The sequence below is a fragment of the Bos indicus genome, chromosome 11, assembly GCF_029378745.1.
Source record: "Bos indicus isolate NIAB-ARS_2022 breed Sahiwal x Tharparkar chromosome 11, NIAB-ARS_B.indTharparkar_mat_pri_1.0, whole genome shotgun sequence".
NCBI lineage: Eukaryota > Metazoa > Chordata > Mammalia > Artiodactyla > Bovidae > Bos > Bos indicus.
Window position 1 is genome coordinate 9,007,653 of NC_091770.1, and position 62,551 is coordinate 9,070,203.

At 42.2% G+C, this 62,551-nt stretch overlaps 1 protein-coding gene across 1 annotated transcript; it reads left to right on the forward strand.

The window, feature by feature from the left end:
• The first annotated feature begins 22,598 nt into the window (after nt 1–22,598).
• MRPS9 (mitochondrial ribosomal protein S9) lies at nt 22,599–60,575 on the forward strand. Its single transcript, XM_019969846.2, has 11 exons — nt 22,599–22,786; nt 28,743–28,922; nt 36,595–36,657; nt 36,747–36,777; nt 43,903–43,982; nt 52,846–52,931; nt 54,015–54,090; nt 56,429–56,597; nt 57,519–57,627; nt 58,479–58,648; nt 59,914–60,575. The coding sequence occupies exons 1-11, from the start codon at nt 22,652–22,654 to the stop codon at nt 60,003–60,005; spliced, it is 1,191 nt and encodes a 396-aa protein (XP_019825405.2). The 5' UTR covers nt 22,599–22,651; the 3' UTR covers nt 60,006–60,575.
• The last annotated feature ends 1,976 nt before the right edge of the window (nt 60,576–62,551 follow it).

Genomic DNA, 62,551 nt, shown 5'->3' on the forward strand with positions numbered 1-62,551 from the left:
TGTGAAGTCAAGTGGGCCTTAGGAAGCATCGCTATGAACAAAGCTAGTGGAGGTGATGGAATTCCAGCTGAGCTATTTCAAATCCTAAAAGATGATGCTGTGAAAGTGCTGCACTCAATATGCCAGCAAATTTGGAAAACTCAGCAGTGGGCACAGGACTGGAAAACGTTAGTTTTCATTCCAGTCCCAAAGAAAGGCAATGCCAAAGAATGTTTAAACTACCACACTCATCTCACATGCTAGTAAAGTAATGCTCAAATTCTCCAAGCCAGGCTTCAACGCTATGTGAACTGTGAACTTCCAGATGTTCAAGCTGGTTTTAGAAAAGACAGAGGAACCAGAGATGAAATTGCCAATATCTGCTGGATCATGGAAAAAGCAAGAGAGGTCCAGAAAAACATCTATTTCTGCTTTATTGACTATGCCAAAACCTTTGACTATACGAATCACAACAAACTGTGGGAAACTCTTAAAAGATGGGAATACCAGACCACCTGACCTGTTTCTTGAGAAACCTGTATGCAGGTCAGGAAGCAACAGTTAGAACTGGACATGGAACAACAGATTGGTTCCAAATTGGGAAGGGAGTATGTCAAGCCTGTATATTGTCACCCTGCTTATTTAACTTATATGCAGAGTACATCATGAGAAATACTGGGCTGGATGAAGCACAAGCTGGAATCAAGATTGCCGGGAGAAATATCAATAACCTCAGATATGCAGATGACACCACCTTTATGGCAGAAAGCGAAGAAGAACTTAAAGAGCCTTTTGATGAAAGTGAAAGAGAAGAGTGAAAAAGTTGGCTTAAAATTCAACATTCAGAAAACTAAGATCATGGCATCCAGTCCCATCATTTCGGCAAATAGATGAGGAAAGAGTAGAAACAGTGACAGACTTTATTTTCTTGGGCTCCAAAATCACTGCAGATGGTGACTGCAGTCATGAAATTAAAAGACTTTTCTTCCTTGAAAGAAAAGTTATGACCAACGTAGACAGCATATTAAAAAGCAGAGACATTACTTTGCCAACAAAGGTCCGTGTAGTCAAAGCGATGGTTTTTCCAGTAGTCATGTATGGATGTGAGAGTTGGACTATAAAGAAAGCTGAGCACTGAAGAATTGGTGCTTTTGAACTGTGGTGTTGGAGAAGACTCTTGAGAGTCCCTTGGACTACAAGGAGATCCAACCAGTCCATCCTAAAGGAAATCAGTCCTGAATATTCACTGGAAGGACTCATGTTGAAGCTGAAACTCCAATACTTTGGCCACTTTATTCAAAGAACTGACTCATTTGAAAAGACCCTGATGCTGGGAAAGATTGAAGGTGGGAAGAGAAGGGGATGACAGAGGATGAGATGGTTGGATGGCATCAACAACTCAATGGACATGAGTTTGTAAACTCTGGGAGCTGGTGATGGACAGAGAGGCCTGGCATGCTGCGGTCCATGGGGTCACAAAAAGTCTGACACGACTGCGTAACTGAACCGAACAAAACAGAAGCAGACTTAGAGAACAAACTTATGGTTACCAGAGTTAGAGGAGAGTGGGAGGAAGGGATAGTTAGGAAGTTTGGGATGGACATGTACACACTGCTGTATTTAAAATGGATAACAATAACGTCCTGCTTTATAGCACAGAGAACTCTATTCAATGTTCTGTGGCAGCCTGGATGGAAGCAGGCTTTGGGGGAGGATGGATACATGTATATGTGTGGCTGAGTCCCCTCGCTGTTCACCTGAAAGTATCACAGCTTTGTTAAGCAGCTATACTCCAATACAAAATTAAAAGTTTAAAATTTGGAAAAAAAAAATGCTGTCACATAACTTAGTCCAAGAGATTCATTAAAACCCTTGATCCTCTCAAGCCCAGATGAACATATTAGAAAGTGCTTTGTAAACTTCCAGATATATCAGACTAGCAAGGAAATCTAGAGTAGAAAGAATACTTAATTTAGTATCAATACACTACTTTGCAGTGGTTTAACAAAGTTTTTGCAGTGTGCAAATATGGAGGTGGATCTCAGCTTCAGCGTGGACAAGGACCACGCTGGACGACCACAGGGACAAATCTCCTGCCGAAGCCTTTAATCACCGAGCTAACACAATTAGTCCTAAACACCACCTTTCCGCTCACATGTTGAATACATAATAGCACTTTACACGAACTTGAAAATTTCTTTCTCTCAGTTTAAAGTATTTTTTCCTTTCCCAACATTTGTTTATAAAACATGACAACATGCTTACAATAGAGCAGTTCTTTCTCTCCCTCGTATTTTGCAGCCTGAAAACAGAACCGTGATGAGAGTTCCTTGAAATTTCAGAGCAAACTATTGGCAAAGGCAGAAGGAGAAAAAATCCAAAACAAACAAACAAAAATTCCTTTCCACCAGAACACAGCGCCTGCAACCCTCCTCACATCGTTGAAATTCCATCCTGAGCTCAAGCTAACATAAAATTAAGAATTCTCCACTACAGAGAGCTTTGAAAAATGAAGACACATTTCTTACTACATTTGAAAACTTCCTCAAAGCTAGGAATTGTTGTAAAAAAAATGTTTCAGCTCATTTTTCATTTGGGGAGTAGTGGAAAAGGATGACAAATGGATACTATCAGCCACAGACTCGAAAATCTGACTTCTCTTGCCTTTCAGGCTCCAGAGACACATGGATGTGCCCTGTTAATTATGCTTCAACACCTAGGTGAGCAGGTGTGTGTGTGTGTGTGTGTGTGTGTGTGTGTTCAGTTGCTCAGTCATGTCTGATCTTTGGGACCCTATGGACTGTAGCCTGCCAGGCTCCTCTGTCCATGGGGTGTTCCAGGCAAGAAATACTGGAGTAGTTGTCATTTCTTTCTCCAAGGTGAGCAAAACCCTCATGCAAATAGTCAGCTTTCTTTCTGCTGAAAATAATGTTTACTTTACATTTCAAGTTGAAGAGTAACATGTCAGTTGTATTCACAGCAATAATCATGGTAGAGATTTTTACTTTTTTTTACATTGGAAACATTTTCAAGAGCACAATTACATACTTGTCCCTTATTTGCATGAGGAAGGGCTGTCACTCCAGTCAAAGGAAAGGCATGCTTCCATTCACTGATCTATCCATTCATGTATCTGTTGGGGTCTAAGGTGTGTTCTAGGCTCTAGGGACATAGCAATGGGGAGAAAATGATGGATATTTACAAATCCCATGCCCCTCATTCCAGCTGGGGGAGACAGCCCATGATCAAAACAGATGAATACAGAATTGATTAGAAGGGCATCCTGGGTTGGAGGGGAGTTTGGGGGAGAATGGATACATGTGTATGTCTGGCTGAGCCCCTTCGTTATACACCTGAAACTACCACAATGTTATTAATGGCTATACCTCAGTATAAAATAAAAAGGTGTTTTTTTTTTTTTAAAAATAGATCTGTATTTTTAAAAAAAGCATAAAAAGAAAGAACTGGTAAGAAAGGATAAGTCTCTGAAGAAGAATGAAGTAGAGGAGGAGGATACGGCTGGGGGCTACAATTGAAACAGTATGGAAGGTCCTTAAAAAATTAAAAATAGAATTACCATATGATCCAGCAATCCCACTCCTGGGCAGATATACAGAGAAGGTCATTCCACAAAACACATGTATTGCAATGTTCATTGCACCACTATTTACAATAGCCAGGATTTGGAAGCAACCTAAGTGTTCATTGACAGAGGAATGGATAAAGAAGATGTGGTACACTTATACATGGAATATTACTCAGCCATAAAAAGGAACAAAATTGGGTCATTTGTAGAGAAGTGGATGGACCCAGAGAGTGTCATACCAAGTGAACTAAGTCGAAAAGAGAAAAACAAATATTATATATTAACACATATCCCCAAAATATGCAAATCAGGATCTCAAAGAGATGTTATAACTCTCAAGTCATAAAAGCCAAGATGTGTAGACCACTTAAATGTGGTCTGATGGATCAATAAACAAAGAAGATGTAGAATATATGCACATACCATCAGTCTTAATAAAGAAAGGAATCCTGCCACATGTGACAATGTGGTTGAACGTTGAGGACACAGTGCTAAATGAAAGAAGCCGGTTATAGAAAGACAAATAGTACATGATTCCACTTACTGAGCTATTTAAAATAATAACTACTTAAAGTAGCAGTTTAAAAAAATTATAAGCAGCACTTTTGAGGTCATTTAAGATGGCATTATAAATAGTAACATTTTTGAAGTGATCATATGATATCCTCATCGTATACTGTTATGTGGGCTGGTTGGGGTAAATATTATCTACTTGGCTTTATCGTTTTAAGAACAAACTTAGGACTTCCCTGGTGATCCAGTGGCTAAGACTCTGTGCTCCCAATGCAGGGGGGCTGGGTTCCATTCCTGGTCAGGGAACTAGATCCCACATGCCGTTACTTAGAGTTGGTACAGCCAAATAAATAAATAAAAATACTTTTTTTTAAGTACAAGTGTCTGCCTTGGAAGGCAACCCAGGGAGCAGACCAGCCGTGCCTCAGAGCTCAGCCCCGCGAATCCGCTTCATGCCCAAATGATGTAAGCACTTCTAGCTAAACCACTATCAGGAATAGAAATGCATGTGCCTGACAGAACATGAGAACCAGTTCAATGCACCAGCTAAATGTCTTATACAGTAAAAGAAGATTTTAATGTGCATAACTAAAAGATGAACCACAGACACAAATACAGATCTGTCCTACCTTCACAAAATACAAAGACAATAATATCAACTATTTAGAACATATCAATACCTGTAACCTGCTCTGAAATTTACACACCATTGTTGCTAATGGTCACCAACACCTGTATTGCTGAAATATTGCCCTGAATATGCAGATCCCCCCAAACTGAGGATCAAGGAGGTTTGTAAGTCACTGGCTAGAAAGTGGCCACGGTGGATTACTGCATCTGACTGCAAAGCCCATGGTTTTTTTTTTCCCTTTGTACCTTGATACCTTACTAAAAAAAAAGAAAAGAAAGACAGAAAGAAGGGAAGAAAGAAAGAAGGAAAGAAAGAAAGCAAGCAGAGACTTTCTATTCACAAAAATCTTCCTGAGACAAATGAGAATTGTGCATCTAAAGAATAGCACCCAACTTAAAAGAAAATGGATCGAGGAAGTTCAGCATAACCAGTGTTGAATGTATTCTGCTCATTCTAGCCCGGAAGTCCCAGAAACAGTCATCAACTACAAGTGACATTCAAATACCTTATGAACTCAGTGTGTTGGTATTTGAACGGTTTCCCTCTAAAGTCACTACAAAGTATTACTGTGTTATAGCCAAATGTTTTCTAACAGTTTGCACAATTCTGTCATCTACCCAGGGAAGCAAATATAGATAGTATTCAGTCTGCAGAGTACCAAAATCTAGATGGAAAGGGTCAAGCTTCCATCACGGCATTATACCACGTTACATGGCTATTTCAGCCATAATGTCAGTTATTATATATTGGCGACGTGCCTAAAGGCTGGTTCAAATCTATAATTTAAGCACATATCATGCTAAATAGTGTTGTGCCATAGCCAAGAGGCATTTGGTACGTGATGCCTTTCCCCTTCCTGAGACACAAAGAAGCTTATTCTGTTCTCCAGTCATAGGTGTGACGTAGGAAAATGCCTCGAAAATTCCACCCACGCATTTGCCTGGGAAAATAACTGATTTTTCTGAGCTATAAAAATGTACTGGCTTTTCCTTCTGAGTGGGTTCATGGAAATGGGTAGAAATGTATCACGTCCAGCTGATACCTTTATGTTCCTGAAACCTTGGAAACATGATGCTGGGAGGGATTGGGGGCAGGAGGAGAAGGGGACGACAGAGGATGAGATGGCTGGATGGCATCACTGACTCGATGGACGTGAGTCTCAGTGAGCTCCGGGAGTTGGTGATGGACAGGGAGGCCTGGCGTGCTGCGATTCATGGGGTTGCGAGGAGTCGGACACGACTGAGCGACTGATCTGATCTGATCTGATCTGATCATAAGCCAAAATGCTTATCACACTGTTTTGCATCGAACCTTCACCCATACACAGGAAGATGAGATTAAGTTGACTTCAGTCTATTTGGAACTTTTCAGAAAGTCACTTGCTGTGGATACAAGGTTGGGAAAAGCTCAAATATATTCTTAAACTCAAGCTCAATGACTTTGTGGCAACAAATTTCAGAAATTAAAAAAAAATGATGGATGGCAGATGGCAATCATGCTACATACACTTCCCTTACCCACACGGAGTGTCGCACAAACATGAAATATCGTAGCATCTGCACGCAGTATACGTGGTTGAACTTGGACTTGAACTTCATCACAGAATGGCCTTGGTAACAACTTGGGTTTACAGAAAGCCTATTCCATTTCTCCAGAGCCCAAATTAAACAGTCTTAGAGTGTGGGAGGAAACAAAAGGTCTATTTATTATTTGACATTGTGAACCAAAAAGAAAAGACATTAAGCAGCATTAATTGTCCATCTTTCTATTCTCGTTCCCCCCATCCAGAACAGCAGTATCATTATCTGAGCGTTCTTGGTTTTAAGTGGTCAGAGAGACGACATTGATGGCCTCTTGTCCAGACTGGCTTGGCTGGGGCTGGCCCTCCCACTATCTTCTGTCACATGACTTGTTCCCTCTGGAAATTGAGAAAAAGGCATTTAGGTCTTAATGGGTGTGCTGAGTCACTTCAGTTGCATCCAACTCTTTGTGACCCCATGGACTGTAGCCCGCCAGGCTCTTCTGTCCATGGGATGTCCCAGGCAAGAATACTGGAGTGGGTTGCCATTTCCTTTTCCAGGGGATCTTCCTGACCAGGGATTGAACCCGTGTCTCCTGCACTGGCAGGCAGATTCTTAACCGCAGAGCCACTAGGGATGCCCAAGACCAGGTTTTTAAACTTCCAGGACCAGAAAACATAGGCTGTCCTAGGAAAGGACCAAAGAGACTCTGATTCCTGACTCACCACTGTCTGCTCCTTCCACTTTGATGAGTGATGGGGATCCGAGCTCAGAGGAGATAGAAGGCTGGTCTCCATTTGCTTGGCCTCCCTACACGAGACTGATTCTCCCCATGAAAGTTCTCCTGTGAGGACAGGCTCAATGAGAGGTCCACCCCTGGTCCAGAAGACAGGGTGAAGCCCGAGGCAAGTCAGCGTGTTAGAGGTCAAAGAGAAGAGGTCAAGAAGGAGAATGCAGAACCCTTCCTGGAGTGAGGGACAAGGTCAGGGAAGAAGCAACAGTCAACAAGAACCCTGGAAGACTGAAATAGAACAGAAAGGAATACCTGATGAACTGAGCATCTGAACAAATGCACAGGTGTGGATGTGTGTTCAGGAGGATTTAACAGCAGCATCTGTCCCCAAGGAAGCATGAGCTTTGCTCCAGGGATATTCAGATCTGTAGTCATATGACTCATCAAATACAAAAGTTTATTTTTTAATGTGATCCTGTGTTTGAATGTCCTCACTCTTTGTATGACACTAGTCCTCTTATAGTCTCTGCAATGTAGATGTTGCAAAAACTGCATTAATAGTATCTGTTCCTATAACCGATAGGAACCTAGTCCCTGGGAAAGTTCTTTTTAAGTCCCAATCTTTTCAAGATACTTAAGTGTTTCAGATACTTTCAAGAAAGGGTAAGTACTCCCTTTCACTCTGAAGGTGCTCTCGGAGCTTCCTTTAATTTCTCAAAGCATTATAATATAAAGTTTAGCTTTTTCAATCATGTAAGAATTGCATGTCCAAATACAATGCTTGTCATACGTGGGAAGAAGGAGAAACCTCCCACAGGCATGCTGCACTGAACGTCCACCGCTGATATTTTGGTGTTTACTTCAAAGATTTCAAGGCACTCCTTAACATAGTGGTGATTACCGCACATATTCATGTTATTTCTTGCAAAGAGTATTTTTATGTCCATAAAGGTAATTAATTGGACTTCCCTGGTGGCTCAAGGTGACTGGGTTTATTTCCACTTTAAATGGTCAAATGAGGGCTTCCCTAGTGACTCAGTGGTAAAGAGTCTGCCTGTCAATGCAGGAGACATGGGTTCGTCCCGGGCTGGGAAAAATCCCACATGCTATGGAGCAACTAAGCCCGACTGCCGTGATTACTGAGCCCACCAACCCTAGAGGCTGCGCTCCACAGCAAGAGGAGCCACCACAGTGAGAAGCCTGCGCACCTTGACTAGAGAAAGCCCATGCAGAAACGCAGACCCAGCACAGCCAAAAATGAAGAAATCAAATTATTTTTTAAAAATTTGGGATTTACATCTGCTCAAGTACAATACAAGAGGTCTATCAGTGCATGGTATCATTAAGAGAGAGTTCTCACATGGACGTTTGATGGCTGAAGGACAAAAATTAAAGCAGTATTACTCACTGCTAGCATTCAATATTATGATAGCATTCAATATTAAAGCACTCAATAGTAACTCTATTAATATGCTCCATTTAAAATCAGCTAATGGACAGTTAAGCATTAGCCAGACCTGTTCTGAACTTAACAAGAATCATCAGCTTCCTGAGAGCCAACTTTGGGCTGGAGGGGTTTTTCAAAGGAAATGTGCATGTCTGATGAATGCTAATTACATGGTTCCAGATCTTCTTTAGCCAATCTGCTGGCAGCTGTTATCCAAGTTATTTTATAAATGTTGGAAACAGCTGTCAACATTCTGAGGGAGAAGCTCTTCAATCAATGAATTGACAGAAATGCAATACTTAGATTTTTCCGAGCAGAAGGCAAGAGAACATAATATACATCTATTTAGTGATGTAGCCAGCAATGAAAGGGAAGGATTGATATCACCACTGTGTTTTCAAGTATTATAGAACATTTTCACGCTCATGGGCATGGAAAAGACATTATGAGATCACACGACGTGGGGGAGACCCGCAAAGTCAAATGGGCTATTTGAGTGTCCTAAGGACATGAAGTGGTGCAATCTTATTTTCCTCCGATAAGAATGCTTCCAGTGGTGTCGAGCAACATTGTAAATCATATTTTAATTAAAATTTTAGTACTTGTTGATGTTATTTGTTTATTGTCTCAATAAAACATTTTTAACAGATGACATCTGGACATTTTGCTTAATTTCTCTCTCTTTTTTTTCTCTATAAAATTCTTTAGTAAATCTCATTGTCAAAAAAAGGCATTAGACTGACAGCTCTGGAAGATGAAGGCTTTTCTTCAGCCTTCGAATCTGTGTGTTTAGAAGGATCTTATTTGCAGGGTAGGAATGGATACGCAGATGTAGGGAATGGACTTGTGGACACATTGAGGGAAGGAGAGAGTGGGATTAAGGGAGAATGTAGCATCGACATATATACACTATCAGGTGTAAGACAGCTGGTGAGAAGCTGCTGTGTGACATAGGGCACAGCCTGGCATTCTATAATGACCTAGAGGGATGGGGTGGGGCAGAGGAGCGAGCTTGGGAGTGAGGGGATGTCTGTATAATTATGGCTGATTCACAATGTTGTATGACAGAAACCTACACAACATTGTAAACTTAAAAGAAAAAGCACAGATGATAAAATTAGAAAAGAAAGGAGCTGCCTTTGTGCTGGTATGGCCTCAATTCCAGGTTAGAGAAACGACTGCTTCAGAGAAGGCTCAGGCCACTTTTGACCTTGGTCTAGTATTTGCTTCTTTGCTAAGGCTGCAGGCTTAAGAGCAAAAATGAGCAGTGTTTTCTTGAGCCCCCTGTGTCTAAAATTAGACTGGATCTACTTTGTCTTTCTATTCGCAAGTGGTCCAGCAATGACTCTTGCATCACCGTGACCCACTTAAAAGTAACCCAGTATTTTCTTGCCAAGAAAGAAGGGAAAATGGTGTCTGCTCTGACTTCTCATGGAACCGTGTTTCTACATGGGCATGTCATCATTGGTCCCACGCCAGTAGCCAGTAGACAAGGCATCTAGTTAGGGTGTGTTAGTTTCACAAGTCTGCCTGGTTAAGTTATCCTGGCAGAATACATATACTCATCTCTGCAAGTTTGATACTGATGATCAAATATATGACAGTACTTTGCTGTTGATGCTGTTGCCTAATAGGTGGAAATATCAGTAGTTGTGGCATGGGATCTTTGGGCAGTTTTCAAAAACACAGAATAATCTTTTAACTTTCAAATGAAGAATAAAAATAGAATGTCCTCTTTGGTGACTTTGAGGCCTCGTCAAGCATTGCTGAATAAGTTTGTTCTTTTCCAATTAACATTTCACTCTAAGATTTTCTCTTTCCTTCCTTAACGAACATTTTTGTATGGTTGGTTAGTTACTCTAGGAGGCCACCAAGGAACTGTAGCCTCACTGGGTTCCCAGAAGCAGATCCTGAGACAAGAATGTGTGTGCAAATGATTTATTCAGGAAGTGCTCCCAGGGGGAACCAATCATGAATGGGGTTGCTGGGTGGAGCAAGATGAAAAGAGCAAAAGTAAGCAAGGGTGTGACCTCGGGCAAAGTTCGCTGAAGAGAAGAAACAGGCTGATCCTGCAGGAGAACCGATCTGTGAGTTTTTTGTCACAGTTTATCCCAAATGGAGCAAGAGAGCTGCGTTTTCACTGGGCCCACTGGTAGCTGTTAGCTAAAGATATGGGGGCTTCCCAGGTGGCTCAGCAGTAAAGAACCCGCCTGCCATTGCAAGAGACGTGAGTTTGATCCCTGGGTTGGGAAGATTCCCTGGAGGAGGGCATGGCAACCCACTCCAGTATTCTTGCCTGGAAAATCTCATGGACAGAGGAGCCTGGCGGGCTACAGTCTGTGGAATAGCAAAGAGTCAGACACGACTGAAACGACTTAGCACACACGCATGTCTTCTAAAAATTTCTTCAGTCTCCCTTTTCCCTTTTCATTTTCTTCTTTTGAGAGTCAAACATTTAGGGTCTAGGACATTTCGAGAAAAGTCATCATGCTTGCCTGAGGAAACAAATATATGACCTTGTGTTTGCATTTCAGGGTGATTATCAGCACAGAGACAGCCTACAGCAATCAAAAAATAACAGAAGTCTCTCCTTATCAGTGAAGAGGGTGAAAGAAGAGAGTAAAAAGCTGGCTTGAAACTCAACATTCAAAAAACTAAGATCACGGCATCTGGTCAAATCACTTCATGAAACAGTTCACTTCCCCACTAGATGGAGAAAAAGTGGAAGCACTGACAAATTTTCTTTTCTTGGACTCCAAAATCACTGCAGACATGAAAGAAAAGCTAAGACAAACCCAGGCAGCATATTAAAAAACAGAGACATTACTTTGCCGATAAAGGTCCATATAGTCAAAGCTGTGGTTTTTCCACTAGTCATGTATGGATGTGAGAGTTGGACCATAAAGAAGGCTGAGCACCGAAGAATTGATGCTTTTGAACTGTGGTGCTGGAGAAGACTCTTGAGAGTCCCTTGGATAGCAAAGAAATCAAACTAATCAATCCTAAAGAAAATCAACTCTGAATGTTCACTGGAGGGACTCATATTGAAGCTGAAGCTCCAAAACTTTGGCCACCTGATGCAAAGAGCTGACTCATTGGAAAAGACCTTGATGCTGGTAAAGATTGAAGGCAGGAGAAGGGAACAGCAGAGGATGAGATGGTTGGATACCATCATTGGCTGCATGGATATGAATCTGAGCTAACTCTGAGAGGTAGTGGCATGCATGCATGCTAAGTTGCTTCAGTCATGTTCAACTCATTGCGACGCTATGGACTGTAGCCCACCAGGCTCCTCTGTCCATGGGACTCTCCAGGAAAGAATACTGGCATATGTTGCAATGCCCTCCTCCAGGGGATCTTCCTGACCCAGGGACTGAACCTGCATCTCATTATGTCTCCTGCATTGGCAGGGTTCTTTTTACCACTAGCCACCTGGGAAGCCGCTGGGAGATAGTGGAGGACAGAGGAATCCGTCATGCTACAGGCCATGAGGTCTCAAAGAGTCGGACATGACTTTGCGATTGAACATCAATTCTTTAACAGTAATTACTTTGAGAGTAAGTGGATTAAACTCTCCAATCAAAAGACAGAGATTGAAGGACGCACAGTTTAGAGACCATTAACTTGCTGTGGCCCCCTTTGTCTGGCAAAGCAATAAAACTATTCTAAAAAAAAAAAAAAGACAGATTGGCAGAATGGATAAACACATGACCCAACTATATACTATCTACCCAATTCAAGAGGATCACTTTAGATGAAAGATGATAATAGATTGGAGACAAAAGGTGGAAGAAGATATTCCATGCAAATAATAACTACATAGTAGTTATCAATATTTAGGGCAGTATTCATAATAGCTAAAATGAAGAGGCAACCAAGCAGCCACTGACAGATGAATGGATGAGAAAAGTAATATACAATTCAGCCTTCAAAAAGGAAATTCTGACATATGTCATAACATGGATGAGCTTTGAGGCTATCATGTTAAGTGAGGGGTGTGTGTGTGTGCTCAGTCATGTCTGACTCTGTGACCCCATGGACTGTAGCCCTCTAGGCTCTTCTGTTCATGGGATTTCCCAGGCCAGAATAACGGAGTGGGTAGCCATTTCCTTCTCCAGGAGATCTTCCCGACCCGGAGACCAAACCCAAGTCTCTTGCATATTCTGCATTGCAGGCAGATTCTTTACCACTATGCCATCTGTAAGCCAGTCATAAAAAGACGCGTCCTGTGTGATTCCACTTACCTGAGGTTCCTTGAGGTTCAGATTCATAAAGAAAAAATTAATAAGATAGTGGTTGTCAGGAGGTGGAGAGGAGAAGGGATGAAGAGTTACTGTTTTGTGAGTTCAGAGTTTCAGTTTTGCAAGATAAATTTTAAGTTGTGTTTATTTTGCCACAAAAAGAAAGAGAGAGAAAAAGTTTACAGGGTGAGAACAATAAGGCACTGAAGGACAATGGCAGGGAAGTGATGGAAGAAATGTCTCAGCAGGATGTCCCTGCTGGGTCAATGCACAGGAATCTGCGTGCCAATACAGGGGACACGGGTTCCATCCCTGGTCTAGGAAGACCCCACATGTGGTGGAGCCACTAAGCCTGTGCACCACAAAGCTGAGTCCACGCTCTATAGAGCCCATGTTCCTCAATAAGAGAAGCTGTCGCAGTGAGAAGCCTGCACACCATAATGAGAAATAGCCCCCACAAGCAGCAACGAAGACCCAGCACAGCCAAAAATAAATAAAGCATTTTAAAAAGAGTAAAAGAAACATTCAGCCAGTTGTTTTCTGAATCCTTGCTGACTCACTCTTACCCTGAATTTGGAGAATAAGCTTGACTCCCTGGCCAAAGGATCATTTCATGAAACCTGGATATCAATATTTAGGGCAAATTTGTGTTTGTGGTGATGAAATTATTTCAAAAATTATTAAAGAATTTATTTCATCTTATTCAGGGTAATCTTTATTGACTGTGTGTGTACACGTGTGTTTGTGTGTTCTAGAAATTAAGAACATCAAAGAAATGCAAGGAGTAACTCTATTTTTGCAACCAGTCTACCTAATGTTTTATTTTTCCTTTGAATACTTTACTTTCACGGTATCAATAGGTGGCTTTTTCTTCTTAAAGCTCAAATAACATTTCTCCATTGTGAATATCAGTTTTTAGCATTTAAAATATCAAGCCAGTGTATTCAAACTTGACACAGTTTCTAATAGACTTGAAATATAATTAGGTTGTTGTGAAAATCAAATGACGTAAAATATGTAAAAATGCTTTAAAAATATATTATTGAATAAATATAAGGTATACTTTCTGCTGTAGATATGGTTGTAAATCTAATTTTGGAAAGAAGTCTTATGAAGTGTAAATTTGTGAAATAAAACACGGAATTGTGTATAATGTGCAATAAATTCCCTTTAATTAATTCCTAAAGGTGCTGAATTTGGGGTAATTCGATTAAATAATCATCACAATTCACTGATAGAAATATGCAGAAACTGGGTCTGCACATAAAATGAAATGGAGGTTCCTATAGGTATTAGAACAGAAAATGAAACACCAATGACTTTTTTTAGGAAAAGAAAAATCAGAGTTTTAAAAATAAAGAATAAAAAAAACTTATGAGTGTAGAAAAAGGGAGGGTATCCTTCACTCCCACTCACAGAAATAAAGCCACAGCAAGGACGTGCTTTTGGAGCGCTGACATGATGATCGTCACTTTCTGATTAATCCTGTGGCATTAGCCTCGCTTCAAGAGCCAAGGTGCCGTTTTCTAGGCTTAGAAGGAAGAAAGCTTCTGTGAGGGTAAAGATCTTCAAGGATATTTTTCTGTGCAGTAAAAATAGTAACGGACGCAGCAGACAACAGCACTGTTATTGTAACAGCCAGACTTACTCTGAGTTAACGAAGCAGCAAAATAAATTCAGCTAACACAGCGTTGTAAAGCGATGACACTCCAATAAAAAATAAAATAAACCACAAGGATGTATTACACAGAACAAAGAATACAGTCATCGTTTTATAATGTTATATATACTGGAGTATAGTCTTTAAAAGTATAAGTAAAGTGTAATCTAAAAAAATAAATAAATTCAGCTGTCAGCATGAAGAGGAGGTGCACACAGACATACTCACAAACCTCAGTTTATACACATCCTCGACTTAGGGAAAGGAAACCAAATGATAAAAGCATCCACTATGATGTCTATACGATAGCAAACAAAAATAGGAAAATAATCGATATGTAAATCTTGACCACTAAAGAAAGGTAGAGACAGAAGAAAATGACAGCTTATGTTTTACTTATCATTCATTCAACCAGCAAGAGTCTATTGATAGTCGAGCTGGGGACACAGTATGAACGAAACAGACATGGACTCTGTCCTCCAGGGATTTGACAAAGACCCCAATTCATCTCATCTAAGCATCTGTACACGCTAAGCCTCCTTTGCATATATCCCCACTGAGTATACCTTTAAGATCAGTCGTATCGGACTCTTTGCGACCCCATGGACTGTAGCCCACCATGCTTCTCTGCCCACGGGATTCTCGAGGAAAGAATACAGGAGTAGGTTGCCATTTCCTACTCCAAGGGATCTTCCCAACCCAGGGACCGAACCTGTGTGTCCTGCGTTTGCAGGCAGATTCTTTACCATTGAGCCACCTGGGAAACCGTATCCCCATTGAGCGGATGTGGCAAAAACCATGAATTAGCTTCCAATTTCCTTCCTTCAACAGATGTTTATGTTCCAGGTTCTGGGTACTGTTTGGAAAACTGTTAGGAATAGAGCAGTAAGCAAGATGACAAAAAAAAAAATGTCATCCCTCCTGCACATCGAAAGCTGGGAAGTTAAAGAGCCCCTTGCAGCTAGAGCTCCAGGTATGATTTAATTTCTGGCTAATCAGAGGCCTCTGTATGAGACTTGGATATATAGTTGGATGTAGTGATCCTAGGGGCTTCCCTTGTGATCTAGGGGCTCAGACGGTAAAGAGTCCACCTGTAATGTGGGAGACCCAGGATCAATTTCTGGGTTGGGAAGATTCCCTGGAGAAGGGAAAGGCTACCCACTCCAGTATTCTGGCCTGGAGAATTCCATGGACTGTACAGACCATAGGGTCACAAAGAATCGGACACAACTGAGCGACTTTCACTTTCACTGGTCCTAGACATCCACTTGGCTGGTGCACATCTTAGCACCCGCAGTGCAGTTCCAGGGAGATGGTGCTTGACTCACCACCCTGTTCCATGACTTCGTCAGTTACTTACTACCAGGTAATACACCCCAGACACAACTGAGCACAGATTGATGCAACGTTAATAACCCAGTGCTTCCATATGTGGTTTCTTGAGAGTCCCTCCCTGCCGCTGGGAAGACGTAATTCTATAATATTGACTCAAAAAACAAAAGATGAAAACCAAAATCCCATTTCTTTCCTTTCACTTTCTCTTTCCAACAGTAGATGAAACATATAACAAAATCTGGAAGTCACGCAGGCTCGTATTGTCAATTTTATCTCCCCTGTTATAAATTGCATGAACGGTTGAATTCTGAAATTGAACTTGAGTTCTGACTACATAAAGAAACTCATTGCTCTAATTAGATATGAAGGCACAAAGAACATGAATATCTGACAAGTGTGTACCCTGAGGTCAGCAACCTATATCTAAAGAGTGCTGCACACATAAATGACGGGAAATCATGGATTTACCGTGTAAGCATAGATGTTTCTAAACTTCAAGGTTATTAAGAATGTAACTCTAATAGCTTCATTTGAAAATTTACATGCTTATTTCAGGAACCTGCATTTTCCTAGGATAAAATGTTCTTTTGAGTCTAAAGTTAAAATAACAACATGCAGGTGTTTACAATCTAATCACAGTGAACTTTATTCATAAAGAGATGTGATGGTTTAATCACACACTAGGCTGTGATCTGCTCAGTGGAATTGGACACAATTTCAATTTTCAGGTAGGATACTTGATTTTGGAAAACACTTGGAAAATGGGCCAGGAATGTTTCTTCACTGGAAATAGGAAAGGTGGTGTGCAAATTCTTGAGAGTCATTTAAGGATATTGCAGAATAATTTTTAATCACCTGATCTGATAAATTGAGATAGAAAATTCCACTTTGTAGGGTTTGTAAAATGGAGTTGGTTAATTGCTTTCAGAGAGAGTTTAGAAGTGGTTCTGCATAATGGTGAAGAAATGAGTTCGATGGTTTCCTTATTTTGATTTGCAGCTCTTTAAAACATTTAGGAAATAAAACCATCTTGATCCATTTGGCAGGGAGTAATGTTTTCCTTTGCAAACTCCCACTTTACTTTGCGATTCTTTCACAACTACATCACAGTCTCTCTAGAATGATTAGATTTGTGTAAATATCTTTTTTTCCTATAAGTTAATAAGCTCCTGAAAGACAGGTATCATCTTAATACCCAGATAGTTCCTATCACAGAGCCTTGCAAAGTATACATCAATAAATAGTGGGTGATAAAGTAGTCTCTGTGTAGATTATTTTTTTACTTTAATTCTTAACGTACCAAACTCCACTTTCCAGCTGGGTGGCAGTCAGCAGAGTTGTGGGGCAGGTCTGTCCAATGTCTTCAAATCACTAAGTATCCACTTCCCTGAAAGTTTGACCTTTCTGGAAGAATTCTTTGAGTCTTAGAACTTGAACATTCCTAGCTATCTTTGAGTAGGCAAAATCTGAATAATTTGGGGATTTGTGTTTGTGTTGTTGTTTTTTGGTCACTAAGTCATGTATGACTCTTTGCAACCCTGTGAATTGTAGCTTGCCAGGTTCCTCTGTCCATGGGGATTCTCCAGGCAAGAATACTGGAGCAGTTTGCCATTTTCTCCTCCAGGGGATTTTTCAGACCCAGGAATCGAACCCAGGTCTCCTGCATTGCAAGCAGATTCTTTACCATCTGAACCATCAGGGAAGCCCATATGTACATGCAAGTACAATTTATACAATTCTCTGTTATATTGCTTAGAATCATACCCTGTGGTCCATCTAAATCCACGCACTTTCTCTGATAGAGACCCTAGAGATTTGCTCTCACCTTTACGAGTAAAAACTGACAATTACCCTTCAGTACATTTTTGAATGAGAACACTTTCATTTTTCAGGTCTGATCACAGTCTTCTTCTACTTATTTACATTTTCAGGTTGCATCAACCTCTTAGGAGTAATGCGCTTTTTAAGTTGCCTCCCTGCTGGGTAGAGTGGTACTTCCTCTCTTGGTCCTAAAATTGTCTCTTTGATGCCTCAAGAAGTACACTTTAGTTCTGGTTTTCTGGAATTTGATTATTGTTTATTTTTGCCATGCCCTTAGTGATTTTATTGATTCCAATTCTATTTCATTCTGCAAGCCCCAGGCTCTTGACTATATCCAGGCTACAATCGTGTTCATTTAGTTCCTCTTTTCTAGGTCTTTTTTACCTTCACTCAGCATCCATCAAAAGGGAGACCTGGATGCAGCCCAAATCCAGGCCACAGGCATGGATAAAGAGACACCCACAATGACATATAACATTTTTTACACACTATTATTTCAGGTAGGGGAACAACATATAGTCCCACCACTCTATCAGGATAACCACTTTCACTGTCGCAATGCACTTTAAAAAATGACTTTAAACAAACGAATTACAAACACGGTCAAGGAGACCAAGCACATGGCCCCTTGAACTTGTGTGTGTTTGAAGTCATTTTCCATGCACAGCAAATCGTGCGATCAATCCACCTTTATGTTTCATGTAAATTTGTTTTATTTTTGATAATGAAGCCTGAAGGAATGATTCTTGAAGCATCATAACAGCGTTGACTGACAGCTCCCTAAGTGCTGTCTGTTTTATAGCAGACATAACTGACAGCTGGTAGGTAAAGAGCATATGCAGATGGATGGGGTTCACACTGAACACAGTGGGGCAAAAAACCAAAGGAGATATTTATTCTATTTCTTATTTATTAAAATTCAATCAATATGGTAAATACATGCATCTTGGGAGAATACATTTACTTGTGGGCTGAGACAGATTCAGTTTTTAAACTGTAATAGAAGCTTGATCTATAGAAATTATGTACTAAAATTACCTTAGAAATATTTTTAAACTCCAGTGAGATTAACATTACTCATTTTCACACCCCATGTATACTATCTGTTTAGCTGGGAGTGGTCAGTACAACTAGAGCCTTTTTAAGTTGTAGATTTAAATTATCAAGTTATCTTTTATGGGCACTCACTTGTGTTGATTAAGTTAAAAATCTGGCCAAGTTAAAAACAAGACTCCTGCAATGCTGCTTCCAGGTATATACCCCAAAGAACTGAAAGCAGTGATCTGAACAGACACTGTACACTCATGTCTGTAGCACCATTATTTACAAGCTCAAAGGTGAAAGCAACTCAAGTGTCCCTGGACACTTGGATGGATAAACCAAACGTGGTCTGTACATACGATGGAATATTAGGTAGCTTTAAAAGGGAATGGAATTCTGATGCATATCATGAAATAAGTAAACGAGTAAGACTTGAACCCACAACTTTTTCATTAGAATTACTCCTCTCCAATATTACTCAGCCATAAAAAGGAACAGTTTTGAGTCAATTCAGAGACTACCAATGGGGAGGTCTGTCTTTTGGGGCCAATTTGGCCCTGGCAGGCCCATGGGTACCCAGACAGGACCACTGCAGCCTGTGTGGACAACAGGGGCACTAGGGGGGAGATTGCACTTGATGCACCCTCTGCAAAGAGGCAGGGTATTGGTAGAGGGAATGCCCCAGACGCTAGAGAATATCGGGGGCCCCCTCAGTCACTGACAGTTTTGCAATCAGAAGACTGAAGGGGCCTAAGGCCAAAAGTGATTCTGCCTAGAGATACCATCTACATAACTAATGTCAAGCCTTGGGCGTGCAGTGATGTGGCAGGCCACTGAATAGAGTTTCTGATAGACACTGCAACCTTTCAGTCTTAACCCAAAGGACTGGAAACCTTAGGAACCATAAGGAATATGTAATGGGGGTGTCAGGGAAGAAATTGGGGCACCCTTTTCTGGAACCCCTTTTGTGCAGCATCAGTGGCCTGTTATTTTTACAACCCTTTCTGTTTGTGTCTGACTGTCCCATCTCTTTAATGAGAGAAGACTGAGGGGCCGCTCTATTTCTCATGGGGCAAGGGAACCACCTTCATCACCAGATGCTTCTAACAAAGGAACAGTTAATAGGAGACCTTAGTAGATCCTGGAATATGGGATTTTGAGGTACTGAGCTTGGCCAAAGATACTCAGCTGGTGATTATTAAGTAAAAAGGGTTGTACAGTGTCTAAGTAGAGAACACAAATTTCTTAAACCTAGGGAATATCCTCAAAAATGTTTGTAAATAGATTATCAAAAGGGGAGGCCACTGGTCTAACTAAACTGTGTGCATGCTCAGTCGTATCCAACTCTCTGTGACCCCATGGACTGTAGCCCCCCAGGGTCCTCTGTCCATGGCATTTCCCAGCAAGAATATTGGAGTGGGCTGCCATTTCCTCCTCCAGGGGATCTTCCTAACCCAGGGATCAAACCGGCATTCTCTGCATTGGCAGGTGGATTCTTTACCACTAGTGCCACCTGGGAAGCCCCTTAAAGTTTTCCATATTGATCAAAAAAGCTCTGCATTTCCAGAGATTTCTAGGAATCCTTTAAAGGTGTCTGTGTGGGGGTTTTTTTGTGTTGTTACAAAAGAAAATGATTCTGTACATATTTGCATGCATGTATCCTGATACACTGTGCAAGAATTTCTGCAGGGTATATACCTAGAAACGTAATCAGTGAAGTTATGTGGTGTGTTCATCTTAACATAGATCACTGACTCATTGATTTCAGGAAAACTGTATCAATTTACACCCTCACCAGCAGCACCTAACAGTTTCTGCTGTTCATATCTGGCAGCACTTGTTTTGTTAGTGCAGTGTTTGACTCTCCTGATATTTATATTAGAAGCTGGTTTTAGAACCAAACTTTCATATTTACATGATTCCACCATGTTGGATAGTTGGGATTTTATAATCCTGATATAGGACCAAGAATGCCTGACGTCTCCAACATAATGGGTGCTCAGTAAATGAGAAAAGATTAAATGAATCTAAACTTCAGCTGTTTGGTAAAATCATAAGATTTTTTTTTCATATTTTAAACGTTTATCAGTACATTCCTGATTCCACTCTTTCCTTCTGTCTCCAGATTTATGCACCCAGTGTTAACTTACAGTGGTGTATTTCTTCCCAAACTCAAAGGCTACACAGGAAATTGAATGCAGCAGTCTAAGGGTTGCCCCTAGAGAAGGGATATGTATTACAGTTACTTTACTAACGACTTTACTGTAATCTGGTAAATCTAAGCAGAAGGCGATGGCACCCCACTCCAGTACTCTTGCCTGGAAAATCCCGAGGAGCCTGGTAGGCTGCAGTCCATGGGGTCGCTAAGAGTCCGACACGACTGAGAGACTTCACTTTCACTTTTCACTTCCTTGCATTGGAGAAGGAAATGGCAACCCACTCCAGTGTTCTTGCCTGAAGAATCCCAGGGACGGGGGAGCCTGGTGGGCTGCCGTCTATGGGGTCGCACAGAGTCGGACACGACTGAAGCGACTTAGCAGTAGCAGCAGCAGTAAATCTAAGTAAAATATCATAACATGAATTCTAGAGAAAAAAAAAAAACCCTCCACAATTTCTAACCTTGATTTGAGTACTTCTGTAGTTTTTATGTGCTCTGACATGTTATTTTTTTTAATGATATAAATTCGGTTTTAACATACTTGATTGTTTTATACTTGGTGAAATTGTCATGAGCTAAATCTTGGTTCCCAAATGCTAGTTCATGGGCCTCTGCCAACTTCTGGCCTAAAAAGTAACAACAAAAAGAATGGAAGAGTGAACTTACCATACAACTAAATGGATTCCAATTAAAGGACCACATTTCATTCTGCAATTGTGTCAATTCTACCTTCTTACTAATTAAAATGTTCTGTTTTACAAAATAAGTAATAGCAGATGATACTTATTTGCTTGACAACTTGACCTCAGATTTTCCATATGTGTGTGTTTGTGTATTAATTTTACTGGTCTTTCAAATCTAAGTGTTTGGAAACATTTTCAGAGCTGTTTACTGCTTCCTTTAATAAGTATTTTGTAGAAAGCATGTTGGGAGTTACCGTCAGGAGCGCACAAGCCTCAGAAGGTAAGGCACAGTCATCAGGATTCATACCTATTTATTAATATTTAGTTCTGATTGGGTTTCCAGGGAGGCTTAGTATTGCTAATAGTAAGGGTTATTGTTGTTGTTCAGTCACTCAGTCCTGTCCCACTCTTTGCAACCCCATGGACAGTAGCCCGCCAGGCTGCTCTGCCCGTGGGGTTTCCCAGGCAAGAATACTGGAGTGGGTTGCCATTTCCTTCTCCAGGAGATCTTTCCAGATCAGGGATCAAAGCCCTGTCCCCTGCATTGGGATGTGAATTCTTTACCACTGAGCCACCAGTAGGGGAAAGGAAGAGTGAAATTTGCTGAGTCGAGTCCGACTCTTTGTGACAGTCCGTGGAATTCCCCAGTGAGTAGCCTTTCCCTTCTCCAGGTGATCTTCCCAACCCAGGGATCGAACCCAGGTCTCCCGCATTGCGGGCATATTCTTTACGAGCTGAGCTACAGTGAAGCCCGACAGTAGGGGAGTGTCTGTTCCCGCCCGTGTAAGGGTTAGCCTGTGCATCATACACTTAGGAAATAACCAGTTTCCCGCAGAAGGACGGAGACCCTGGACCCGGGCCCAGGTGGGAAGGTTGAAGGAGGGAAAACCCGTGCTCCGACGCGGTCGGCTGGGAGCAGAGGCTCGGAGAGGAGCTGCGTAATAATGGGCGTGAAGTCAGGGCTGCGCAGGGGGAGCTGGGGCCAGGGCAAGCTGGGCGTGGCACGAAAGGGCTGGCGAGAAGCCATGTGGAAGTCGTTCCAAGGAGACTCGATGAGCCACCGACTTCAGGATGCCCAGAAAGACCAGGATGCCAAGTAGACTAGGGACCCGGACCAGGGGCGGGGGCGGACACGCCCCGCGTGCTCCCGCGCCCAATCAGCGACGAGCCAACGGGGGGTGGCGGGACACGCCCCCTGCTCCGCGCCTCTTCCGGCAGCCTCGCGGACCCGGCGCCCATCTGCGCCGGCGCAGTTTGCAGGCCCTGCCCCATCACCCTCCGGCCCGCGCCTCCTGCCCCCAACATGGCAGCTCCCAGTGTGTCCTGCGGCGCAGCAGTTCCCTACCGGCTCTTTCTTGCGGGTAGGGTTAGCTTCGCCCGGGAACAAGGCCTCTGGAAAGCCGCGGCTTCTGGGCTGCAGACAGGTACCAGATGCCAGGTAAGGCTTGAGAAAGGTGGCAGTGCTGGTCCCTGTAGCACGCGGTGTGGCCAGGCGCCTCCAGAGTCTTTAGTTTCTCTGAGGATCTTTAGTTGCTGGGTGCGAGATCTCTTTAGTTGCGGCATATGAGGTCTAGTTCCCTGGCGGGAGATCGAACCCCAGCCCCCAGCATTGGGAGCCGAGGCCTGTGGGATCTTAGGTGGTCAACAGAGGTCTCAGGTAAACAGGGTGGAATTGCCTTGCAGCGGCCAACCTTTGAGGTTGTGGCTGGTTTTCTCAGGGTGCAGTGAGGGGGAACTTACCTGAGACAGAAACAGAGCGACCCCTCCCTTGACCTGTCGCCTGGGTGGATTATGGGTTCAGCCCTGGCCCCCGAGACCCCGATCAAGAGGGTGGAGGTGGATGAGAACTGGACTCCTGCAGTGGCCCAAAGACTTAATGCAGGAGGTCATACAGTGGAGAGGAGAGAGAAACATTTATAAAGTGTCTTACGTCTGAGCAGTTTCCATTCTGTTAATTTTCTCGGTAGTATGTCTCTGATTGATGGAGACCAGAACTTGTAAGTTACATTTAATCCTGGGGCCAGTGGGAAGCCAGGATTCTAGCTTCAGAAGTGATTGGATGATAATGCCATTTACTGACATGGGACCTGAGTAAAAGGAACAAAATTTGAGAGGGGAAAAAAACGAGCTTAGTTTTGGAAATAATTGCATTTATTGCATAGTTATATTTGTGGTGTCCAAGTGGTGTTGGAGAAGACTCTTTTTTTTTTTAGAAAGACGTCCACTTTCTTTAATGTTGTACAAAAAATATTTGTGTAGAACCAAAAGTAAACTAAACAATATCACATTTGTTTACAGCACAATCTAGCTTTTCATATTAACTTTACTATTTTCAGGACTGGGAAAGAGATAACATCAAAAAAACTTCAGGGATGTTTATTCTACACTGTGTATAGCTGTGCTCACAGAGACGGCTTCTCTTACTTCTCTGCTGTGCAGCAACTCAGTTGTATATAAAATTGAACCTGCCCAAAAGCTGGAGGAGACTAGAAATGATGGGTCCATATCCAGGTGCATTGTCATACAGTTCAAATAGCTCTTGAGAGTCCCTTGGACTGCAAGGAGATCCAACCAGTCCATTCTGAAGGAGATCAGCCCTGGGATTTCTTTGGAAGGAATGATGCTAAAGCTGAAACTCCAGTACTTTGGCCACTTCATGCGAAGAGTTAACTCATTGGAAAAGACTCTGATGCTGGGAGGGATTGGGGGCAAGAGGAGAAGGGGACGACAGAGGATGAGATGGCTGGATGGCATCACTGACTCGATGGACATGAGTCTCAGTGAACTTCGGGAGCTGGTGTTGGACAGGGAGGCCCGGCATGCTGCGATTCATGGGGTCGCAAAGAGTCGGACACGACTGAGCAACTGATCTGATCTGATCTGATCTGAAGTGGACCCAAAGAGAGGCAAGCCATAGTTCAAGAAGAGAGCTGGTTTACAAGTCCTCTGTTACCTTGTGTGTGATAATTAATGGATTAGATTATTTGGGGGAAGGTGCAGTCAGTGAGGAAAATGAAGAAGGACCAGACCCTGAAGGACAAACAGTAGAGAAAGAAGGGCCCCCAGGAGATTGGGAATGACCTACCAAAGAAGTAGGAGAAAAACCAGGCAGTGTGGAGTGATAGAAAACAGGAGAATGTTGCAAGGAGGGAAAGTGATTAGCAGTACCAGATATTGTAAAGAAGTCAAGTACTATGATCAAAAACTGTTGAAAAAAGGAATACTGTCTTTTTTTCATTTTTTCTTCTACATTTTAGCTCACAGCAACCGATCCATCCATTTACCCATCAAACATTTGTTTTTATTGTTTTTTAACTGGAAAATAGGCTGGAAGTTTTTATTTTCTCATGCATCTCTTTTGAGTATATCCTTTTGTATACACACAATTTTCTGTGAAAGGTACTGTAGGTTACAGAATGTCTTTATTGTAGACAGTGTGGGGGAGGCGGCCAAGAGTATTTTTTTCCCTCCCTGGAACTCCCAAAGTTGCTAATACATGTATCCTTCTGTGTCTTTCTTTATGTTTTTTTAATCACATACAGACATACATGAAATGCATATTTTTTTAAAGAATGGAGTCTCTTCTACTTTTTGTTTCTTTACCTAACATGTATAGTACAAGTCTCTCCAATTATTATTATTATTATTAAACACCTCTTATGTGTCTTTGTTGTTGTTAGTTGCTCAGTCATGTCCAACTCTTTGCAAACCGCATGGACTGTAGCCCACCAGCTCTGTCCAAGGAATTCTCTAGGCAAGAATACTGGAGTGGGTTGCCATTTCCTTTTCCAGGGTCTCTTCCCAACCCAAGGATCGAACGCTCATCTCCTACATTGCAGGCAGATTCTTTACCACTGAGCCACGAGGGAAGCCTTCTTATAGAGGGTATTTTTACTTTTTGTTTATTAAGTATAAGTGAATTCCAGATAGTGATATAAGCAATAGCTGTTACTATCAGTCACAGTCAGAAACGTTTGAGAGACACTGATGCAACAAGGAAAAAGAAATAAGTTCTGTTAAACTGTGACTCCTGGGTGCTCAGTTGGGAGCCTCCGCGATGGGTTTTCTCCTGTGTACCAGAACTGTGGAATCCATGTTTCACATCAATGCTTCAGTACAAGTGCAGTACAAGTGCAGATATCTTGGTGTCCCAAATTTGAGTGGAGGAGGGAATATTACTTGTGAATGGCCAGATTTTTCTGGTTTTAAACCTGTGAATATCAAGGATCTGCGCACAGTGTACTGTGAGATTTGTAGAGGTAAATACAGAGGAGCACAGACATGCAGAGCCTAACACACACGAGCTGAAATGGATAGAATGACAGCATCCTCTCGAGGAGGTAATGGGAGAGTCTGCCAGGAGTTACATGAGAAAGGAGGGATTCTGTTCCAGGAAGATGGCAGTAGGTACCCAAGCACCAGAGATGTGCACAGTCAGTGGATTCTGGCAACGACAAATAATTGGTTCTAGCAACTACAGTTGGTATAATAACTGATGAGAGAATGGCGAGACGGGATTAGAAAGTGTTTTGCTATGCTAAGATATTTGATTTTTTAAAATTTATTTATTTTAATTGGGGGCTAATTACTTTACAGTGTTGTGGTGGTTTTTGCCATATACTGACATGGATCAGCCACGGGTGTACATGTGTTCCCCATTCCCCCGATCCTGAACCCCGCCTCCCTCCCCGTCCCTCTCCCTCCCACCTCCCTCCCCATCCCATCCCTCCGGGTTGTCCCAGTGCACTGGCTTTGAGTGCCCTATTTCATGCGTTGAACTTGAACTGGTCATCTATTTCAAATATGGTAATGTACATGTTTCAGTGCTATTCTCTCAAATCATCCCACCCTTGCCTTCTCCCACAGAGTCCAAAAGTCTGTTCTTTACATCTGTGTCTCTTTTGCTGTCTCATATGTAGGGTCATCATTACCATCTTTCTAAATTCCATATATGTACATTAATATACTGTATTGGTGTTTTTCTTTCTGACTGACTTACTTTCTTCTGACTGACTTTCTGATTTACTTTCTTTCTGACTTACTCTGTAAAATAGGCTCCAGTTTCATCTACCTCATTAGAACTGACTCAAATGCATTCTTTTTTATAGCTGAGTAATACTCCACTGTGTATATGTACCACAACTTTCTTATCTATTTGTCTGCCGATGGACATCTAGGTTGCTTCCATGTCCTAGCTATCGTAAACAGTGCCGCATTGAACATTGGGGTACACGTGTCTCTTTTACTGTCACAAATAAAAGTAGTTTTGGCTTTGTTATAAGTAGTTGACAGTCACGGTGTAATACAAAGGTTATCCATGAATTCTTAATGCCTATCAGTACAATTTTCTGTAAGAATGCTCATTTAGCTTTCTGTAATATTTATGACATTCACAATAGGAAAAAGCAGTAGGCCAATCTCTATTTTGAAAACTGTTACTATAAACATCAGTATGTCCTCTTGATTTTCTACTGAGCACTTTCTAAGTTTGTACTGAGCCAACAAGCCTTTGTTGATCGGACTGTCCGCCAGAGAAGAATGCTGGATGATACTCGATGGCTTAGCCCTTGTGTATTTTGCTTTTACTGCAAAAAACATTGCTGCCTCTCTCTTAAGGATCTGTTCTTTTCATCTCTCATCTTGTGGGCTCCTGGAGGTTATAATGTTCTGTGTTTATCACAGCATCCAGTTTGTTTTCAGTAGTTTTAATACTACTGGCAAATTCTTCAAAAGTCTTTGCAAAGCAGATTTGAAAATTGACCGGTGTTTGTAGCAGATGCTTTATACAGCTGAGTGCATTAGTTGTGTTTTCCCCCAGATAATTTTTGAATTTTTTAAAATTCGATTTTGTTAGCAATGGGAAAGGAAAGAAAGCCCTTTGGTAGCAAAGATGTTTCAGTGTGTCCCTCGTCACTTTAATTATGGAAAATACTGGGTCATTAAAATTTTCGTTTTCCTCATGTAGTTTACCAAGTTCTTATTTAAAGAAAACTTGATAAAAGGTATGCCCGTCGTTGCTACCTCTCTTTCCTTATAAAACAGAGTAAGTGAACTTTCTTGTACTCCGCTTTATTGTTGTAATTGGGGTGTTGCTGCTAAGTTGCTTCAATTGTGTCCAACTCTGTGTGACCCCATAGACGGCAGCCCGCCAGGCTCCCCTGTCCCTGGGATTCTCCAGGCAAGAACACTGGAGTGGGTTGCCATTTCCTTCTCCAATGCTTGAAAGTGAAAAGTGAAGGTGAAGTCGCTCAGTAGGGTCCGACCCTCAGCAACCCCATGGACTGCAGCCTACCAGGCTCCTCCGTTCATGGGATTTTCCAGGCAAGAGTACTGGAGTGGGGTGCCATTGCCTTCTCCGAATTGGGGTGTTGAGTGATTACTTATTGCTGTATAGCAAATTAACCTCAAATATAGCAGCTTGAAACAACAGATATTTCCCTCGTGGACTCTGTGAGTCAGGATTCCAGGCACAGTTGCACTGGGCCATCTGCTCAAGGTCTCCCGCAAGGCAGCAGCCCATGGTCATCTCAGGCCAGGGGCGGAAATCTGCTGCCCACATGCTCAGTGTGGGTGTGGGCAGGATTCACATCCTTGCAGCTGTTGTGCTGGCTGTTGGCCAGAGACCACCCTCAGTTCTTGGCCTGTGGACCCCTGGGGGGCAGCTCACCACGTCTTGCTTTCCTTGGTCTGATCAAGAGAGAGAAGAGGGGGAGGAGAGTCTTCTTGTAACCTGACCTCAGAAGTGTCCTTCTGCTTTGTCAGGGTATTCTGTTCATGAGAAGCGCACACCAGGTCTGTGTCTTCTGCTTGCTGCTTTCTGTCTGCATGTACACAGGCTTATTTTAAGGGGAGTGGTGTTTCTCTCTGGGCTTCCCAGGTGGCGCTAATCCCCCTGTCAGTGCAGGAGACACAGGTTCCATCTTGGGTTGGAAGATCCTCTGGAGGGGGGCACGGCAACCCACTCCAGTTTTCTTGCCTGGAGAATCCCAACGGACAGAGCAGCCTGGCAGGTTACAGTTCATGGGGTGCAAAGAGTCAGACAAGACTGAGGATGCACTGTACCGTTTAACCCTCATTCACTATACGTCAAGTCCCATAGCAGCTGACATTGACCAGTTGGTATCAAATGTGGATATTTCTAGCAGATAATGGAGGTAGCATATCACCCAGTTATTTTTATTATTATTTTTAATGTGTTGAAATGTTAGTAGTTTAAGCTTCTTTGTGAGCATAGGCTTTTAAAAGCACGCTTTATCTCGTTTCCAGGCTCCTATCAATTGAGTACCGTCCTAAAAAGACAATTGTTTGAAATGTCTTCTTTTATTTAGAGACAGTGGCCTATAAGATCATTGTTTAACTTAAAATCTTGTCTTTCCATTTGTATTTTCTGCTAGATATTAAGGCTCAAACATTCCCCGGCTGTAACAACAAAAAAAAATGTTGCAGCCTTAAGACGTGAGAGTTACACGGTGGACTTTATTAAAAAGCAGATTGAAGAGTTCAACATCGGGAAGAGACACTTGGCCAACATGATGGGGGAGGACCCAGAAACCTTTACCCAGGAGGATGTTGATGTAAGTGCAGTGCTTGTTCTGGGAATCACGGGAACAAGGGCAGAGCTTTGTTTTTCTAACGTTGTTCAGTGAAACATGACTTCTTAACAGTAAAGCCTTTAAATGAAGTGTTAGATGTCAGTTAAAACTCACAAGAATCAGAGATTGTTTTTTTATTATTGTACTTTAAAGGATACAAGTTATTTACTTATTTGTTGCGTTCATTGACTTGTTAAACTAGGGGCTTCCCTGGTGGCTCAGTGAGTAAAGAACCTGCCTGCCAGTGCAGGAGCTGAATGAGACGTGGGTTTGATCCCTGGGTCAGGGAGACCCCCTGGAGAAGGAAATGGCAACCCACTCCAGTATTCTTGCTTGGAAAATCCCATGGACAGAGAAGCCTGGTGGGCTACAGCCCATGGGGTCACAATGAGCAGGACATGACTGAGTGACTGAACACAGCTAGTTAAGTCGGGGCTCACTGTGTAATTTTTACATAGGAAAATTGGGTGCCACTGTATTCACATTACACCATTTGTTATTATTTTATGTGTTTTAGAGATTGGGTTTTCCTTATTATTAATACTTAACCAGTTGCTAAAATAATGATCACTGAAATCATTCATGAAATTCATTTAGGCAAAAATATTGAAGATGTAAAACAATTTTTTCACATATAAAAATAGCTAACTTTTTTTGTTAAGAAGTTTAAAAAAGATACATATTGGTGTCTTTCGTCTAGAGTATCCTTCTTATATTATTTAGAGACATCTAAAAGATTCTGTCATTCAGTCAGGTAGAAGCAGTATTATTAGTTCTGGCCCTTAAAATATAGAGTTGTTTTCCAGAGAAGATGTGTTTAAAATCTTGCTGTAAGTGTGAGAGGTCACAGCTTTCCTGTACTTTTAAAACTGTGTGTGTGTGTGTGTTCAGTGAAAGTAAGTTGATAATATTTTTTATCATTGTGCTAATTGAACATAATAAAAATCCTCTTTAGAGTTAGCCACTAAAGTAGTGAAATCATGAATTAATATGAAAAAAACATACACTATCTTCTTTTAAAATATATAGAACCTTTTTAAAAAAATATGTAGAGGCTGGATTTCTTGTGAGGAATGTAGATGGAGAACTTTGTTACTAATCTTTCTTTAGAAGAGAAATTTGTTGTAGTTGAAGTGACATTGTAGAAAGATACAGAAGCTGGCGTTAGAGTCCTTGCAGTGTCATGGACTTACCCGTGTAGCAAGTCACAGCATCGTCACTTGGTTTCCCCATCTCTGAAAGAATAACTCCTGTTTTCGACCTCAGAATCTAAGGAGCAGGAGACTAATGTGTTGTGTCGTTGCTCTCATTGCCATTTGCTGTGATAAATAAAATCTGCCGTGACTTGAGTCAGTCACCAGTGCTCCAGTGGCCTCGGTTGCATGACTCTCCATGAGGCAGTGTGTTGGGGAGAAGACTCTGCAGTCCTGTCGGGAACGTGGATTCATCCTGGGGCCGCTTCATCCCGAGAGCCCTCTGCGCTGTGGGCTGGGGCGTGCTCTCGCCTCGCCCATGTCTGGCAGCCCATGTGGAAATGGGAACCCTTCTCTGTGACACAGTGCCACTGCCTTCCACTTTACTGCCACTGACTGACCAGCTTTACCAAGTCTCACACTTTATGTCCGTTGACTCTTGTCATTAGCTAAAGCAGAAGAGGATAGTGACAACCAACCATTACCAAAGCATTGTAGTTGTATGAAAGTGAAAGTGAAGTTGCTCAGTCGTGTCAGACTCTTTGCAACCCCGTGGACTGTAGCCTACCAGGCTCTTCTGTCCATGGGATTTTCCAGGCAAGAATACTGGAGTGGGTTGCCATTTCCTTCTCTAGGAGATCTTCCCAACCAAGGGATTGAACCTGGGTCTCCAGCATTGTAGGCAGACGCTTTACCATCTGAGCCACCAGGGAAGTCATGTATCATTTTATAATTCCTGTTTCCATTTATGTTTCTGAAACTATTCTTTCTGTAAGAGGTCTGGCTGTATGTATCACTGGAAAGAGACAGTACAGTTTATGGGTCTTCTTTAACATTTCTATACTGACAAAATGCTTGTTTCTAAGGACAAAAATAAATAATTTGATATCCAAAGTTCAGTTCAGTTCAGTCGCACAGTTGTGTCCAACTCTTTGCGACCCCATGAACTGCAGCACGCCAGGCCTCCCTGTCCATCACCAACTCCCGGAGTTTACCCAAACTCATATCCATTGAGTCAGTGATGCCATCCAACCATCTCATCCTCTGTCATCCCCTTCTCCTCCTGCCCACAGTCTTTCACAGCATCAGGGTCTTTTCAAATGAGTCAGCTCTTCGCATCAGGTGGTCAAAGTATTGGAGTTTCAGCTTCAGCATTAGTCCTTCCAATGAATATTCAGGACTGATTTCCTTTAGGAAGGACTGATTGCATCTCCTTGCAATCCAAGGGACTCTCAAGAGTCTTCTCCAACACCACAGTTCAAAAGCATCAATTCTTGGGCACTCAGCTTTCTTTATAGTCCAACTCTCACATCCATACATGACCACTGGAAAAACCATAGCCCTGACTATATGGACCTTTGTTGGCAAAGTAATGTCTCTGCTTTTCAATATACTGTCTAGGTTGATCACAACTTTCCTTCCAAGGAGTAAGCGTTTTTCAATTTCATGGCTGCAGTCACCATCTGCAGTGATTTTGGAGCCCAAAGAAATAAAGTCTGCCACTATTTCCACTCTTTCTCTCTATTTGCCATAAAGTGATGGGACCGGATGCCATGATCTTAGTTTTCTGAATGCTGAGCTTTAAGCCAACTTTTTCACTCTCCTTTTTCACTTTCATCCAGAGACTCTAGTTCTTCTTCACTTTCTGCCATAAGGGTGGTGTCATCTGCATATCTGAGGTTATTGATATTTCTCCCGGCAATCTTGATTCCAAGCTTGTGCTTCCTCCAGCCCAGTGTTTCTCATGATGTACTCTGCATAGAAGTTAAATAAGCAGGGTGACAATATACAGCCTTGACGTACTCCTTTTCCTATTTGGAACTAGTCTGTTGTTCCATGTCCAGCTCTAACTGTTGCTTCCTGACCTGCATACAGGTTCCTCAAGAGGCAGGTCAGGTGGTCTGGTATTCCCATCTCCTTCAGAATTTTCCACAGTTTATTGTGATCCACACAGCTTTGGCATAGTCAATAAAGTTAGGAAAATATTTTTTAAAAAATTAATTTATTTGACCATGTCAGCTGTTAGTTGCAGCGTGTAGGGTCTTTCATTGTGGTACACAGACTCTGCACTTGCCATGCGTGTGGGTTCAGTTGGTCCATGGCATGTGGCATCTTAGTTCCCCAACCAGGGAAGGAACCTGTGCCTCTTGCATTGGCAGGTGGATTCCTAACCACTAGACCACCAGGGAAGTCCAAAGGGAGAGAAACTTACTTTTCATCGTTATTTGTAACAAAGAATACCGCCACTTACTGAAACCTCCTGTGTGTGCTCAGGATGCATCACCATGTTTCATCTTCAAAAAAAACCTCACAGGGCAGGTGTTTATTGTTGCCGATGCCAAGACTATACAAGGCATTCACCCAAAGTCTGCTGTTCCCATGCTTTCAAAGATTTGATTTGGATAACACTTTCTACAATCAGATGCAGCCTCCCTGCCTTACTTAGTAGAACACGGTGAGCGCAATGGACCTTTCAGAGCTGCAGGATTTTCCTTTCTGGGATGGTTGTCAGACTGTGGGGTCCCCGAGGACGTGTTGTCCCTGTACTGGATGACCTGGCACTGCCCTTCTTCCATGCCAACGTGTCCATCTCTGCTTCTGCTTCTCGGCGCTCCTTCACCTGCCTGCCTTTGGCACAGCTCAGGTTGTTAGGTGTGTGAGTTAGAACCAAGAGCCCCTGGACTCGGCATGAGGACCCATATGCCCTTCCTTCTAAGTAAAATCACAGATTTATGTCAGCTCATTTATAGGCCTTTTTCATTGGCTTCTAGGTTTACAACTTTATTCCAAAAGGTTGAGCTGGACTAGAAGTCTGGCCTCTGGCCTCAGTGAAAGAAGCATATATAACGTAAAAGTATGAAAACTCCACCTCGCTAACCTTGCATGTTGGTGTACCCTTAATTTAATAAGCCTTTTAAAAAAGAGTGCTGAGGTGGATTAGTGAAATAAAGAAGAAATGTCATCGGTAGAATTTATGAATAAAAATAATTCTGCTTGTCACTGTTGATATTTAAAGTTACATTATTTAGAAATTTTATTATTATTAATAAAGCTCCAGCATTGTATATCTGCTGGAAATGTTTTTGCAAAATATTTAATGCTAAATTTATATGAAAAATACTCTGGTAGTTGGTAAAATAGCAAATTCACTAGAAAGAAATTAGGTGTAGACGTTCTCCATTTCAAAATAGTTTGAATTTTGTCTAACTTATTCAGTTATATTGAAAAGAAAGGAGCCGCGCACCATTCTTCATTCCCAAATCACTGGGGCTGCTGGTGACAGGAAAAGCAGTCCCTCTGACGAGCAGCGTGCTGTGCTGTGCTCAGTCGCTCAGTCGTGTCCGACTCTTTGCAGCCCCACGGACTGTAGCCTGCCAGGCTCCTCTGTCCTTGGGATTCCAGACGCAAGAATACTGCAGTGGGTTGCCATGCCCTCCTCCAGGGGATCTTCCCAAGCCAGGGATTGAACCCAAGTCTCCTGCATTGGCAGGCGGGTCCTTTACCACTGAGCTGCCAGGGAACCCCGTGACGAGCAGTGGTAGTCTGTGTATGTGGCATCTTGCTGAAAAAGTACTTAAATGCATGCTAAATATTTTGAAGGTAGACCTTAATGGCATGGACCTCAACTCCTGTGCCATAAATCTTTCCCAGGTGCCTGCCAGACGTTGATCAGACGAGTGTTCTCATCTGAGAATACTGTGCGCTGGGTTGGGGTGGTCGGGGGTGGTAGTGTCTGTCAGATGAACACTGAGCTGTGTGGGGTTGTAATTCAATGTCAAGCAGTTGTAGTTTGGCCAAGAGAGAGTCTTTTTGTACAGAAACTGAGAAATAGCCCCGTCATGTATAACAGGAGTGGGGTAGAAATATTTTCTGCAAATCTTGACCCAGGGCTGCAGACTGGTCAGGTGGGTGGTGGTCAGGGCCCCAGAAGTCATAGACACAGTCACACGTTGCTTGCTGGAGTAAACAGACCTTTGTAGTATTGCTGACTGACTCTTAACCCTTTTTGATGGTTCACATGGATCATCAAAATTCCTTTTCTCAAAGTCATGCTGCAAATACACAAAAAGGTGAGGACCACCAGTATTTGCATCTTTCTTTTTGATTCAGCCTATCAATTTTAAGTTTGGAGATATTTCAGTTATCCTAAATATTACGGATACAGAATTGCACTTGCATTTACTAATGAGTGTATTTGGGAATTAAAAGTTAAGTTCTGCTTTAGTCAAGAAATTCAGGAAAAAAGCCAGCAAATTGATATATAATACTGCTGAAGTCTACCAATTACTTTTTAATTGGTATTATAGACCTCCTTCCGAAACCTGAGTGTTTTATTCTCCTAAGTGCGAATCTGCTGTGTGAAGTTTCTCTAATTGATTTGCTGTGCCCATTCCATTTGATGTATCATTTTTCACAATATTTCATAATTTGTGCTCACTTCTAATGAACAGAGTCGTTAGGACAGGCATGTCTAAGTACAACTGACAGCCAACATTAGGTGCCAGATGCAGTTTATAAAGCTGTGTAGCGCTGCAGAGAACAGTTTAAATAAATTAGCACCTGTACATTAGTCTCACTTGCTGGTAATTTATAAGCGAATCAGTAGAGATGACATGTAGGTAAGTCATTGATCACGTTAACAGCTGCAGACCCACTGCCCAGCTGGGATCCCTAATTAATAGGGATTGCAGTCCTGACCCAGGGCTTCCATGTCCCGCATGGCGTCTGCAGTCCTTTCATGCTTTGACATAAAGCCTGAGAATATATAGTTACATATTTAGCCTTCATGGGAGGGAACTCTGCAGTCACCAGTATTCTCATGAAAATTTGAAGATGTAAGCGGCATGTTTACAAATGAGAAATACCTTACTTTACTCTGTGACACTTGAGTTAATTTTTTTTTTACATTCTTTTGTTTTGGATTTAGATAAGCCACGCTGTAGTCTTATAAATTTCTAAAGGATTCTCTGTTGTTGTTCAGTCACTGAGTCGTGTCTGACTCTGCGACCCAATGGGCTATCGTCTGGCAGGCTTCTCTGTCCATGGGATTCTCCAGGCAAGAATATTGGAATGGGTTGCCATGCCCTCCTCCAGGGGATCTTCCAGACCCCAGAGATCGAACCCAAGGCTCCTGCATTGCAGGCAGATTCTTTACCTCCGGGCCAGCAGGGGAGGCCCTGACGGAACTCATCCATGTTGTCTTCTGGTACTGCTTTGACTTCGTTTTCCACCTTTGGCTCTCTGACTCATCTGGAGTTTACTCAGATATGTGGTGTGAGGTTTGGGTCCAGTTTTATTTTTTCCAATTGGTGACCACTTATCTCAACATCATTTATGAAATAAAAAGTCCACCTTCAGCAGAGAAGGAGATAGAGGAGCCCCTGGTTTTTTCAAAAAGAAAAAAGTTCACAAAAGTAGCACTCTGGTGTTTGACCCGAGTTTTGTTGTTTTTGTTTTTTAGTGTTGGTTTTATTGCCGGAAGGCAGAATGAGTAAAACTTGACCCAGAGACACACCTAGGCTCCTTAGTGTAATTGAATTTGCCACCCCTCCCCCCCCAGAATTTATAGGCCCTACTTCTAGGGACAGGATCTGGTCTAGCACGTTTTCTTTAAATATATATTTCTTTGACTGCATGGAGCCTTGATTGTGGCATGTGAGATCTAGTTCGCTGACCAGAAGTCGAACCTGGGGCCCTGCATTGGGAGCACAGAGTTTAGTCCCTGGACCACCAGGGAAGTCCCCCGCATGTTTTCTGTGCAGAAGAAACAGGTTCTGAAAGAAGAGCGCTGGTGCTGCAGGGGCTGCCAGTCCATCCTGAGCTCGGGAAGGGTTGTAGGGTCCACAGGCTTTCATCTGATGATGTGCAGCAGGGATGAAGACCCGTGCTTTTTGTGTTTGCTTTTCCTTCTGATTGTGAGGAGGCTGCTGGAGAAGACTGCAGGGCCTTACGTGGTCCATCTCAGGTTGGGGGCAGTACTGCCCCCAGGAGGTGAAGGGCATTTGGAAACGTGCCGGGGCGATATGTGTCAAGAGCATCGGGTATGTTCCTGCCGGAGGTTTTGGGAGAAGGACCAGGGATGACAGAATGACCTGCTGTATGGGGGAAGTTAGCCTACAGGGCAGCCTCACTTTCAAAATGCCAAGAGCATCCCCATTGAGAAGCAGGCACTGAAGAGAACGCACTTGGGAAAACATAGTTGAAGAGCCTCTCCCAAGTTCGAGGAAACGTTCAGAGAGCTTCTGAAAACATCCACGTGTCACGGCGGTGGGGGATTGGGGCCTGCCCTTTGGGGAATGTGTGTGTGGTGGTTTTATTAATTCACTCAAAAGACTACACAGCGAGATAGTGCCCGTGAAGCCCTTGGTTCAGTACCTGGCACATAGTAAGCACTCAGTTACTGTTAGTCATAAACGTGAACTTGATTTTACAACTGGTGTTAATTTTGTGTGTCTTTTCAGAGGGCGATCACTTACCTTTTTCCCAGTGGTTTGTTTGAGAAGCGAGCCCGGCCCATAATGAAGGTAGTTCTCTTTATTAATACTTTTTACTAATTTCACTTAGCTTTCTATGTTACAGTAATTACCTAATACATTTTTAATTTATTTTACAGCATCCCGAAGAGATTTTTCCAAAACAGAGAGGTGAGTTTGTTCAGGAATAAACTAGCTCTTTCTTTCCACAGTGCTGTTAGGTATCCTCAGTCACTCAGGTGTGTGGAAATCTGTGTCATGGTTGTTGTGAAAGAAGTCAGGAATATTTTATAACTAATAATGAATAACTGGGCTTTGCAGATTGTTTCCTTTTCACTAAATAATATTAAAACTAGATCAGGTTAGAGTTTACGCCTATACTGATGTCAGTTTATTTGCATTCTGATGTGCCTTTTTGAAGAAGAATTGGGTATAGATCTGCTGGAGACAAATTCAGCTTTTTTAAATACGAGAATTTTTACATGTTCTTCATTTTGTAAGCATACTTTCACTAAATACAAATTTTTGGTCTTATTTGTGTGATCTGTTGTTTCTGATGAGCAGTTAGTCATCACTATTCTCTTGCCCCCTGTCTTCTCTAGTTTCTTTTAAGATTTTCTCTTTATCTTCTAAATATGTCAACTGAAACCTTGGAGAAAGCATGGGGCAAACTTTAAGGTCACCAGGAAATAGCATGTATATATTTTCTATTTCAGATTAGAAGCTTCCTGGATAAGCTTGGGGGGGAGGTGGGTTGTCATTTACTTTAAAAAGTACTAAAGCCAGAAATCATTTCTTGAAAACATTTGAAATAGAGATTTGTATTGAGCAGACTTGCTGTAACCCTGGAGAGTTTGCCTTTGAGGGTGCGTCTGTCCCTCCTCGTTTCTTTCATGCACCTTTCCCGCTGATGTGCCATCAAAGGTTTCAGTTTCGCTTTCCTTACACCGGAGCAAAGAACTTAAACTTCCTTAAGAAGTCTGAGAGAGCAGTATTTTTATATTTCTGCAGATGTCCCCCCAACCACACTGAAGTTGAACAAACCTTTTTTTTTTTTTTTAGTAACTTGCCTTTGAATCTTTCTAAAGCATTCAACTTAGTCTTCAGAGAAGCAGCTACTGTCTTTTTCTGTTTTCACCCAGGTTTCATCTGTTTATAGAATACTTAATTCATGTAATTGTAGGAGTGAGTACAATTATAATAAACACGTTTGGGAATAAACACAACTGACTCTTAGTAAGCGTGTACCTCAGCAGTGAAAATGTGTGGAGACACTGGAGGGGCGCCTTCTGGCCACAGATGCTCAGTTGGTGGGTGGCATTAGAGTGTTTCAGAGCCAATAAATTGATTGGTAAGAGAGTAGATATGTCTATTAAAAATCAATTTGTTCCAAATTGCTGTTTTTGCTGAATGTTCACCTCTGTTCAAAGCTAGGCATTCTGTCATTCTCTGCTTCACTCTTTTCAGGATAACTTTTATTTTGGATCCTGCTAGAGGTATTTTGAATCTTCTAATAAATATTTTCTGTCTTTTATATTTTCTGAACTCTTACATGTGGTTGATAATAAACTGTGACATCAATTAATAGTTTCTGGGAAGATAATAAATGAAGGCTATATTTAGAATGTAAATCAAAGACACAACTCAGCTTTCTAGAAGTAAAACTGAAGGCATAGTGCACGGTAGCTTACACTTAGAGCTTTTCTGTAGATGATCATAACGATAGTGATGCTCCCCCTCTTTTAGTGGTTTCTCCATTTTTCAGCCCCGGAGGCTCCTCACCTGTGTTCTTCTCTCTCTGTTCTGTGTCTCTGTTGGTTGCGCCTCTTCTTGTGTGTCTGCCCCTCTGAGCCTGGTCCTTTGGTGTCACACCAGCTTCTCAGTAGTTGGAAGCTTTTGCTACTGTCAGCTGGACTGTAACCACTGAAGTGTCCGTGTATCCCTGCAAAATGCCCATGTGTTATCCTGGAAACATGTCCATGTTGGTAGGATTTTCTTACATTTCAGTTAAGTACATTTATCTGTGTTTTGGGGGCTCGCCTGGTGGCTCAGATGGTAAAGAATCCATCTGCAATGCAGGAAACCCAGGTTTGATCCCTGGGTTCGAAAAATCCCCTGGAGAAGGGCGTGGCTACCCACTCCAGCATTCCCGGCCTGGAGTATTCCATGGACAGAGGAGCCTGGGCTACCTACAGTCCATGGGGTCGCAAAGAGTCAGGCACAACTGAGCAAGTAACACTCACTTTCACTTCAAACACTATACCTTTAGAATCAGCTAGAATTTGCCATCTGTCTATTGACCTACTTACCAATTTTGCTATACTTTGTAAATACAGAACAAATTGATTTGTATGTTAAAAAGTATCATTGAATTTTAGATTTGAATAGATTATGGCACTTTGAATGTGCTCCCACTCCCCTTATCAAAAGATGGAAGCTTCTAGATTGAGTTAACATAAAATCCTGCTCTGCTGTTTAAAGCAAGTGATTAAAAAATTATTGGGAAAAACAAAGATATGTACCCAGTTGATGACAGAAGCAAAGAGGAACCCCTAATACCAGACAGAATGGAACTCAGGGAGCTTAGGGAAGGGTTCAGTGAGGCAGGAATGTTAATTTATATTGATAAAACCTAATATCCATTAAGTGGCTTTGACGACCATGAACCTTTTTGCACCAGGCATTTAGCATGGAAACATTTAAAGCAAAAAGCTGTTAACTAACGCTCTAAAGAATTCGAGTAACACAGCATGATTTTATAGCTACAGATTGAAGTACAAAGAATACATTTTCTATGCAGATGCCAGTGGAATATTAATAGAATTATGATGCAGTAGGTTGTAGAGAAAACCCAACAAATTATAAAAATAGAAATTATGTGGATTAGAACTGTAAAACTTTGGGGTTAAAGTGAAATCAAAATTGAGATTACAGACTGCTGAAAAATATATGACAGTTCATATTAAACCCTATGGGATATGGACAATGTTTAACACAGAGGCAAACGTATTTATTAAGCTTTGAGAAAGACTAGAAATAAAATGAACAGTAGTCAGTTCAAGAAGGCAGAAAAAGAATGAAATGGATGATTGAATTAAAGGAATTTAAAAGAAAAGGTAGGACAAATAAAACCAACTAACCCTTTGAAAAATTGGTGAAATTGATCAAGTGCTAGCAAGTCTGGTGAATGGAAGAAGAAAACCTAAGAGGAAAACATAATGTCTATAATGATATTCATATATATTAATATACATTAATATATCATATTAAATGATATATTTAAAAGTATAAAATTGTCATGGGTAACTTGATTCTAATTGATTTGAAAAGTGTCCTGAATAATACACCAACTGGTATTTATTGAAACTTAGAGCAGACCAGGTACAGTTCTCAATGTTTTGCGTACATTAACTCATAATTTTCACAACAGCTTTAGTGAGTAGATAACTGTTGTTTTTCTTGTTTTCCGATGTGGGAGGTTAAAAGCTATCCACAGCTCCTTTTGCTAAGGTTTCCCTGGTCATCTGTTGGTTGAATGCAGTTCATTCATTTCCTGGTAGATTTTCCAAAAGGGCTCATGGATAGAAATTCTTGAGTTTTTAAAATTGTTTTTTCATAGCTTTGATACTTGGAGGACAGCTTCGCTGAAGGAGAAAGTCTCTGGTTCGTACTTCTTTCATTGAGTTACTGAAACTGCTGCTCCGTTGTTGCCTTGCCTTGAGGAGTTCTGGGCTAGTCATCTTCCCTGGTGGTCTAAAGGGTTTTTTGTCTATTTAGTAGCTTTGTGAAAGCATGGCATCCAGTTGATTATTATTGAGGGTTAGATTACAGTGGTGATAGTTCTTCAATAGGTAGATTCAAGTCCTTACATCCAGAAATAGTTCTCTTAACAGTTACAAATTTTAGTTCTGTTCCACTTTTAATTCTTTTCCTTTGGACTCCAATTATATAAGTGTTATTCCTTCCTTGGTTGCCTTCCAGATCCGTCACACCAACTCTGACTCTTAACTTCTTTATCTCATTTTCATTTCTTGGGTTGCTTCCTTTTTTTTTTTAATGTATTATGTTTTAGTCTATTCTCTTTTAAATTACTTATAAGCTAGTCTACATTCCTGATTCTTTTAACTTTTTCTGTTTCTCCCCTGAATTTAATCAAGCTGTCTCATTTCTTTGAGTTTTTTGTCCATTCTGTTTTCAGTTTTGAACTGTTGATTCAAAGTGTTCTCCAAAAACTCCAAATGTTTGCTTGAGGATATTTAATTCAGTTCGGAGGGTTGTGTTTCAGTTTCCTTGTTTCACCAGAAGTTTCCTTCAGTTTACCTTGTTTTGGTGAGGATGAATTTTCATCAGCAGAGCATTTGGATTACTCTCACTTTCTGGGTTTTAAAAAAATTTTTAATTTATTTTATTTATTTATTTATGGCTGTGTTGGGTCTTTGCTGCTGTGTGGACTTTCCCTAGTTGCAGCAAGTAGGAGCTACTCTCTACTTACGGTATGCAGGCTTCTCATTGCAGCGGCTTCTCCATAGGGCTCAAGGCTCCTGCAAGGTGGGGGTGGGCACAGACATTCATTCTGCAGCAGGTGTGTGATGTGAATGCAGCTGGATGCCATCTGTATTTTTTTATATATGTGTTTTAAGTATTGTTCATTTATTCTCATAATCCTCGTGATTATTTTGTGGTTTTCTTTTTTTTTTTTTTTCACAAATGAGCAGCCTGATTCACAAAAGAGTTAATAACCCAGTTACGGTCACAACTATTAAGTAAAGAAGCTAAAAAACAAACCAAAGAAGTTTGACTTTGCAGCCTAAGTTCTTTCAATTACACACTCTCTAATAGAGGGACAAATAGTTGGATAGATCAAGAGATGCCACTTTTACTTATAAACACACACAACAAGCATCTCTATCTCAGAAGGTGGGCATATGTAAATGCAGTGAAGGAGTCCAGAGCAATAATCTCTAAGCTTGCTTCTGGTGGGGGGATTCTAATATCTGAAAGATTATTAAGATAAGAAGAGTGGGCCAAAGCCGTGCTCAGAGGGAAATCTGTAGCACTGAATGCATGTATTAGAAAAGAAGGAAAATCTAAATTCAGTTATCTAAACATCCATCTGAGGAAAGTAGAAACAGAAAAGCAAGTTAAATCAGAGTAAGCAGAAGAAAAGAGACATTAAAAGTTAGAAGAGAAGTCAGTGAAATTGAAAAAAAGGAAATTAAGGGAGAAAATGAACAAAACCAAAAGTTGGTTCTTTGAGAAGACAGTAAAACTGATAATCTTCTAGCCAGGCATAGCTGGAAAAATGGAGAGAGGACACAATATTGTTATCAGCAAAGGAAGGGGGCAGCGATTCTGGTCCTGGGACATTAAAAGGATAATCAAGGAATACTGTGAACAGCTCTATGCCCACCCACTTGATAACCCAGATGGAGTGGACCAGTTCACTGAAAGGCCATGTGCTGAAATTTGAGCACGAGGAAGTAGACAGTGTGAACTGGCCTGTACCTGTTAGAGAAACTGAACCAGTACTGAGCAACCTAGAAGACGGGTTTGCCCCTGGCTTTTTAGATACAACGCTGAAGGCATGGTTCATGACAGAATTGATGAATTGGATATCATTACAGTTAAAATTTTCTGCTCTATGAGCGACATGGTCAAGAGAATGAAAAGACAAGACATAGGCCGGTAGAAAAATATTTAGAAAGGACACATCTGTTAAAGGACTGTTACCTAAAATGTATGAAGAACTCTTAAAACTCAACAATAAGAAAACAACCACCTGCTTTAAAAATGAGCCAGAGACCGAGCACACATCACCGGAGAACATACTCAGATGGTGGAAACTAAGCGGATGAGAAGATGCTCCAGGAAGACACAAACTAAAGCAACAGTGAGATACCAGTACACACCTGTTTTCCACCATTTATTATAAAATGGCCTTCATTTTAAGTGTATTCACTTAAATTGGCCTGTGTATAATCCAGTTATCCCAGAAGAGGAAGATACCCTACATGCTGTACAGGTGACATTTCAAAAGAAAAGAGCATATTATCTTTAAAAAACTGATGGAGTAATGACCCTCTTTATTGGACAGAATAGGTTGTACTTGGATTTCTGCCTCGCAGATGTGTTAATAAATTGCATATTGATTAAATTTCTGATCAGAAAAAACATAGAAAAATTCCAGAAGATAGTATATAGGAAAATAGTTTTTAGACAGCCCAGAGTCTTAGAGCAGGTTTTCTCAATGAGGGTGGTATTGCCCCCAAGGGAGTGTAAATTGGTTCATAGGAGGCAAAAAAATCTTAGCTGTTACTATGTTTGTGGCCCTGGAAAGGGCCACAGTGTGTGTCAGCAGATATTCGGTGCATCTACAGTGTTCAGCTTTCCTGGGGAGACAGGCGATGAGGGAGAAAGTGTCTAGTAAGGGTTCCTTAGTAGGGATGATAATGAAAAAGCAGTTGAGAAGCACCGCCATAAAGGAACAGGGACAGAGTCCACTGCCGCACTGTGCATGTCTCGGCTGTGAGGGACACCCCAGACAAGGTCGGAAGGCGGGCAGATGGGGAGAAAAGCGTTTACAACTCGTGCAGTAGAGAGTATAACCTCCGTGTTCGGAGTTCTTGCCAGTGGTTAACAGAGTAACATTGCCATACACACACAAGGACGTGGAGTTAACGTTGGCTTCATCTACTGCTACAACGCCATTTCTCAGCTTGTTTGCTGTTTATTGGATGTGAATGATTATCTGTATTTCAAAAGGAACCACACATAACATCCTGTGTGGGGCCCCTTCTATTTTAGACTTCTTAAACTCTGGGAGGTGTGTCTCCACAGAGTTGAAACAGAGTGGCACAGACAAATCCATTTCGTTCTCTTCTGTGTTATATTTTCCTAACTGTATTACATTTGACTTTATTGGTGTTCCTTTTTAAGATTATGGGAGTGCATTATATTAATAACCAAACAAATTGTTTTGTTCTAGCAAGATAATACTGGTATTTTGTGTGTTAATTTAAAACAAATTATGGAAACCCTCATGGTGAAATGTTTAGGAATGTTTTATGGAATATAAACATTGTTTTGTATCAATGGGTATGAAATATTAAATATCCTAAATTTAGGTTAAACCTGCCAAACTCAATTCTAATTATTAATGCTTTTTTTTGTTATTTTAAAAGTTAATCAGAATTAAAAGCATGTCTTATTGCAGAATTACAAAACCGCAATTAAATGCAGGCTATTTGGTCTCTGTATTTTTATTTTTCTTATTTGTTTTCATTTGGTTTTTATTAGCTGTCCAGTGGGGAGAAGATGGCCGCCCATTTCATTTTCTCTTTTACACTGGCAAACAGTCATACTATTCATTAATGCATGTAAGTATATCACACTTATGGTAAATAACATGAACTGTTAGCTAAGTAACTAATGATACCAGGGATTTTGCTCAGCTTCAGAATTTACCTAGTACGTTTCATAACAGACAAAAAGTAAGACTTCTAGAGGTAAGACAGTATGTTAAAAGGCTTTATATCTTATTAATTTATCTTTGCTAAAGGTAAGCACTAGAGAAGTTATGTCAGAATGGCTTGTCCTTAAAACGCTTTTACTTCCAAAGGTCGTGTTGAGAAAGAGATGCTCAGGTCAGTATGCAGGTGTGGGTGTGCATCACAGGGCCAGAATCAGGAAAGACATCATTGGGTGATGGGGCACTCACTCACCTGGGAAGAGGCAAAGTCCTTCCCTCTCGTTGTTCAGTCACTAAGTCATCTCGTCCTCTGTCCCCCTCTTCTCCTTCTGCCCCCCATCTTTCCCAGTATCAGGATCTTTTCCAGTGAGTCAGCTCTTTGCGTTAAGTGGCTGGAGTATTGGAGCTTCCTCATCAGTCCTTCCAATGAACACCCAGGACTGATTTCCTTTAGGATGGACTGGTTTGATCTCCTTGCAGTCCAAGGGACTCTCAAGAGTCTGCTCCAGCACCGCAGTTTGAAAGCATCAGTTCTTTGGTGCTCAGCCTTCTTTATGGTCCAGCTCTCACATCCATACATGACTACTGGAAAAACCATAGCTTTGACTGTACAGACCTTTGTTGGCAAAGGGATGTCTCTGCTTTTCATACACTGTCTAGGTTTGTCATAGCTTTCCTTACGAGGAGCAAGTGTCTTTTAATTTCTGTCTGTCACTGTCTGCAGTGATTCTGGAGCCCAAGAAAAGAAAATATGTCATTGCTTCCACTGTTTCCCCATCTATTTGCCATGAAATGATTAGTTATTCAAATACAATTTGTTTTTCATAGGCCAGCACGGTGTATGAGGCTAGAATCAGGGTCTAGAGGACCCACAAAGAAGTGATTTCACTACATTTTGACCCCCCACCGCATTTGCCTGTCCTGAGAACAGGTTGTATTTTCTTGCAGAGCCCAGGTGTTTGATGGTGTACACACTGGGGCATCTCCTACAGTTACAGTGACAAAAGGCTGGATGCTGATACCCAGTTTTAAACAACAGACCCCGCTTCATCTTTAGAACACGGTGTCAAGTTTTATTTTATTCATAGTATGACTTCTCCCAGTTAACGGAAACAGTCTCCAGGCCTCCATGGCCCCAGTGCACTCTCGGGCAGCTTGGCCCGCGCGCACATGGGTACTCTGCTTTGTCAAGCTGGCTGGTGTTTGCGCTCTGCAAAGCCAGAGGATAGAATCCCCCGTTGTCAGGTGCATTTATTTCTTGGGGAGGGGCGTGGAAAAAAAGAAAACCTTCCTTTCACTTTCTGTTGACCTTGGGCAAATGAGCTTCTTGCCCCAGCAGAAATGAAATGAATGATGGATGCGGAGGGCATCTTTGCTGAGTAATGGAGCCGGCCGCGCTCTCTGCCCAGGCTCTCCGCACCGCCCGCGGCCGCCCGGGGACCCCTGCCGCTCATTTAAATAGGTATGTCAAATCTGCCTCCTGACGCCGCTGGTTTGATCTGTGGTAATATTTGTGAAGGTTCCATATGGACTCGAGCCCCCTGCAGAGCTCAGAAATAATGTACAACGCTTCATGGTACAGACGCAAATTCCCCCTGAAAAGGGGCGCAGCGGCGCAGTAGCTGTCGGAGAGGTGATGGAGCTGGCGCGCTCGGCTGTCAGCTTGTTACACGGATGGCTTGCACGCAGCGAAGCTGTGGAAAATCTGTGCCTTTTAACTTTTCTACTTAATCACGGTTGTAGCATTGCCTTTAGACTGTATGCTACATTAATTCTCTTCCTGCCTTCTGCCTTTCATCCCAAGTTTCACGGGAAAAAGTAAAGCGTGCGGGTCGTGGAGAGGAGCCTTATCAAACAGCTGTCACCCGACAAGCCATTTGCATTTGTCTGGGCTGAAACGGAGCAACCTCAGGGCATGGTATTTAGTTGCATTCCATCATAATGAAGAAATTACACATCGGAGAAGAGGCCTAACTTTAGTTTATATGTTTTTAAAAGGGATCACTCAAGAATCTGGTTGGTTTCTCAGCCAATCAGATACTACCCCAGTCTAAACTCAAATGTCAGATTACACTCAGTTTATCAACGGTCTTCCTTTATGCATCATATAGTTTCATTACATACAGGAGAGTTCTTTGGGCTTCTGCATTTTAGTTAAATCTAGTAATTTAGCTCTGTCTTGTCTGTTGCGTGTTTTGACCCCCAAACACTGTGGGTTTGGTATTTGTTTTTGTTGTCCATCAGAACAGTTTACACCTGTGAATTACAGATGTTTTGGTTAAATTTGAGCATATTAATTCAGATAATAAAATTTGTATTTTCAAAAACTGCACCTTATGAAATTTTAAACTAATTATATGTATGGGAAAAAGGATAGGAGTTTCCCTAAGTGCATGCCAAGTGCTTGCACCTCATGCAGGGCACATGTTGTTAATCACACTTGTCCTTGCCAGGCCGGTGTGGGTCAGCGTCATGCAAGAAGCTGCTTGTAACCCTGAACTGTGTATGTGACTAAACACTCCCTGTTTGTGGTGAACCAGGCATCGCATGTGATATAAGACAATATACCTCGAAGCTGCTCCCTGTGTTGCTCTGCCCTCTCTCGGTGGGGAGGGGTGCCCTTCGCTCTGTGGGAGGGGAGTCCTCCCTACTACCATCCACCACAGCCCAGGGCATCGAACCCCCAAAGACTGACAGGTGGGCGGGAAGTGAATCACTGTTGCCACCGTCTCTTGCTGTCGGTGTCATTTCTTCCCATGTGACGGGGTAAAAGACTCTAAGCCAAACTCTGATTCTCCCATGTCCTGGGCAGTCTGTGATGGTGTGAGCCATGGGCGTCCTCGGCCAGGCTTTTTGGCAGAAGAGCACCAATCCCAAGCCTGTGTGCGGCTCTGCCGGGGGCCTCTGTGGCATCTGTTGACCTTCTGTAATGACGTTGGAGCCGCTTTCCCATGTCTGATCACTGCCTGCCTGTTAAAGTTATGTAACACAGGCCTGCTGCAGCTTCCAGTTGAGGATGAGATCTAAAGCTTTAGTGAGCACTGTTTCCCACTGGCCTGAAGTTAGTCCATCCGGTTCTTTTGTGGAGAAGTTGGGGCAGTTTTGAGGGAAGCAGAGGATTCTCAGAAAGAAGCAGCTCATTGTTTTGCCCGGAAGTGAAGCTACTGGGAGAATGTAAGGTGCAGGAGCACGTCCTGGTCCTCAGGGGTTGCACCCTGAATGTGTTACACCCTGAGTGAGCATGTTATACCCTGAGTGTGTTACACCCTGAGTGAGCGTGTTATACTCTGAGTGTGTTACACCCAGAGAGTTCATAGGCAGGTTGGCTGGAACTCCCTCCTGTGGGCACAGCCATGCAGCTGTCTCCAGGTTCCTGGGAAAGTCAATAAAAACCATCTATTTTACAAAATAGTAAGATGTACGTATGTAGTGAATGAAGTGTGAAACAGTACTAATGAGTACATTCTTAAACAGTAAAGGTCATTTTAAATAAGAGGAGATGAGAGCCTTATGGTTTCTCAAAGGATCACTGAGGATTAAGGGGCTCAGTGCTGGACAGCCCTGCTCATCTGCCTTTTTTACCCAAAGCAGATGACTTTCCATCTCCTTAACAGCCACTCACCAGTAGAACTTGTATATTTCTCAGACATGATTTAAGCTTTCAGGAGCAGAATGAAAAAAGATAGTAAAGGAAGTGACCTGAAACCTCTCCACCCAGACACCTTTTCACGTCCCATGAAACCAGAGCTCGGGAAAGGGTGTGAGACACTTCGAAAACACTGTAAGCTGTCAGAAACATTCAGCATTTATTGAAATTTTCCATCAGCTCTCCCCACCATAACCTTTAAGATAAGGTTCTTCATCTCTAAAAGCTACACTGGGAATTTAGAAACCTCATTTATATTTCATGACTTGTCTTACAGTAAACATTGGAGTATTGCCAGAATATTTCTATAATTCAAAGCAAGTATATGGCCACAGATGAAATTTTTAACCAAAGAAAGGTCAAATTAAGGAATAAGTAGATTGGAGAGGGCAATGGCAACCCACTCCAGTTCTCTTGCCTGGAAAATCCCCGAGCCTGGTGGGCTGCAGTCCATGGGGTTGCTAAGAGTCGGACACGACTGAGCAACTTCACTTTCACTTTTCACTTTCATGCATTGGAGAAGGAAATGGCAACCCACTCCAGTGTTCTTGCCTGGAGAATCCCAGGGATGGAGAAGCCTGGTGGGCTACCATCTATGGGGTGGCACAGAGTCGGACATGACTGAAGCGACTTAGTAGCAGCAGCAGCAGATTATTATATACTTAAACTATTCTACCCAATTAGGGGGGAAAAAGTTAAAAATGTGGAAAAAAAAAGAAGTGATTCTAATCCTGATAGTGTAGGTATAAACAGGATTCATTTGCCTGGCTCATGTAGAAATTCTCCAGTTTATTTTAAGTGACTTACATAACTTCTGGGTTCACACAGCAGCCCCAGAGGGGTGTGTATCTCCACTTACGTTGTTGCAGACCCAACTAACGAAAGTTCCAGGGACCTGGCACCCAGATTCTTCCTTAGTTTACATCCTCCCTGCCACCGGGTAGTGCACGTTGAAAACTTTGGAAGCAGCGCTTCTTAAAAACGGACTTAAAGCAGTGACCCTTCCCACAGTGACATGTTACAGAATTCCACTTTACAGCTACATTAAGGGCTTCCTTTTAGAAAGCTGCAGACCATGCTGACATGCATCTGCGTGCTGTTTGCAGTCCTTTCTTGACATGCATCTGTGCGTGCTGTGTCGCTTCAGTTGTGTCCAACTCCATGCAGCTTTTTGGACTGTATGTAGCCCACCAGGCTCCTCTGTCCATGGGATTCTCCAGGCAAGAATAGTGGAGAGTTACTTTGGTAACTAATTGAGTAACAGAATCTGCTGTTCTGGAAGTATCTTTAATATACGTTTTCCTCACATGTGAATAATTACTGTTGTGGATCTTGTATGTTGGAAAATCAATTTTTAAAAACCGATTCAACTTACCGCCTCTGTTCATTTCAATCAGATCACTTCTTTTATAAGATTATTTTTCTAAATATATGATGGAGCTTTAGGTAGTAAAAATGTATGGTATCGAGTCACAAGCACTCCTGTGTAGTTACTCCTGGTGTGTACTTTCCCAGAAACTTGTCTCTGTGACCTGTATGTGAGACTGTTTTGTTTGTGCTGAATAGCATTACATGAAGTGTACCTGTATAGCATACTGTGTTCATGAAGTGATAGCCATGGTCTCCCGTGGAAATATGTCTCTTGGAACTCTAGATAAACAGCATCCCGTGGAAATATGTCTCTTGGAACTCTAGATAAACAGCATGATGAAATCCACGAGAAATGAATTATATGTATGTTTATTTCAGTTGGTTTTGTATATGCCAGTAGCCAAAAAATTTTGAGAAGATTGTTATTTAGGAAATTTATTTTCTGTGATTTTCTTTTTCCCAACAAACATTTTAAAGTCTCAACTGTATTGAACTAGTGGCTAAGATAGTAATTACTGTTAGTTGTATATATTTTGTATATCAAAAAAAATATATATACATACATTTTCTGTATCACCCTCCTAAGAAATGTTATTTGTTTGCCTTTCCTAAAATTGGAACTTCTACATGATTAATAAACCAACACAGATTTGGGAAGCCTAAAATCAGATTTCTTTAGACTAAAAATCGTATTGCTCATGCTCTTGGAAGAGTTTAGTTTAAGCATTTCTTTTTTGCACCCTGAGCATCTGGTATTTTCAAATTAGGCACCTTCTAAATGCGACTCATACATTATGGAAATCTGATGACATGAGGGGTAGATAGACTGGCTTTGATTTTATGAAATATTAATCATAGCTGTGATTAATGATTCAGCATTTCACATCTGGGTTATTCCTGTCATATTTGAAAATTATACTATTAAATACAGTATATAAACTTAGCGTGGCTGGGGTCACGGCTAATCCTCTGGCGCCCCTTAAAAATTAAGTGGAAATTGAACAATAGACCAGAAGCCAGTCCTGATAATCTGTGATGTTGGCAGTGCCTGGCGTATTTTATACTCTCGAGGATTTTCTGATGTAAATTAGTGCACACACCTCTTCAGGGAGCTGAAGCTGTAGGGTGTACTTTCCAGACGACTCTTGTCTCAGAGTAGCCAGGACAGGCTCTGAAGAGCGGGTTTATTATTTAGAAGAGAAAGAAAGGTAGAAACGGCATGCACATAAAGTGGTTTCGCTTATTTGACACCCAAACGCCATACCTCACCCCTGTGTCCTTTCTTGGCCATTGCTATAGGCCAGGCATTGTGCCAAGAACTTTACATATATTTTCCTAAATATTTAGAGAACTGAATGAGGGGCTTTAATGTGAGCATTATATGACTTGATGGATCACAACTGTCAAAGCACATCTGAGCCACCAGGGAAGCTCCATAAATGATTAGAACTTAGCATGTTCAAAATTTGGCGTGTACCTTCATGGGTGGTTTTTCTCATTTTCGACATTTTTTCTGGTGATTTTACATACACTATTTATGCATTTTTATGAAACTAAATATGAACTGCAGAAGATAAAAGCAGAGTGAAAAGTTTAAGAAAAATGTGGACTTAATGTAAACATTGCTCAGAAGTCACCAGCAAACAATAACAACTTTAGCAGCCCAAACTTTGACTTGAAACTTAACCTATGAAGCAGGTCAACTATTTTTGTTTTTGTTGCCTTGGTTATTCCAGAAAATTAAATAGATCTTTAAGAAGCTGGGTGTGTTAGTCGCTCAGTCGTGTTCAACTCTTTGTGACTGCATGGACTGCAGCACGCCAGGCTTCCCTGTGTTTCACCATCTCCCAGAGGTTGCTCAAACTCAGGTCCATTGAGTCAGTGATGCCATCCAAACATCTCATCCTCTGTTGTCCCCTTCTTTTCCTGCCTTCAGTCTTTCCCAGCATCAGGGTCTTTTCCAGTGAGTTGGCTCTTTGCATCAGGTGGCCAAAGTATTGAAGCTTTAGCCATCAGTCTTTCCAATGAATATTCAGGGTTTATTTCCTTTAGGATTGACTGGTTTGATCTTCTTGCTGTCCAAGTTGTAGAGGTAGTTATTTTTAATCTGGACAATAGAATTGAATTAACCTAATTTCTTTCCGTAGTTCCGGTATTTAAACCCGGACTTCAGTGTACATTACTCCAGGGCATGGTTCTAACAGATCAGTAAGCCCATGTCAGAGGTTCCTCTTCCGGAAGTCTGGGGTGGATCCTGAGACGGTGCATTTCTGACCTGGTATTGGGCTTTACTGATGGTGTCTTAGCTGTAGAACCTCTGACTGGTTAGTGATTCTTCACCATTTTGGAGATGCTCAACCCGGCTTCACAGTTTCTACATGTGGCTGCTTTTCTTCTTCTTGTCTAAGTTATCAGTTCTACTCTCCTTCCAAGAACAAACAACACAAAACACACTCTCAGGAGTCTCCCAGCCACAGGAAATGAGCTCTGTCCTCATCTCACCATTCCTAGCCCATGGAGTATGATCTGGGCTTTTCTCACCTATGTTTATGCAAATCAAAGGTGCAGTCCTCACATCCTTTCTTCCTTCGTCTGCCCGTTCTCCCTTTTCCACTTGAAAGAAATGGATTCCTGAGAAAAGGTTGCAGAATGAAGATAATAAAATGTAAGCACTGGTCAGTACAGAGGCAGCAGCCAGGGACACTCCTGTTCTTAGAGCAGACTCTCTGTCGGCAGCTTTGAATATAAAATAGTGCTCTGATCAGCCCCCACACAAGGTTGTCCCCCAAGCTGGAGATTATTAAGACTGTTTGAAATACAGACAGGCATCTCGGAGTAACCAGTTGTGTCTTCTGAGATTAGTGGATGTTCTCATGATTTAGCAAGAAAAAAAATAAATCATCTCTAGTTCATCCTTTGAGCGTGTCTGTTCCGTCGATTAGTATATTATAAACGAACACGCACATGAAATTAGTATGAAATGATGAATGAGTACACACCGATTCAACGTGAGTCTTCACATAGGCTCAGTCAAAAAAACTGGGAGACGGTTGCGTTATTCTGCTTGTTGTAAACTCATTTCCTGGAAAAATGTATTTTATTAATCACCTGTGTTGCCAGATTATTGCTTTTTTACAATTCTAACAAAATGGTAAATTTCCCTTACTTGCATTACAGTTTAACAGGTGACATAGATTTGAAGTCTTTGTTAGAAAGTAAATTAATAGAAATCAAATAATGAGAAGTAAATATTAATAGAGAACTTATAAAGACACAGACTACATGGTGAAGACTTAACTATTACATAAGTATTAAATATTAGAAAAGTTGTTCAGTGCTAAGTATAATTTTTAGTGGTATTTCTCCAAGTTTAAAGGCATATTGCTATATAAGTTAGGAATTTTTTAAGGAAAGTTTTTGGTTTTGTTTGAGGAATTCTTAAGGAAAATCATTTATAACTTTATTTTGTGTTTAATATCCTCACTGAGCTAGTTGTAAACCTTTTATAGAGCTATTTAAATCCAGTTGAAGTGTGTTACTCTGCAGAATGCTAAAGTCTCATTGAAATTACTCTACCATGCTTCAGTTTGAGTGAGAAACAGTATTGTGGAAGAGCATTTTCAGCAGTACTTGCTGTGCAGCTGTGACTTGAGAATTGAGGAGGGGTACTTTTGAGATGAGGGGACTCAAGGGAGGTAGAAAGTAGTGATGAGAACGTGCTGTCTCCCGGTCTAGCGTGTTTTACTTGCCACAGGAAGCGTATGGAAAGGTGCTCCACGCAGAAGAACGGCAGGACCAGCTGCGAGCCAAGGGTCTGTTTTCAGAAAAATCTAAATCCAAGTAAGTTCTTCTTGGTGTTAAAATACTAACTAAAAACATTCCACTTATCATTGGTGTTTCTTAGGCATTACATAAAGCTTAAAAATGTGTTCATTATTTCAGCATTAATCTTTATAATTTTTTGTGTGTTTGAGAGGATGTAAATATTAAGGTTATTTTTATATTACTTCATTCCAGATTTATACATAAATGGCACTTAATTACTGTATTTGAATATTATTTCTTCAAAATTTTTGTGCTTATGTATGTATGTGTGTGTGTGTGTTTTATGTATTTTGTGTTTAAAGATTTGTGCATCCGTTTAGCAAACAGTGATAGACTAGATCCATCAACTTGACCAACTGGTTTTAAATTTTGGACTGGTTAGTCATATATTTCCTCTTATTCAAAAGACATAAATTTTTGACCCAGATGACACAGTGGTAAAGAACCTGCCTGCCAATGCAAGGGAGACACAAGAGATGTGGGGTCAATCCCTGGGTTAGGAAGATCTCCTGGAGAAGGAGTAGCAACCCACTCCAGCATTCTTGCCTGGAGAATCCCAGAGACAGAGGAGCCTGGCGGGCTGGAGGTCCTGCGGGCACAGAGACCTGACTGAGCACACAGAGCACAGCACGTTCCTGTGTTTTCTCTTGTTCAAAAGACCCCGGTTTTGGAACACGGCTAGTTTAGGCTGTAAGTACTACCCCTAGCCTTTTCTTTACTTTTCATTACTACTTTAGTCCACTGACAGATTACTGTGCTTCCATAACCTCTCCTTTCAAACAAATTATTGAAAAGCAAGCACAATTTGAATTTTTGAGGAATCTGGTGACTTGAATATCCAGCACGTTTCACACTGCCGAGTCTAACTCTGCCAACGGGACATTTGCTAGACTGGGTATCTCTTCTTTTAAAGTAGACTGAGGAAATGTAATAACCTATCTAAAAAAACTATTCACTTGGATGGAATTTTACAGCTGTGTAGTACTAATACAAAAGTGTGTTCCCCCGTCAAGAATCGCTACCACTTGTGGGATCTTTCATGGTGTAACTCTCATTGCATGGTTAATTTAAAAGAGAATACATGTGATATTTTAACAGAGACCCGATTGGCAGCAGATGGCTGATTAAGGAGGAACTGGAAGAAATGTTAGTAGAAAAACTGTCAGATCAAGACGTGAGTAATTAATCTTTTTAATTTAAGGGGACCTGTGCCGTAAGATTGTAGACAATTACTATATTAATATTTAGGATCCTAATAGTAATGTTCCTCAAGAGGCATGTGTTCCTAAGACAGTTTTCCTTTAAAAAAAAAAAAAATTTGAAGCTGATTCTGTGCGTAGGCCAGGAAGGTGGCAGCCTAGAAGACCCAGACCCTCCCCTGCAAGTGTGCTGGCCGTGTCTCTGCCCGTTGTCTTGGGGGGAGTGTGGCGGGTGTCATTTTTTACATCCTTCAATAGAGCGGGTGTTAATTTTACAGGCCAATGGTAAGTATAAGGAGCCGTTACAGATGAAATAGGAAAGAAACGAAGCACAGGGTGCCCTTCCTGCTTAGCATATGCAGTGTCTGTGTGGCCAGTTCTTAGAATCAGCAAAACCACCATTGTCAGAATCACCTGGAATGCTGGGAACAAAATTCGGTCTCCCACGGTCCAGGCCTTGCTCAGAATTCCCACCGGCATCACCCAGGAATATACATTTTTAGCAGGCTCCCAAAAGCCTGTAAAGATGGTGATCCGTGGTTAGGTCTCAGCCAGATTCTTATTTGCTCAGTATTCTTGCATATTTCAAAATTATCAGAGGAAATCTGATGTTTTAAATATGTTGATGTTCTGGATTTAGATTATTTCTAGAAGATGAGAGTATAGATAAATTTCACAGATTGTTTCAAGAAAGGTTTTTTCCCTCCCAATGGCAGTGACTGACATTAGCACCTTGCCACCGTGTAGATTTTAAGTCATATACTTAAATTTCTCTGTTCTTCACTTAAGTTATTACAGAAATTAATGTGTTGGAAAAGTTGCAGTTTGCTAAAGTGAGGTGTTGGACATTTGGTGAGTGGTAGAGCCGGAGTTGATTTCTAATAGCCTGACTGCCAAGTCGGTATCGCTGTGTTGGGTGCAGCTGAAAAAAATCTGTCTTTTGCCTCTTAACTGACTGCATCATTTCTGTGTTTCCCATTTCCTGGCTCCTTTCATTTTTTAATAAAATAACAAGTTTGTTTTCATTTTGGAAATATCCCAAAGACTTTGTTAAAGGTGCACAGCCATGAAAACAAAACAACCAAATATATAGGCTCATCTATTCATCTATCTGTCTGTAAATATATGGGGCCTTTGTACTTTGGACGAATGGAAGAAATCCTGAAGCTGACAACTGGTGTTGAGATGAAGGAGGCAGGAGTGGTCAGTGATAGCCCGACTCATGATCTCAGTTCCTGAGGCCGGCTGTGTCACACCTGTAGTTACCTGCTTGTGGGTTCGAGGGTGTCACGGCACATTCAGGGGAACTGAGAGCAGCTGGGGAAGGACAGCTGTGAATGGAGGCGATGGAGCTCTACCAGGCTGGGTACCTAAGTATCTCACCCTTCCTTAGACCGCTTCTCTCCTAACATCCTTGGAGGCAATCATTGAAGCAGCCCTTTGAATCTTACCTGTGTGATTTTTATATATTTCAAATCATTAGTGGCAGATTTTCACTATAAAGGCAGAGGTCATAAAGGCGAGCCTGATTTTTAGGGTTGGCAAAAACATAAATCAGGTTATCAGAAAGCTGGGCTTCACGCTCTGCTCACCAGGGATGTCAAGCTTCAGCTGTCTCCTCCTGCATAAACACTTCAGAGTGACTGCTCTGCTGCTAATTTTAAGGGGTTAATACCAAGTTGTTTACTTTCTAATCACATGTTCAAGAACTATTAAAAAAATGCACAGAGTAGCAAGGATAATTTATTTCAAGAGGTTGCCCTTTAAGTCAAGTATCTCTTGAATTTTTAAATAGCTTGATTGTTCAGTTTTAAAGGAAATCATAAACATTAAAGTAACACAGCTTGAACAGCTAAAGATATATTTGCCAAGTGTATTATGAAATATAATTTAAGAGGTACATTTTCTCAAAATCAGACTCTCCCCATTTTACTGTGCGAAACTCACTGGAAATTATTTATGAAGCTCCTCTTGATAGCAATTCTAGTAAAAGAGTAGAAGTCACACTCAAAGATCATCGAAATATTTTTTTGAAACGGAATTTAAATTTCACTTTCTTGTAATATCCCAATTCAGAAAAATGGATTTTTCTTTGAAAGGTTCATCTCTTTGTTTCTCTAAAGAAACGATTGAGCACCAGAGGTGCCCAGGGAGAATGCCACGCCTGCTCGCTGTTTTAGAAGCAGTGCGAGTGTCATCCTGTCAGAATTCATCAAGAAAAGCAACACTGGAAAGATCAAGTATATAAAAATAGAAAAAACTTAGCAAATGCAATTACACTCCCATCTCCTAATGAATTTTTATTGTCTGCAGTATGCACAGTTCATCCGGCTGCTGGAAAGGTTATCAGCCTTGCCGTGCGATGCAGCTGAAGAGGAATTTGTGGGCAGGTTCCGCAGGACAGTGACCGTTCAGTCGAAGAAACATCTGATCGAGCCTTTGCAGTATGACGAGCAGGGCATGGCCTTCAGCACAGGCCAAGGTAAGGCGCCCTGGAGACGAGGCGCGCCCCCGCGCGAGGGGAGACGGTGGGGCGTGTGTGCGCTCTCGCCCTGTGCTGTTCATTGTGTCCGTTTGTTTATTTTTGCTGTTGTTACACTGGATTTCCAAGGTTTTAAGATTCTTGTTGACATTTTGAAAAACGGAACCCTTTAATGTCCCAAGAAAAGATGTGGACCCATAACCTGCACAATCACATTAGCACTTGGTATTCTCACATTTTCAGCTGGTGGAAACAACAAGATGTTTATCACAGAGTGTCTTAGATTCACTGAAAATGTTCAGTGAATCTGCCTGACAGACGCCAAAACTACGAAACCCGAAAACTTTAGGTCCTCAGCTCACGTCTTCCTTGTAGATGCCCAGAGCCATTTGACATGGTGTCACTTTAAAGAATTGAGCTATTAAATGATCCATCTGCAGCTCTAAAAAGTTTAACATCACTTCCTTTGTCATTTTCAGTTAATATTTTCAAAGAAGTGTAATCTTCCCTGAGGATTCCTTTTATTTCAACCTTTTATTCCTTTTCTTTTAGTTATACTTTATTATACTGTTCATGTATTGTAAAAATTTACAGTTGAGATTCAGTATATTCTTATTAATTTAAAAAAGAATACTAGGTAAATTTAATTAAAAAAAAATAATGTAAACAAATGTGAATTACTTGGTTGTAGTACTTCTAAAATGGGATCAAAGAACAAAACACCCCCATAATAAGTTCATTACATCAATTATGGTATAGTTTGCCTGTTTTATTTTTGTGTGACATGTAATAATTATAGAACTTTCCTATATAGAGTGTTAGGTATTGTTACTCTGAGGGGAGGAAATTAATGTAGTTTTGCCTCACTCAGAGCACTGGGCTTCAAGATGTTCACCGCATAGATGTCTTGTATTTTTCAAGGTAAGAGAAAGACTGCAAATGCGGAGGCGGTTGTTTATGGCCATGGCAGTGGGAAGATAGAAATAAATGGGGTCGACTACCTGCTCTACTTCCCAGTGACCCAAGACAGGTGAGATCTGCGTTTGGGTTTGGCTTTTTGATCCTAAAGGAAATACACTTGATGATACATCCCGATCAACAAGGCTTATGATTTCCTGGCGTTTGCCCGATTGCTTCTCTTTGTTGTTTGTTGTTTGGTTGCTAAGTCATGTCTGACTGCTTTGCGACCCCGTGGACCGTAGCCCACTAGGCTCCTCTGTCCGTGGGGTTTCTCAGGCAAGGATGCTAAAGTGGGTTGCCATTCCCTTCTCCGAGGGATCTTCCCCACCCAGGGATCAAACCTGCACCTCCTGCATTAGCAGGCTCGTTCTTTATCACTGAGCCACCAGGGAAGCTCCAGTCCAGGTTAATTCAGATCACTAGTGGAGGGACCGTTTTTAGCTACTCCCCTTTGGGTGTGGTTCCCTGTCCTCATAGACTTTTGCTGTATTCTGGGTACCTGCCTCCTGACTGTGCAGACCCCGCTTCCTGGGGGTTCTTTCTCACCTTGACCACCCTGATGCAAATGCTCTCATATCTCCTGATTTTTTTCTCAACTTTAGTCTCAGTTTCTTTATGTTTATAAGCATTTGCTTGGGAATCTTAAAAGTTTCAGGAATTAAAGCAGATATATATTTAAGCTCCCAAACGAGCAGGTGAGCAGAGCTTCCCTTAGTAGCATCGTCACTCACCCTCAGTGAGGCAAGCTGTGCCACTGCACCCGAAAAAAAGAGACCGACCCCACTCTCACGGTGTCTGAGTATCCGAAACAGCAGTGTCTCTGCGTGTGTTGTGGTTCCTATAAACGACTAGAGTGTGAGCGTTCTGTGAAGTCATGTGTATATGCCGCAAATCTAACTCCATCTCTTGTGATGTCCTCAGAGAGCAGCTCATGTTCCCCTTTCATTTCCTCGACCGGCTTGGGAAGCACGACGTGACCTGCACGGTGTCGGGGGGCGGGCGGTCGTCGCAGGCGGGGGCCATCCGCCTGGCCATGTCCAGAGCCCTGTGCAGCTTCATCACCGAGGATGAGGTTGAATGGATGCGCCAAGGTACGGCTAGCTTGAGTTTCTGTGAGCCCTGAAAAGTAATAAAGCGTCAGCACTTTTCTTTTCAGCTAGAATTCAGACAGGTCTGGTTTGCCTTCCATGCAAGCTCGTTGTTTTTTCCCACACCTTTTAAGTCGATTACGTGCAAAAGCCATGGGTATATGGTTAAGTGAAGTTTTGCCTTTGCTGTGTGGCCATTAAAAGTACAATGGCACCCCACTCCAGTACTCTTGCCTGGAAAATCCCATGGACGGAGCAGCCTTGTGGGCTGCAGTCCATGGGGTCACTAAGAGTCAGACACGACTGAGCAACTTCACTTTCACTTTTCACTTTCATGCATTGGAGAAGGAAATGGCAACCCACTCCAGTGTTCTTGCCTGGAGAATCCCAGGGACGGGGGAGCCTGGTGGGCTGCTGTGTATGGGTCCGCACAGAGTCAGACACCACTGAAGTGACTTAGCAGCAGCAGCAGCATTAAAAGTACTCTTAACAAAATATGTGAGCCTGGCACACAGTGCAAAGAAGTGCTAGTGTTGGAGGAGTGAAGAAAACAGTGAAAAGCTCCAGCCTGTGTAATACTTACAAACATCAGGAACGGAGGCTGAGAGTGACTCGCAGTCACTCCTGAGGACTGGGAGAGCGGAAGCCACCAGCAAGACTGACTTTACTCTCCCAGAATGGAAGTCTTGTGCTGAGAACACAACTCTAAAACTTTTTTTTTTTAGATCTTGAAACAAAGTCCCAAGAAATACTATTGTCACACAAATTAAAAAGTGTAAGTTTCTTTTCTCAAATGTGTTCGTGAAGTCATATGTTACTTGTACATAATGGAGACCAGAGGTAGAAAAGAAAAACCTCCTGGATGGTGAAGTGTGTGGCAGTATAGACCTTTACAGTCACAGTGTCTGTAAGACTTGCGCTTCTGTAACGGTAAGCGCGCCAGGAGGCTTTCCTTGCAGTGACTAGTGATGCCAAACAGGAACAGCTTTGTCCTTAGTTGAACAGGTTTTAAAACCAAAGAGGAATTGATCATAGCTCTCAGAGCAGAAGACAAGCAGACTCAAATAATGTGCCTGGTGTTTGTCCCAGAAATCAGGAAGATAGCCCCGAAGAGGGAAAGCACGCTGCTGTCTGGAGGTTTATGTGAGGCGGGGAGTCGGCCGTGGGCCTGGGTGCTTCCTCTTACTCCAGGAGCTGTCGGTTCACGCGACTCAACTGCCTCCCTGCGTCTTCCGTGGTTCCTAAAGGCGTCTCTTTTTATGCTGCAGCTGGACTGCTCACCACGGATCCCCGTGTCCGAGAGCGTAAGAAGCCAGGCCAGGAGGGCGCCCGCAGGAAGTTCACCTGGAAGAAGCGCTGAGAGTCCCTCGAGGGAAAGCGAGGGGCACACGGGAGACCAGGGCCGGCTGGGCGGCTGCCTCGTGAGATGCTGTACTCTAATGCGATGCTGTGAAGGTCGCCTTCTGAAAATAATTACTTAAAATGTTTTAGCTTTGTTCTGCTGCTTCACTTTTAAAACTTTTTCAGAAGAGAGTTTTCAAAGCCTAACTCAGACTCCTGGCGTATTTGATCTGAAAGGAACATTCAGCAAAACCCAGCCAGGAGACCTTTCTCAGATGGGAAGGCCCAGCCCACGGATCTGAGCTCTGGAGCCACACTGCTGACCTAAGAGCAGCACAGACTTGAACTCCATCCTCCGCGTGCTGTCGATTTTCCAGACAGCTACACAGTTTTCACAATTGAGGGATGAGATGCTTGTCGAAAAGAATGGAGCCAGCGCAGTGTCTTTGTCAGGAGCCCCGCCGAGTCGCTGATGACGACGACGACAGGCCCGCCTCTCCCGGGGCCCCTGGCAGCCACCAGTCCTCTGTCCGTTTCTATGAGTTTGACTTTTGTTTTTTTTCCTTTAAGATTCTACGTATAAGTGGTACCACGCAGTGTTTGTCTTTCTCTGTCTGGCTTATTTCACGGAGCACGGTACCCTCCAGGTTGGACACGGACTTGCAGTCACAGGATGAATCAGTTCCGAGGCTCTGGGCTCGCACGGTGCCCTGGGGGTCCCTCCCTGTGACACTGGGAATCGCGGGTGTGAGCGGGTTTGGGGTTTTGTGTGGGACAGTAAGTCTGGTCTTCGTGTGCAGCCCTGGATACAGCGGACAGTGTGGTGAGAGGGCCTGGCCCAGGGGGAGCAGGGGTTGAGGGCCCTGGGCGTGATCTCTGCCTGCCTGGGAGGGGAGGACATGAGTGTCCACTTTACCTTCCAAATGTGATACAAGCACTGGGGGATCAGGACAGTCCGCAGGCCCGCAGGGCCTCGGTAGGTGCCCGGTCATCGTGGGTTGTGATTCTCATCAGGAAACCCACCTGCCCCTGACCCCCGTATCCTCTATCGTTCAGTTACCCATGTGTGTGCGGGGGTCTCAGTCTGGATGGGCGGGGGGAGTCATGGTGTGAACAGGCAGTGTCCTTGAAAATGAAGGATGCTTCATTGCCTTGGCCCCTCAGAACACACAGAAGCACGATGCTCTGGATGGAGTAGCTAGCTGGACGCTGCAGACCCAGAGCTTCCACGTCTGTTAGGACGTCCAGGCTACACCCCACTTGGCAGCCCCACAGACACGGGTGTGTGGCCCGCATACACGAGGGAGGTGGCCAACCAGGAGGACCTCTCAGTATCTAAGGGAAGGTCAGCCCATCACGTTTGCACGATGCTGACATCAGGCACCTCTATCGTGAAGGCTGTGACTCTTTACACCAAATTAACTGTCGAGGGGCTTGCTTCCCTGGTGGTCCAGTGGTAGAGAATCCGCCTTCCACTGGAGGGAGGGGACGCGGGCCTCGTCCTTGATAGGGGAACTGAGGCCACACATCTAGGGGCCTGCCAAGCCTGCACGCTACAACTCGAGAATCCCAGGCCCTGCAATGAAGACCCCGCACAGCCAAAAAAAGAAAAAGTTTAAAAACGTAATCAAGGAGCCATAAAAATCAACATCTCACAAAAATACTGCCACCTTTGGTGACCAGCCTTGGGATATAGAAATTTTTCTTACTATATGTAAACCCTTGGATAAGAAACAGTAAACTCATTATTAAAAATTGGCAGTCGTCTTTGAGTGCTAAGCTGTAAAAACTCCTGAGCTTCAGCACTGAGCAAGATCTTGTCAATTCTCTCCTGTCATTTCTTGGAAAATATAAATTACTATAGAGGTGCAAAGTGTAGGAAAAAAGGAATTCAAAGTCATATCACTGTGTTCCTTCAACTCAGGCCATTAGTTTTTTTAAACAAAGTGATAAAATTCAGATGTTTTTTAAAAGGAACCATAGGTAGAATTAGATATCAGAATCAGAAGACACTCACGGGTCATGATGTAATGCACCGAGGGCCTGCTTTAACTTTGAGTTTCTAAGCTTCTGGGGGCCTCGCCCAAGCTTGCCAGTCCCTGGAGACGGTAACCACACGCCTGCTCCAGGCCTTCCAAGCAGTCGCTCCTGGTCTCTTGGATTCCTCATCCCTGATAATGAAAACCCTAGGTTTTACTCCGGGCCTCGGCCTTTCAGGCTCTGTTCCTGCAGAAGCAGCACGGAGGGTCACAGTCTAGCCTTCCTATGTTAGTGCCTCTTTGTATTCAAGTTTTGTTCATCAAACATTTACTTACTACATTATAAATACCAGCCAGACAGGTTCCTTCTGGGAAATTTTCTTTAAAGCATGGGAGGAGACCCCTTCATGAAAATGGTAAATTCCTGTTGCATGCATGCTTAGTCGCTCAGTCGTATCCGACTCTGCAATCCTTTGGATGAGAGCCTGCCAGGTTCCTCTGACCATGGGATTTTCCAGGCAATGATACTGGAGTGGGTTGCCATTTCCCACGAAATCACGGCTGCTTAAAGCTTCCACAAAAGTTA

Excerpts from the sequence above, each read along its gene's own strand:
- MRPS9 (XM_019969846.2), top strand. The coding sequence starts at position 22,652 with ATGGCAGCTCCCAGTGTGTCCTGCGGCGCAGCAGTTCCCTACCGGCTC. Across the intron at positions 36,778-43,902 it reads GATTTTTCCAAAACAGAGAG|CTGTCCAGTGGGGAGAAGAT; the intron begins GTGAGTTTGTTC and ends GGTTTTTATTAG. Across the intron at positions 52,932-54,014 it reads TCAGAAAAATCTAAATCCAA|AGACCCGATTGGCAGCAGAT; the intron begins GTAAGTTCTTCT and ends ATATTTTAACAG.